This window comes from Mirounga angustirostris, unplaced genomic scaffold, assembly GCF_029215605.1.
Source record: "Mirounga angustirostris isolate CCGP_5_RB_7025 unplaced genomic scaffold, mMirAng1.0.hap1 SCAF_4, whole genome shotgun sequence".
Taxonomy (NCBI): Eukaryota; Metazoa; Chordata; class Mammalia; order Carnivora; family Phocidae; genus Mirounga; species Mirounga angustirostris.
Genome location: NW_026991712.1, coordinates 50965059 through 51037147, shown reverse-complemented (window position 1 = coordinate 51037147; position 72089 = coordinate 50965059). Strand labels below are relative to the sequence as shown.

The 72089-nt window shown below is 34.6% G+C and overlaps 1 pseudogene; it reads right to left on the bottom strand.

Annotated features, from left to right (window-relative positions):
* Positions 1-38240: 38240 nt before the first annotated feature.
* Positions 38241-61993, bottom strand: LOC123858596 (cleavage and polyadenylation specificity factor subunit 5-like; annotated as a pseudogene).
* Between the last annotated feature and the right edge of the window lie 10096 nt (positions 61994-72089).

Sequence of the window (72089 nt, the reverse complement as noted above, 5' to 3'; positions counted from 1 at the left end):
TGGATGAAGTATGGTCTTTTCTACAAATGATGGTGGCTTAATTGGTAATTCATATGGGTAAAAAATGAACTGTATTTCATACCTTGTACCATATGCAAAAATTTATACAATAATGATAAATTTAAATTCATATAAATTAAAATTTAATGCTTTTTGCAAAGACCTACCATACATAGGAGAAAATATTTGCAAAATATTTATCTGATAGAGGGCCTTATCCAGAATATAAAAAGAACCCTCAAAACTCTATGATAAGAAAACAACACAAGAAAAAAATGGGAAAAATATTTGACCAGCTACTTCACCAAAGAATGTATGTATACATTTATGTAACATTATTGAAAATGCAGCCTATAAAAATAGAAAGCATATCTGTTGTTGCCAGGCATGAAGAATGTTGGAAGATTGGACTATAAAAGTATGTGAGGGGAATTGTGGGGGAGATGGAATTATTTTATGTATTAACTGTGGTGGTGGCTACATGACTGTAAGTTCATAGAACTGTATGCTAAAGTGAGTGAATTGTTACTTTCAAATTATACCTTAAAAATGGGGTAAAAGAACATTTAAATAAGTCCTTTTGCAAGGAAATAAGATACTAAAATTGCTTTTCCCTAAAAGCACAGAAGTGCCATTAACATAGTATCTAGTGTCAGCTCCAAGTACCCTGAAATAATACTCTACTTATAAATATTTAATACTGTGATACCAGCTAGATGTGAGAATGGGCAATAGATATTTGTTGTTAGTTGTTATAATATCTGCATTTAATTTTTTAAAGATTTTATTTATTTATTTAACAGAGAGAGTACAAGCTGGGGGAGTGGCAGGGAGAGGGAGAAGCAAGCTCCCACTGAGTAGAGTAGCCTGATGTGGGACTTGATCCCAGACCCTGGGATCATGACCTGAGCTGAAGGCAGAAGCTTAAGCAACTGAGCCACCCAGGCTCCCCTGCATTTAATTTTTTAAAAAGATTTACTTATTTATGAGAGAGTGAATGTGAGCAGGGGGAGGGGGAAAAGGGAGAGGGAGAGAGAGAATCTGAAGCACGCTCCATGCTGATGGGGGGCTCGATCTCACAACCCCGAGATCGTGACCTGAGCTGAAACCAAGAGTCAGACACTCAACTGACAGGTGCCCCTTTGCATTTAATTTTTAAAGTACTGTAGATAAAGAGCATTGTATTTATTAAACATATTTTGATGCATTAAAGAAAGTTGGATAAATTAGACTAAAAGTTGTCTTTTTTATAGCTAGGTACTAGATTATGTACTTAGTTTTGAAAAATGGTGAAGGCTGATTTCTTGCCTCCAAAGACCATATCCATTGGAGTCCAGAAATGTAATTGAATAGTAACAATATTTTATATGTGCCATAAACTGTAATATACAAGGAAATTGAGAATTTCTACTGCTTTCCCAGTAACAGGACTATATGAGAAGCAAAGGATTGTTAAATATCCATTTCATTTCTGTAAATGAAACAATTGATGGAATCAAAGTTCGAAGATAGTAATTCCCAGGGAAAAACAAAAATGTATTTACCCCATCTGATTTTCATCCTCACACCCATACAAGCCCATTATTTCCCATACACAACTACACTTGCTTTCCTCTACCTCCTTCTGCCTTTATTTCAATAGTTAGTGAAACATACACACACTAATTATTTTTTATTAGATTGAGCCATTCCTTTCTTCTAAATCTATTCATTTATAGAAATATATTTCTTCAATTAATATCCCCATTCACATTTTGTTCACACCTGTTTTTATGTAATTCTGAACAGTGGAGCTACGGATAAATACTTTTAATAAATGGGTCCTAGGTTTCTGAAAAGCTAGGTAGTCTAATATAAAGCCGAATGACATAAAAGACAGAAAGTCACTTTTGTCTTCATAGAAATGATTTCAAATTGACTCTTTGAAGGTTTTCCAAACACTGAATTACATTTTTTTGCCAATGTAGTTTCCCTGTCCTTCAACCAAGTGTTCCCAGCAGATATAAAACTGATTTTGAGTAACTCTTCACTTGCTGACATACAGTAGATAATTTTGACAGCTCTTTCTGATTTATTTGTAGTAGTCACTTAGGAAATCAGGTATTTTTTTTGAGTCTAACAATGTTTCATAGACGGTGTCACAGTCCTGGCTATGAAGTGCCCAATTTCTTAACAAAGGGGATAACTAACAGGAGACTTTATTTCCAACCATAGGAAAACAGGTTGTTTTATACAGGAGGATCTCTGCATTTTCTTTCATGGTATTTTGGAAACACATTTATGAACAATGAATTTAGCAGACCCAGGGTTGGGTGCACATCTTTATTATAATGTGCTGTGGTTTTAACCTACTTCACCTGTCACCAACATAATGAAATTTGACTTTGATGAACATGCTTAACAAGAAAACAAAAATCCACTGAACAGAATATAGCAAGCAACAATATGTTTAATCCTATAGCAACACAATTTATCCACTACCTTTTTGACATTTGATTGGAGCTATTCATGGGAAGCACACTTCATTCCCTTTATCAAGACCTCCAGGTTTGGATTTATTCTCTGAGAGGCTAATCCTGCTGGTATGCTCAGTAATTCTGCTGTTGAAGCATTTAGTCACTGATCTGTTGCAATAATATGATAGAAATAAAATGGGTACTCCTTGAAGGAATGGATTTTGCATCATAAATATGTAGTCATAGGACAAATACAGAAAGCAATGAGTAAAAGTTTCCACAACCTAGAATTATGTATGTATTTATATTGAAGATTCTGAATGTTATTTAACATTTCCTTTAGGCAAAATGTCTACAGAATAGAAAGATGCTAATATAATACATATTTCTGAGCAAACCCCGAAAAAGAATGAAACTTAAGAATGAAAATCTAGGCAATTGGATTTCTGTAATTATGGAGAAATGATTTCATAAAACTATAGCCTTATAAAATGCAGGTTTTCTATTTTGATATTTTGCTGTTGTCAATTGCTTCATATTACTTCTTTGCTCACTCAACATTTTAAAAAAGTTTTACAGTAATGTTGATAGTCTGAGCAAATATGAGGACATTCTTGATATATCTAAACAATATAATCTGAAGATGAATATAGTTTGTTTCATCCTTAATTATATTCAAATATTTAAATTAATGAAACAATTTTACTCTTAATTATCTAACATGAATATATTTACAATTGTTCTAAAATTCCTATCAGTAGTCTTTTTAATGCTTCTTAAACATGTAATATTCACATATCTCAATAATTCAATTTTTGTGTTTACTTTGTCCCTTATTTGTATATTACTAATTCTTCTAATTAAAAAAGATTCTACCTTTCTTTATTGAAAATTCCTTCCTTCTGATTCACTCAAGTCATTCACAGAGCTGTGTAATTCATTCATTTTAAACTGCTCTAATTGCAACGTAAGCAATTTCTTTTTTTTTTTTTTTAAAGATTTTAGTTATTTATTTGACAGAAAGAGAAAGCACAAGCAGGGGGAGCTGTAGAGGGAGAGGGAGAAGCAGGCTCCCTGCTGAGCAGAGAGCCCCATGCAGGGCTCCTTCCCAGGACCCTGGGGTCATAACCTGTGTTGAAGTCAGCTGCTTAACTGACTGAGTCATCCAGGTGTCCCAGCAATTTCCTTTCTTATCCTTATCTCTCTGTGACATCTGACAGTCTCCAGGACCCTCTGTTTGAAACTGTTTCCTAACCCTTGACTTCTAAATTTCCATCTTTCCTAGATCTGCCCCCTTCACCTTTATGACTCTTTCTTCTCAGACTCTTTGCTGTGTGTGTGTGTGTCTGTGTGTATCTTGTGACATTTCTCCTCCCTGGTTAAAGTCTGGTAGTCTCTGAGTTTCACTATGTAACCTTCTCTTTTCACTTTTCTAGGTGGTCCTTTCCCGTTTGAGAGAGGAAAAAAAAAAAAATATATATATATATATGTGTGTGTGTGTGTGTGTGTGTGTGTGTGTGTGTTTATCTCCACACTGTTGTCATCAGTCCTCTTTTTTAGCACAGCCTCACATCTGTGAGACTCCCTAGTATGTTTTCCCCATTATCAAAATTCCCACATCCTGATCTGAATGGTGCTATGGACATTGTGTCCCCCCAAAATTCATGTGTTGAATCTTTAACCCCCAATGTAATTATATGTGGAGACAGGGCCTTTAAAGAGATAATTAAGGTGAAATGAACCCTTAATCCTGGACTTCCAGCCTCCAGAACTGTGAGAAAATTAACTTAAGTCACTCTATTGGTATTTTGTGAGCTCTAGCAAACTAACACAGATCACATCTACTATTTTGTGTGTCTGAGATATGCTGTGGGGTTTACTACATTAATTCTTCAATGACAGCTTTAATGTCTTTGCACTTTGCACTTTTATTGTAAGGTTATGCTATGGTATGAACGTTTTTGTTCCCCTAAATTCATATATTTAATCCTTAAGCCCCAAATGATGGTTTTAGGGGGTGGTCTAGAGGTGAGGATGGTGAGGATGGTGAGTATGGTGAGGATGGTGTTTTCTGTTTTGATCATCTGGAACTCCATATCATTGCCATCATCTGATGGCAACTAGCTGTGTGATTTTAGTCAGATTTCTTTATTCTCTGAATTGCATTGCCTCACTCCAAATGAGCATAATTATAGGATTGTTTCATAGGGTTGTTGTTTATGTGAATCACTTCATGCAGTGTCTGAAATATGTTGCTTTGTGGACTGTTACTCCTCAAATAAAACATTTCTTTGTCAGCCTAAATCCTCTTTCAAACAACTTAAGGTTCCAATTTTTAAAGTCTATATGTTTGTTTTTAACAGTGTTTAAACATTTTCCTCAATTCATATGTATCTATCTTGTTTCTTTATTACATAGTAATGCATGTAGATTTTTTATGAACTAATTTACCCAATTTTCCAACTATTCTAACTCATCAATTTTTAATTTTATTTTAACTTATTATGTGTCTACTCTGTTGCGTGAGAGTAGAAAAATTTGTAGAGTATATTCTGTATCCATGCTTTTCCTTTTTATATTAAAGAGCACTGCTATATAGGCTTCATAAATGAATGAAAACATTTCTTAAAATTATTTAATCACAGGAAGTCTTTTAATTTTATTTTTACCATGTCCCTTTTACTCCAAGTTATCTTTTAAAAAATTTCTTACAAGAGATTCTAAGCCTTTCTCTTCTTTGCTTGAATCTTCTTGATCCACTTGAAAGAAATAATACATACATGATTTTTAGCAACTCTTTTGGGAAGTTTGCCAGATTTTGTTTTTAATCTATTCAAATCTTTATTAACTGATTTGTCTTATGGCCCTTTGCTCATGCAAGTATATTATTAACAGTGCAACCATTCTTGCTTTTCATTTCACTTTTTTGCATTATATCCTACTTTTCTCTCAGCAAACAATAGACTCTGCCTTTTTTTTTTTTTTTAAAGATTTTGTTTATTTATTAGAGACATAGCTAGAGAGGGAACACAAGCAGGGGAAGAGGGAGAGGGAGAAGCAGGCTCTCCAGGGAACAGGAAGCCAGATGCGGGGCTCGATCCCAGGACCCCAGGACCATGACCTGAGCTGAAGGCAGACGCCCAACGAGTGAGCCACCGAGGCACCCTAGACTCTGCTTTTTATAGGCTGTATTTTCCCTCATTTCTGTTTATCTTATACTTATTCATAAAATCCACGTATAGCCTTATATTCAAGTGATTTTTTAAAATACTTGGCATTCACATCTTAACATCTCACATATATGTTACAGTATCTGTTGCTTGCCTACCTTTGCAGCCTAAATAAATAACAAATTTTGGCCTACTTGACAACTTGCTATTCCTTTCTACCCCACACAATAGATGCTTACTTAATCTCCAGATCTTTAGGTAAGTCTTCTCTTTTGAATATAGTAAGTCTGCTAAGAATTCAAAAATCAAATATAAACATTGTATGTATCTACTTAATAACACTTTCCCTGACTATAAAGGCTGATGCATAATTGCAAATGCCATCTGTTATCTGTGTCAAATTTTTAGAGTTTTTTGTTTAATGTGAACTCATTGAATAAAAGAACATTTAAAAATGTGTATGCTACAATCATCTGTCTCAGTAATTATTTATTGAGTTAACTTTGTTATTAACATACATAACAATGGCAGTTATATGAATAATGATTTTGAGGGAAATATGGTTGAAGTATCTGTTATTGAATATCTGAGCTCATTTGGTTAGTCTGAATTATCTTGGAAGACTTCATCTTCCTCTGTCATTCAATAAAAATCATTGGAGAAGTTTCATGGTTTGTAAAAGTGAATGATTTTTCTAGAGATAAGAGGAATATTCTTAAGATTTATGAGACCTACTTCTTAGAACTCCAAGACATTATTTAGTTTCTTAATTGGTCTCCCTACTGTAAGAGTAAATAGAAATTATTTTCTCAGTTAAATAACCTAGAAAAGAGACCTTATACCATTTCCTGGGAGACAGCACATCTGAGTCTTTAGTCTAACTTTTTAGAATAGAGGTAAATGATTAAGTTCACTTTCCAGTTTATACAATGTAGAGATATATACATGGTCACTGGCTGCATAACCTCTAAATACGTAAAACACTTCTCCAAAATTAGAGGAATAAATACAAAGATCTCTTAAGAGATGTCTGGAGACCATCATGAGGTATAGCCTTTTCTCTCTTGAAATAGGTTATTCTTCCTTCTGCTTTGCTGTATAAAATGTGTAAGATTTTGTCCTAACTTTGTAGTCACTTTGGTGGTAATTTACATTCATGTAAATCTGTTAATGCTTACTCAGTAATAAATTGTGTTCTCTGTCTATTCTGAATGTTAGAGTAAGGTCTTTTATTGACAGAGTTGGTTTATTTCCTCACACTACCTCCCTCTATGACACCTTGTACACTGTTACCAACTTACGATTTTAAATATAATCAAATTACTTAAATATAATCAAATTGTATCATTTGAAAACAATGGAAAGCTATAGTGCATTTTTTTTTAAAGATTTTATTTATTTATTTGAGAGAGGGAATGAGATAGAGAGAGCATGAGAGGGGGGAGGGTCCGAGGGAGAAGCAGACTCCCTGCTGAGCAGTGAGCCCGATGCGGGACTCAATCCCGGGACTCCAGGATCATGACCTGAGCCGAAGGCAGTCGCTTAACCAACTGAGCCACCCAGGCGCCCTATAGTGCATTTTTAATAGAATTTAACATCATAAAAGTAACAGTTCTATGTTAATTCGTATACTTGATGAGTTCTGTATGTCTAGCATCTTCCATTATTTTGTTTTGGTTTAGTTTTTCAAATTACAGAAGTTAAATTTTATGTGCAAAAATAAACAGTTATGATGTAAAGATAATTTGTGGGCATAAAAAGGGTTATTTAAGTGAGTCACTATATTGTAATATGTAATATGAATATATTATAATTCCTTAATAAGTACTGTAGTGTGTGGCTGGCTCATGAATGGATGGATAGATCAACAGAACAGGCTATAAAATCTAGAAATGATACAGATACATTGGGTAATTTAACATAATAATGCAGTAGGACAGAGGTACATTATTCATTAGTTCGGACAGGTGAGTGTTCAAAACACAAAGTTATCCACACTTCACAACTTTTACCAAGATAAATTAAACATGAGAAATTTAAATAGAAAATAGAAATAACTAAAACATGTAATTAGGAGACATCTACAAGAACTTCTTTAAATTTCTTGAATTATAATTAACTTTATATTTATATTTAACTAGTTCAAAAGCCTTAAAAATTATAAATGTGATTTCACAAAATTATGAATGGAAAAATTATCATAAGCAAATTCTAGAGATAACATACATAATATTGAAAAATTTTGTAATTCATATTGTAAACAGGCCTATTTTTTCACATAGTGAAATAAAACACTTCTTAACATTCTTACAGCTTGTCTGATGGGAATTCGAAAATTAAATTTTCAGCTAACGAAAACTATTTACTCAAATGGATTTGTTGATTACTAGAAAGGAATTCTATGCAGCCATTATATTTTTGCAGGTATGAAGAATTTTTTTGTACTGTAAACACTAATATGGAATGATCTCTAAGCTACAATATTATTAAAAACAAGATGAAGAATAGTAGATGTTATATTGTATAAAAAGGGAGGTATATATATGACTTAGGTACATAAAATTTTTCTGAAAAGATAATATTTTTTGCCTTTATGTGATAAAATGGTTTGCATGATGTCATGCAATTATCTTTTTTTGTGGCTCTAGTCATAAAGTGAGTGGAAGTTGAAAGTCTTGGATTCAAAAGTTGTTAACTATATGAAATGTATGCAAATCAGCTGGCAAAGCAAATTTATGTTCTACTTACATGACAGATTATATTGGAAGAACTAGCCCTATTCTTCAGGTAGACATGGTCTTTCTGAGCTTGCTTTTTTGCTTATGTCAAATAGGTTAGACATGTGCTTTTATTTATTTTCTACAGAGTGGTTTCTTTTGCCCACTACCAGTACAACTTTTGCCTTGTAATGTTGCATAAATAAGAACTATCAGCTAAGGTTCTGAAAATAACTATAGAATTAAACCTGCTTTTGTAATTTATAGGTATTTCAAGGTGTTCACCTTCTGGAGTCATCTAGTCCTTAAAGAAAATGACAGTATACACTTATTTTAGTATACCCTAGATTTTCAGAAAAAAAAGAAGGGATATCTAAGGGACCCTACTGGCACAGTTACCCCTTACCAAAATGTCCTGAATTTACTGAATTATTTTTGCCTGTTTTTCTTCTTGCAACCAGTGTATTGGGGATCCTCTCTCTGCCACTTCTTTCATTAGTTAGCGTTCTCCCATAACAATATCCCTTTGCCAGTGGTTCCAATTCCAAAGCTCTTGGATACCCAGAGAAACTTTAATTTAGCCATTTCTTTTCATAACTTATCCACAAAAACATGGCTTAGCTTTCTTAAACAAAATGCCATTTAACATGCTAAATAATACAACCATCTGTTTCTGAGGTGAAGCCGCCCCTTAGTCCATCTCCAATGTGGAACCCCAGAAATAATTTCTTTTAATGGTATTTTTCTCCCGGGATACAAGTGATTCTTAAAATAAGAATACCTTTTTTCACTATTTATGAAGTTAATTACCTTTAGAAATGTGCATATTTGTTATTAGATTTTACATTACAAAGCAAAGCAGAACATATCCTGAAGCTTAGGATAAATTTTGAATTACTTCATATATATTACATAGGCCTAATTATAGTAAACAACAGGACTTGATATATTGGTTTAAAGTTGAAGTGTTGTTTGTGTCTTTTCTACTACACTGTAATAAACAAACTTTCAAAAGTGGCCCTAAAAAACTCCTGAAGGGGAAAAAGAGCTTTTTAAATGAACTCTCAGTTTTCTAGAAACAAATCATTGACTAGAAGAAATTGCTCATTAATTACTACAACAACTGGAATTAGGGAATGGAGTAATATAGTCACTTCTTGAATGTAAGCAGAAATTCAATATCTGATTAAACATTTGCCAGTATTAACTATGAATAGCTATTAAACTTTAGGTCCTGGATATTGTTTGATTCCCTGAAAAAGTTCTTAGCTAACTGTCAATTAAAATGCTCATCATAGCACTAAAAGGACATATGATTTTCAATATCATAGACTTATTGAATGGAGCACTGGGTGTTATATGCAAACAATGAATCATGGAACACTACATCAAAAACTAATGATGTGGGGTGGCTGGGTGGCTCAGTCGTTAAGCGACTGCCTTCGGCTCAGGTCATGATCCCAGGGTCCTGGGATCGAGTCCCACATCGGGCTCCCTGCTTGGCGGGAAGCCTGCTTCTCCCTCTGCCACTCCCCCTGCTTCTGTTCCCTCTCTCGCTGTGTCTCTCTCTTCAAATAAATAAATAAAATCTTAAAAAAAAAACCCTAATGATGTAATGTATGGTGATTAACATAACATAATAAAAAATGATAAAAAAATATCATAGACTTAAACTCAATTGAAGTGTCACTGGGAAGCATGGAATACTTTTAAAGGTCTTATATCCAAATGACAACAGAGTACAGAGCTCCCTAAACCTGTGTGCCTCTGAAAATAAAATAAAACTCAACGGCATTTTACTTTGTAGGATGTTTGAGTTTGTTCATCGATTGGAAACTGAGATATAAAGCTATACCTGATTGAAAGCCAACCCAGCATAAAAATATTAGGTAAAATATTTTTCTTCAGAGAATTTCTGCAGAAAACAGAAGAGAATTCAAGGCAGAAGATGAACTTTATGTGAAGTGTGAAAAATTTAGGTGAATTTTAGATGGATAAATTTAATCTCCTTTGAAGAGGATTCCTGCTAAGGTATATGATTCAGACTATGCTTGGATGAACTTTGATCAAATAGCTTGAACTCATAGTTTTTCAAGTTTGGAAACTGATAATTTAAAATTGAAACCAAACTTAATAGGACTTTCTGTTCTGTGGCAAGTGAAAATTCTGTTTCCCATTTGGATCATCCACCTACTGGTAGTTCATGCTCTTTCCATTCATCTACTAGTTATTCATACTATTAAATTTAGGTAAATTATTTTGACTTTTCAACACAGGTCTTGGAGGAAAAATTTTATGTAGGGAAATTTCTACTGTCCCCAAATCTCTCCATGTTTCAGATCATCAAGGATAGGAAGATTTAAATTTTATTTAAGTACCAGGATACTGATCAGCTCAGATTCCATACAGTATCACTGTCTTTTTCTCTGCTTCCTTTCATTGTAGGGTGAAACCTGCATTTGTAAAATGTACAGTTGCAATTTAAGAACAATAGTTAACATTCGTATGTCAGCCATTACTCTAGATTCTTTAGGTGATCTAACCCATTTACATCTCACAATAAATTTATAATGTAGCTGCTAATTTTTTCCCCAGTTTTCAGGTAAAGAAAACAAGACACACAAAGTTTATATAAATATCTCGAGATCATAATGCTATCAATGGAGAGATGTGAGTGAAGTGGACAGGCTAGATTCTGAGAATATGCTCTTATCCAAATACACTGTTTCTTTGGGGATAGATACAGCTAAAGATAGACATAGATATAGATGTAAACCAATATGGTCAACTAGTATATTTATATAGAGAGATATAGACATATGATTAGATGTAGCTAATAGAAATAGATACATTGCTGTCACAAAATATTATAGAGAAAAAAGCAGGGTACAAAGGAAAAGGGAGCATTTTAAGGAACTATTTTCTACAACTCATAGTAGCAGAGTGTTACACTGAAGAATTTCACTGTACCATCTCTGGTGGCCACATGACCTTGACAAGACCAGCTTGAAATGGGACATTTTGATATATTGAGAAAATTTTGAATTCTTTGGTTTGTAATTGCTGAGTTATAAACACAAATATACTTTCTCACCACATTCCAAATCTCACTCTTTTCTCCTTCTTTTCCTATATAATAAATAGTCTTTTCTCACCAAGAGGTGAAAGCAGTAGGCATCTTTGAGCCTAAGCCTTTCCCTGAAGTTCACACTACCCCTGACTTCTCATAGTCTCCCACCACAACAGAGCCTAGCATTTTTTTTTAAAGATTTTATTTATTTATTTGAGAGAGAGAGAGAAAGAAAGCATGAGAGAGGGGAGCGTCAGAGTGAGAAGTAGACTCCCTGCTCAGCAGGGAGCCTGATGTGGGATTTGATCCTGAGACTCCGGGATCATGACCTGAGCTGAAGGCCGATGCTTAACTGACTGAGCCACCCAGGTGCCCCAGAGCCCAGCAATGTTATTAAACATGAACATATTCACTACTAAATTAGCAGATATTGCATGTGAAAGACTTAAACCATTTGAATGTTAAAGAATAGCAAGAAGGGGCGCCTGGGTGGCTCAGTTGGTTAAGCATCTGCCTTTGGATCAAGTCGTAATTCCAGGGTCCTGGGATCTGGCTGTGTGGGGCTCCCTGCTCAGCAGAGAGTCTGCTTCTCCCTCTGCCCCTCTCCCCACGTGTGTCCCCCCCCAAAATAAAGAAGCAAAATCTTAAAAAAAAAAAAAAAAAGGAATAGCAAGATGATTATTTCTACTTCAGGTTTGATTAGTTCCTAAAAGATATACCGATGATAGTTATGAACAGCTGTCATTAGAACTTTAGGTCGAATATCTGGTATTTTGAAAACGTATGTTCAGAATCTACTAAGTTTGATTCAAAGACAAAGAGGAGACTCCTAGTAGATTCTATGCTAAAATAGTATAATTTTTAGAAGGGAAATTTCTTATACAATGCTGTTTCAGAATGAAAGTTAGGCATGGTTAACATTAATTCACTTCCTGAGAAAGCAAAGTAGGGGAGTTCCTAGAATTAGTGTGGACCTAGCTGAACTAAATAAAGCTTTCATCATGTTAAATTTTCCAACACAGATTTTCTGAGTACACAGCCAGTATTTGAGTGTGAATATTGGTCATCACTATACACTAGTACCTGTGTTTGAGGCCATATGCTGCAATAAACTAGAGATATTTCATATTTCAGTGCCATGCTAAAGAAGAAAAGATTCTGAATTGTTAGAACACATTTATGTGATCCAGGGATGGTAAGACTCAGAGACAGAAATATGATGATGATTAATAGAAAGCGTCCTTGGATTCTTACAACATTAAACCATTTTGGAGTCATTAATGTTTGTTTTGTTTTGTTTTGCCCCAAGCCATGAAATCACATATTCTCAAAAGAAATTTGTTCCTTTTATGGGAGAAGAATAATATTGGAATCTAAAGCCCTACTAGCAGGAGCACACATTGTATTTTTCTCCTTGACTAGGAGCCGGGGTTGTTCAGGCTCCATAAGCAAGAAAGCAAGAGATTCCTTTTTCTTTGCATCCAAAGTAGGAGTTTATTAATTTATTTCTCCACATTAATAACTGCCAGCTTTTATCTTCTGCCACTACGTTTAATATATCATGCTATATATATTTCTTGATCTTAAATGTGTTAAAAACATTACAAAGAAGAAAACTGTATATTAAATATGTATAGTAATGTGAAAAGATTAATACAGTTATGCAAATACAAAATCAAGCAATATCAAACAAATTTAAGATTAACAATCCAGGTATCATTAATATAAATAGAATTCTCAATTATAAATTAATATAAATGGTTTAAAATGGAATTTATATTAATGAGATCTGAATTGTTAATCTTAAAGTTAATCATTAATGGATCATAACAATTAAGCTTTTAGGAATCTTAAAAAAATCAGTATTTGTTAAAAATAAAACCAAATGTTGGTTTAAAAACTAAAGATAGCAGTAGAAAATTTTAAAATATTTCATGTAAAATTTTTATTCAAGCGTAATTCAATCCAGAAAAAAAGACCCACATGGTCTTAAGTATATGTCTCAGTGTACTCTCACATAATGATCACACCCATTTTTCCAGCTTTTGGATCAAAAAACTTCACCAGCAATAGCTGTATCCCCTTCCAGTCACCGTGCACCTCCTAAAGAGTGACAACTCACTTGTCTTTGATAGCATAGATTAAAGATTGAGCTTTTTGTAAATTGAGTCATATAGATGTACTCATTTGGTGTCTGGCTTTTTTTCTGACCATTATTTTTAAGAGACCCATTTATATTACTGCCTAGAGTTTTACACTGTGTTTATTCTCATTACATATAGTATTGTATGAATACATGACATTGTTTTGTTTTTGGAGGAGGAGGTTAATTGTATGGTAAGCATTTGGGCTTTTCAGTCTGGGGTTTAAATTGGTAGTGCTACTGTGAAAATACTTGTTTATTTTGTAGGATACATACCTAGGAGTGAAAATGGTAAATCCATTGTTCCATACCCCAGCCAAAACACAGTATTATAACTCCATTTATGCATATCCCTTCAGGTAGCCATGAAGTAATATTGCTTTGTGGTATTAACTGGCATTTTCCTGAGATCTGATGTTCATATGTGTTAATGGGCTGAATTATGCCCCTCACTAATTCATATGTTGAAGTCCTAACCTACAGCATCTCAGAAAGTGACTATATTTGGAGATAGGATCATCAAAGAGGTAAGATGAGCTCATTAAGATGGGCTCTAACCCAGTATGACTGATGTCCTTCTAAGAAGAGGAGATTAGGGCACAAACAGAGGAGAAAATGGCAGTGAACATGGAAGTGCAGCTATCTCTTCATAATCTTAATTTAACTACTTTTGTACATACAACCAGAAGTAGAATTTGGATTGCTGGAAATATGGAAGTTCTATTTTTAATTTTTTGAGGAAACTTCAAACTGTTTTCATAATGGTATACTTTTTAGTGATCAGTAGAATGTCTGTTTAATTCCTTTCTATATGGTTAGCAAATATAATTCGACATTTTTAAATGTTAATTTTTGATTTTTCAAATCCTGGCCTTGATATAATCTATCTTTAAATAATTGTTCTTTAATTTCTCCTGATAATACTTTATAACTTCCAGTATATGGCTTTGCCAGATTTTCATCTGATTTCAGGAGACCTGCATACCCATAAATTGGAGTTATTGCACACATTATCATCATTATTATCATCATCACCATTTGGTAAAGAAAGCAGAGGCTCGGGATTTATTCGATTTATTCACTGTCTGCTGGCAAATCCTGGACTAGAAGTGTATTTCCTTGATATCTAGGTATCCTTAGAAACAGTCAAAAGAGGGGTGGAGTTCTCAGAGTAAATGTTCTTCCAATGAAACCATGGATTTTGCTTCTATTTGGTCTCCTTATAACTTCAAAAAAATAATTACAGAAAAGTTTTATAATTTTTTTAGATGTAAAATAAAACAATAGTAGAGATATTAAATAACAGCATTGAGATTGCTCAATTTTCTAAACTTATTACTTATTTAAAAGAGGGAAATACAAGCTAGAAGTTTGAGAACAGTCTGTCTTTAAATTCACTCTGTCTCAGGAAAATGTACTTTGCCTCTCAGAGTCAAGCATTCTGTCTCTCTCCATTTTTTCTCCCTAGTAACTTCTCACTTATCTTTAACAATGTGTCCTGGTTTGAAAGGTAACATAATAATCTATTTTCACTATGTGTAAAAAAAAAAAAAAAAAAACCACAGTACTTTATGATTTTCCAGCTAAGGAAGCAGAAATGAAATAGAAAATCATGCTTTAAGGCATATTTTGTCAAATCTGTTGTGAAGAATTGAACGTTTTGGATGTTAATCCGTAATGTAGATTGGCACCTTTGAGTACAGATAAACAAACCTGTAGTTTGATCTAAAAGGAACTTATATCACTGTAGCTTAAGATGACTGTGTTAGAGAGTGAGATAAAACAGTTTTCTGCCTTTTCCTCAGTATGTCATAACTGCTTTATTGTGGGAGGGATTGATGCATTGCAGAGTGGACTCAAGCCATATTACTTCCTTGGTCAAGGAAATGGAACACAATTTTGAAAGTGTTTTCTGTGTCTACATTATAAGGCATCATCATCCATTTCTAACAGAAGTGGAGAATAAGAAAAATTAATTCAAAAAATATTTAATGATCACTTACTGTAGTCCAGGTAGTATATCTAATGCTAAATTAGATTCTGTTTAAGCTGTTCTAGAGGCATTATTTTTGAGAGGATGAAGATGATGGTCGTTCCTCAGAGAACTCTGAAAATAAAACAAAACTCCAAGCCTTGAATATCACTCATTAAATTTTCATTATGTTACTAAACTCTCAAAATACACTGCTGCCCAAATAAAATTTTCTATTTTATTGTTTTTAATATCCTAGTAATTTAAAATTGAAATATGAATAAAGTCTGCAAAATTGAATTGATGTTTCTTATTTTTGGCAAATATATCAAATGTATCATGAATGTGTAAGATGATAACTTTAGGGAAAGTTGGGTGAAGGGTAGATGAACCTACGGTATTATCTTCATGACACTTTTGTAAATCTAAAATTACTTCAAAATAAAAAAGTTTTAACAACGAAATTCTCTCACAGTGGCTTTAATATCAGAGCATGTGGTGCAACAGTCAGGTATTCCTGGCTAAGTGTATAGCTTCAGACTCGCTGAAGACATGACCTAGGAACTGGAAAGACTATAGGAATCAAATACATATCTAAGCTGTCTCTTTATCTGGACCTATTACTCCTCCCTTATGTTTGTTCTGTTTTCACTTCTCTCTTCTCAGCAGATTCACTGTCTTTGTTTCATCTGAACATGGCTGACTTATCATCTGAACATGGTTGATTTATGGCTGCTGCATTTATATGACTGTACACGTGAACATGCACTTCTCTCCAATAACTGACCTACTTTATACAAACCTTAAATTTCTGGATGGAATGATCGTACTTTTTTGTTGAGCCCATAGATTGACTTACACTAATGGTCTTTATGCATAGTACAATTATTTATAGCCAGAGATAAGTGAGGTCAGAGTACAACCAAGGTTCCAAAGGCTTACTCCTTGGATTTCTGAAGAAGTCTCAGAGCGCAGGATCCTTTACAGGGGCATCTCATAATTTGGATAAACTATATTGGCACTTCAGTGGGGCTCTACCAAAGAGAGTGAAGGATTCATTAACTTAGGGTTCGCTTATGTCTTATGACAGAACTTTGACAATATGGAAGTATAGAATAATTGTTGCTTATATTTATTATCATTTATTATCATTCCCTGAGGTGTTGGACTTTACACTGGTATCATCCGAATCATCCTTCGCTAGGAAGACAGGCTAGGAAAAATTGTTAGAAAAAAATCGCTCTGTAGTCGCTATTATAAAATAGTCAATAAAGTTTTACATCAGTGTTAATTAACAGAAGTCCTATTTGTGGTATCATTTTCCTTGGGTAGAGCATGATATTAGAGACGGTATACCAGAGAGGAAGGTAAAACAATTATAAAAAATATATATAAAAATAAAAAATAAAATCAAAGTATAAAAATAATCAAAGTTTTTATTTTTGTTATATCATTGCCAAAAGAAGTAAGTCTTACAAAGTAGGTATTAACGTCTGGCAGGACTATCAGTTTTCTGAGTAATGCCTAATTAATATTTCAAATATTAACCTAATTTTTTGTGTGTTTTGGGAAAACCAGAAATTAAGATAAAATTTTGGCAATTTAGTCAGATGTTTTTATGAGGTTCTGCATTTCATGCTGTTTTGACTAGATGAAATCCACTTGTTACTTCATTTTATGGTGAATCCAGCACCTTTGGCTATTGAAAATTGTTCTTTTTCTCCACATTAAAATCCTAGGTCAATTAACAGAAGGCATTAACTGCCTGACAAGGGAAAACATCTTAAAAGATGATTTCCTTTGTCAATTAAACGAGTTTCAAATAATTTGTTTTCTGAAAACAAAAATCAAAAAACCTCTCTGTAAGTGTCTTTTCTAGTTTGTTGTCAATTGTTGCTTTGCTTTTAATGTCAGGTGCAGAGAGTCGGAGTAAATTACTCTGTCCAGTACATGGCGCACTAATATTCTCTGTTTATATGTAACATGATTTTTAATATTTAATGTTTATTTTAGATTTTTTCCCCTTTATGTCCCTTCTCCACACCCATTTATTCACTGAACACTCAAACAACTAAAATGTACTTTCTAGTGTATTTAGTATATAAAGTATCACTGAACACTTAAAAATCTAAATCAGGTGATTTTGTGTATATAAGTTTAAACTATATAAAATTTATCATTCTTTACTTTTTTTTCCTAAATCCTCTGTTTTAAACATCTAGTCAGGATGTCATGTGCACATTGTAACTTACTACTTTTTACTGCCGCATCAAGCCCAATAGTGTGAAGACAGTACATTAAAAGATCGGAACACTGACTAATTCATTGCTTGAAGCTAATGAAACAATCCAAAAAACATTTAAAAATGCATGAAAATAATAAATTATAAGCCTAATTCAGTTATTAATTGAAATGTGAAAATTTGCTATAAAATATTGGTTTACTGCTTTCAGGGGTGTCTCCCCAAATAATAATACATAATGATCAAATTTATCTCAATAATGCAAGAAGGCTTAATATCAAATCTGAACACGTAAATCATAACATTAATAATCTTAAAGAAAAACATTATCTTTTAAACTCACTAGACAAAAAAAGCATTGTGTAAAGTTCAATAGTTCATTATCACTGAAATAAAATCTGACAAAGCTAGAAGTATGAAAAATTGGTAAGGATTATCTACTGAATTAGTTTGATACATTTTTAATTTTATGATGAAAATATAGATTCATAGAATATGAATTCATAGAATGCTCACTGTATTTCTTGGCCAATAACAAAAAGACGTTTTATTTTTTTTTAAAGATTTTATTTATTTGAGAGAGAGAGAGAGAATGAGGGAGCATGAGAGGGGAGAGGGTCAGAGGGAGAAGCAGACTCCCCACTGAGCGGGGAGCCCGGTGTGGGACTAGATCCTGGGACTCCAGGATCATGACCTGAGCTGAAGGCAGTCGCTTAACCAACTGAGCCACCCAGGCGCCCACAAAAAGACGTTTTAAAAAAGTGATATATGAGGGTGCCTGGGTGGTATAGTCGGTTAAGTGTTCGACTCTTGATTTCAGCTCCGGTCATGATCTCAGGCTTGTGAGATGGAGCCCCTGTCAGGCTCTGCACTCAGCGGGGAGTCTGCTTGAGATTCTCTCCCTATCCCTTACCCTCTGCCCTTCCCCCTGCCCTCTCTTGCTCTCTCTCTAAAATAAATACATCTTTTAAATAAATAAATAAATAAAATATGAAGTGAACATTTTAAAAGGTAAAATGGTTGTATTTGCAAATAAAACAGTTCCTTAAACGGAAAACCTAACACCATTCCCAAGCAGACATCAGACTTGACAATAGACTTCGGAAAAAGTGTCAGGTATAAGATTATTTTAGAAAAATTGATTGTATTTGTTTACTCTGGCATTAAACAATTAGAGAAGTGAATAGCTTTTAGTCTGGGAAACATACTTGGAGAATCCTGGCACTGATTAGGCTATTCACAATTATGGTAAAAACAGTATGTATCAAAGGAGTAACCTACTAAAAGTGTACAAGAAATCTATGGAAACGTTTTTAATGACTTAAAACATAAATAAATGGTGAAACATACCATTTTTATGAGTGTGACAACAGGACACTGTAAGGATGATGGGATGATGGTTTTACTCAAATTATTTGAAAAAATGCTATGCAGTTTCCTGTGAGATTTCTCCAGAATTTTCAAGGAAACTTAGACAATTAATTTGAAGACATATTTGAGGGAAAATCTAGTGGTAGGTGAAGAGACCTCAAAAAAACTAAAGAATGTAAATGGAACAAGCTCCTTGAATTACTAAGATATATAACAGGTGTCATAGTAATAAAAAAGAAATTTTGGATATAGGACATAGATTACATCACAAATCAATGTAAATAGCATGGATTATTTTGTGGATAGAGCTTAAAATTGAAGACTACATTGCAAATATTTCGGTTCGGGGCACGTGGTGGCTCGGTTGGTTAAGCGTCTGCCTTCGGCTCAGGTCGTGGCCCTGGGGTCCTGGGATCGAGCCCTGCATCGGGCTCCCTGCTCAGCAGGGAGCCTGCTTCTCCCTCTGCCTCTGCCTTTCTCTCTCTCTGTTTCTCACGAATTAAAAAAAAAAAAAATCAGCTTGGACCTCTACAACAAAAACAAATAAACTCTAAATGGTTTAACTGCTCAAATTAGAAAGGTAAAAATATAAAACTGATAGAACAATAACGGGAGATTATTATGAATTTGGATTACAGAACTAAAACAAGAGGCAAAGAGAAGCAATCATAGCAGGGTGTTTTTCCAACTCAGGAAACAAAATCCAGGAAACCCATGCTTCTGAATGAAAAGCTGGTGATACATGACACATGAATAAACATATCATAGAAGTATAAATTGAATGGAAAACCACATGAAGGTTTTTACAGTTTATTTTTAATTGCCATTGCTCTGTTATTTTCATTTCATGGAAGAGTTTGGCTTACTCATAAAACAAGCATGATGAAATTAATAATTGTAAGTGATTTCGAGCATCTATACAAAAATATTAGGTGTAGATATGGTTTGTAGTGAGGAGATGAACATAAGTTTAGTACAAAGCACATAGGGAACTAAGAAAACACAAACAATGAAATTTAGCTCAAAATATCTAAGGGCTCAGGGATGATTTTCTAGAGTAGGAAGCACCTGAACTATGGCTTAAAGACAAATGTAGTATGGTAAATAAAGGAGCAAGAGCTCTCCTGGTAGTGAAAATCATGTGAGCAGAAGGAAAGAATGAAGCTGCATTCTAGAGATACGGCCCTCAAATTCTTGTGCTGAGATCCCTGCATTACTCTAATCCCATCCTTCATGAGGCACGGGCCATTCACCATTTCTCTTCTGTGAACTACTGAGGAGGCTGCTAGCACATTAATTTTCTGGTTCAGGTTAGAAAGTGTAAATATCTGTTCTCACTCACATAATTGTAAAGTGGAAATTGATACTAAAGTGTTGATTGTGACTAATTCCTTAGGAAAGTAAGAATTGCTTATTGGGCTGAGATAGAAGGCAGTGAGTTTTCTATTAATATTCAGGAAAAGGCAAGTAGAATGCTATGATAATCACTAGAGCAATAGCTAAGCAGGTGTTGCCTGCTATGTTCTGAGATCATGTGTCTATAGAGGAAACCTCTGAGAAACTAAGTATCTGCTCCTATAGATCAATTTGAAGGGGTAAGAGGTTTTTGGTTTTTGTTTGCTTTTAAGAAAAAAATTGGAAAGGTGGGGTGTCTGTCTGGCTCAGTTGGAAGAGCATGCGACTCGTGATCTCAGGGTCGTGAGTTTGAGCCCCATGTTGGGTGCAGAGATTAACATTTTTTTTTTTAAAATAAAGAATTTGGAAAATTAAAAAGAAAACCTGGTTTAGGGGCACCTGGGTGGCTCAGTCGTTAGACGTCTGCCTTCAGCTCGCGCGTCATGATCCCGGGGTCCTGGGTTCGAGCCCCGAATCAGGCTCCCTGCTCAGCGGGAAGCCTGCTTCTTCCTCTCCCACTCCCCCTGCTTGTGTTCCTGCTCTCGCCATCTCTCTCTGTCAAATAAATAAAATCTTTAAAAAAAAACAAACAAACCAAAAAAAACCTGGTTTAAATCTCTAAATTTTCTCTTCTAGGAATGCAATTCTGATGACTCATTTCTAACAATTTACTTAACTATCCACTTTAACGTCTCTGCAATTAGAAGTCCAAACATACAACCTTGAATTATTTCTCTCCAAACATCTGTGACCCTCTCCACCTAATACTTGCCATTTATTATATTGGAGTGAATGAAGTCAGACAATTTTGCAAGCTAGAATTCTGGGCAATTTTTTTTTTTTAAGATTTTATTTAGTTATTTGACAGAGAGAGACACAGCGAGAGAAGGAACACAGGGAAGTGAGAGAGGGAGAAGCAGGCTTCCTGCAGAGCAGGGAGCCCGATGTGGGGCTTGATCCCAGTGTCCTGGGATCATGACCTAAGCCGAAGGATGCCTAATGACTAAGCCACCCAGGCACCTCAAATTCTAAGCAAATTCTTTAACTTCTTATTCTCCCTTCATCAATCATAACTTCTAATCAATCACTGTTAAATAAGCAGCCATAAATATTTGTTCAATCTGCTTTCTTTACCCATCTTAACCACGATTTTCCAAGTTCATGCAAACATTTATGTTTTATTGTATTTCCTTCATGATGAAAACCTTTCAATGATTTTCCATTGTTCTTAGGATAGATTTCAAAGTCCTTGTTATAGTTTACATCACCCTTCATTCATTTGTCCATACAGAGGCAGTCATACTGAAAGTTCGTGGAAAAACTACTACATCTTGCTTCTGACCTTTAGATTTCTGTTTCTCCATCTGAAAAATGTCCCTACCCTTTTTCTTATGCATGCTTCAAGTCTCAACTTCTAGAAGAAACAGCATAGGGTGCATTGTCCAGTCTCTTGACTGGGTATAGTTACTACTTAAAAAGTATTTCTGAGTCTTAGTTTTCCATCTAAAAATGGAGATGATAATACAACCTATATCATAGGGTTATTGTGAGTATCAGATTATTTAATATAGGCAAAATATTTTGAAAAGTGAGTACTAAATAAATGTTAGCTATAAGAAATATTTCCTGACTCTCAAATCCCAATAAGATACCATTCAAAAATTTTTATACTTGCCCTATTGTGATTATATACTATATTATATCATGTTAAATTGTACATGTATCAAATTGTATCAAAATTTATAAACTTTTTGATAGAAAAGCATATGCCACTCTTCTTCATGACTTTATAGCCAGACACTTCTTAAATATCTGCCACACGGTAGTAGATAGAAAATAAATATCTTAGATATATGTAAACATGTATGTGTGGATGGATGGATGGGTGTGTTTAGCTTATTGAGACTTTTGTTTCTTCAGTATATGTGTTTCTTCAGTATGTATTTATTTTAAGCTCTTCAAGGGATGAAATCTTGCTTATTTCTTTTGAAATGGTCTTTAATCACAGAATAATATGTGATGTGCCAGATACACTTGATAAATATAGTACCTTCTTGGTTCATAATTCTTTGTTTCATACTTCAGAATATTATTACATTCCTCAAGGAAAATAGCCAGAGGGGAAAAAATGTTATAAAATTAAAACTCATAGTAATAAAAAATTATTCATATTGTAGAAAAGTTTTTGTGTTATTAGTGCATTTATTGAGATAAGAATACAGAAAAGAAGACCTTTTAGTTCATATAGGTTGCTTTAAATGATTTAATTTGTTCTGTATTATAAAATAATAAAATTATTACAGTGATACAATAAACATCAAAAGTACGAAAGCACTTCTGCTTCTGAAATGATGGAGTAAATGTATAAATGTATTTTCCCTATTCCTTCCACCAAGTACAACTTAAAACCCTGGGCATAATATATGAAACAAATGTAATAAGACTATGTAAGGTGGGAAGAAGACAACACACAAGCTAGGTATTGTGGAGTTTGAAATATGACAAGGGGTGAGTTTCATGTTATCATTGACTGAAAGTTTGTCTCACTCAAAATTCATATATTGAAGCCCTAACACCTAAGGTGATGGTATTTGGAAGTAGGGCCTTTGGGAAGTAATTAGATTTAGATGAAGTTATTAAGTTAGGGCACTCATGATGGAATTATTGTCCTTATAAGAAGAGACACCAGAGAGCTGCCTCCCTCTTAACCTTTCATGTGAGGACACAGCAATAAAGTGACCAGCTGCAAGCCAGGAAGAGAGTCTTCATAAGAACCTGACCATGGTGACACCCTGAACTCTGGGATTTCCAGTCTCCAGAACTGTGATAAAATAAATTTCTTTTGTTTAAGCTACTCAGTCAATAGGGTTATGGGAGCCTGAGCTAACTAATACATTGCCAACGCTACTGAAATTGAAATTGATATGTAACTTTAACCCAATGCCTAAGGAGGATTTTGTAGATAGAGAAAACGTTGTTTAAATTGTATTTAAAAGATGAAGAAGTAGATAAGCAAAGCAATTATAAAAAAGAAAAATAAGGATTTCAAGAACTATTATGTAGCTATAATAATTAAGACTATGTGGTATTGGCAAAATTATAAGACATAGAAATCAATGAAATAAAATAACTCGGAAATAATACCACACAAGTGTGATCAACTGATTTTTGACAGAGGTGAAAAGGCAATTCACTGGAGGAATGGGAGTGCCTTTTTAACAAGTGGTGCTGTGCCCATTAGGTAATCTCTAACAGAAATAAATAAATAAGTAACCTCAACCTGTACTCACATTGTATGCAAAAATTAACTCAAAATGTATCATAGATTTCAATTCAAGATGGAGAAGTACAAAATTTTGGGAAATAAACATGGGAAATCAGTGACTTGACACTCAACCCACAGTCTATAAAAGTGAAGAATGCACTGATAAACTGGATTTCATCAAAATTATAAATGTTGTTCTGCAAAAGACCCTGTTAAGATGAAAAGGCAAGATACAGACTGGGAGAAAATATTTGAAAGCCACATATCTGAGAAACAACTTATATCCTATCCTCCCTGTATAAAGAACTATAAAATTTAATAATAAAATGCAATTGTAAAAATGGGCAAAAAGACATGAAGGGGATATACAGACAGCAAATAAACACATGAAAAGATGATAAGCAATCAGTACCCGTCAGGGAAATACACACTTATATCACCATGAGATATCATTATAAATCTATCAGAATGCTGAAGTAAAAAATTATATTACCAAATGCTAACAAAAATGCAGCAAAATTGGATCTTTGGAAGGCTGCTAGTAGCAATGTAAAATGGTATAGTCACTCTGGAAAATAGTTTGGCAGTTTCTTTAAAGAAAAAAAAAAGTGAATAAATACCATAAGACCTAGCTATGACATTCCCAGACTTTTATCTAAGAGAAATGAAAACATGTCCATACAAAAACTTTTACATAATTGTTCTTAATTTTATTTGTAATAGCCCAAACTGGAAATAATCAAAATGTACTATAATGTGTAAATAGTTTAATACACATTGGTATATACATACCATGCAATATGCACTATTTTCAGCAAAAAAGCAAAAGCAAAAACAAACAAAAAAATAATTACAACTTGGGTGAGTCTCAAAGCATTATGCTGAATGAAAATGACAATCTCAGGAGTTCACGTACCTAATGAGTCTGTTTATATAACATTCTTGAGATGACAAAATTATAGAGATTGGGAACACATTAGTGGTTGCAGGAGTTGTAATGGTGTGAGTCAAGGGATGGATGTGACTGAAGAAGTGTAGAATGAGGGAGATCATTGTTGGAATGGAAGAGTTCGTTATCTCAGTTGTGGTAGGGATTACAAAAGCTACACATGAGATAAATTCATATAGAACTCTATATAGACACACACATTAAACCAATATCCATTTCTTTCTTAAAATTGTTTGACTATAGTTGACACATAATGTTATATTAGCTTCAGGTGTACAACGTAGCGATTGAACATCTCCATACATTATACTAAGCTCACCACAAGTATATAGCTACCATCTGTATGTACATACAATACTATTTCAATACCATTGACTATATTTCCTATGCTATACCTTTTATTCCCATGACTTATTCATTCTATAACTTCGAAGCCTGTATCTCCCACTCCCCTTCACCCATTTTTCTCATCCCCCATCCCCCTCCCCTCTAGCAACCATCAGTTTGTTCTCTGTATTTATAGGTCTGATTCTGCTTTTTGTTTGTTTATTCATTTGTTTTTTAGATGCATATATAAGTGAAATCATATGGTATTTGTCTTTCTCTGATTTATTTCACTTAGCATAATACCCTCTATGCCCATCCGTGTTGTCACAAATGGCAAGATCTCATCCTTCTTTATGGCTGCATAATATTCGTGTGTGTGTGTGTGTGTGTGTGTGTGTGTGTGTGTGTGTGTGTGACATCTTTACTTTAGGTAGCTTCCATATCTTGGCTAATGTAAGTAATGCAATAAAGTTGGAGTACAAGTATTTTTTTCAAATTACTATTTTCATTTTTCTCTTACATTTAGGTCTTTAATCCATTTTGAGCTTATATTTGTGTATCATGTTAGAAAGTGATCCAGTTTCATTCTTTTGATGTAGTTGTCCAATTTTCCCAGCCCCATTTATTGAAGATACTTTTTTCCCATTGCATATTATTGCCTTCTTTGTTTTTTATTTTATTTTATTTTATTTTATTTTATTTTATTTTATTTTATTTTATTTTATTTTATTTAAAGATTTTATTTATTTGTTTGAGAGAGCGAGAATGAGAGACAGAGAGCATGAGAGGGAGGAGGGTCAGAGGGAGAAGCAGACTCCCTGCTGAGCAGGGAGCCCGATGCGGGACTCGATCCCGGGACTCCAGGATCATGACCTGAGCCGAAGGCAGTCGCTTAACCAACTGAGCCACCCAGGCGCCCCTTACTGCCTTCTTTGTAATAAATTAATTGGGTTTATTTCTGGGCTCTCTATTCTGATCCATTGATTTGTATGTCTACTTTGGTGCCAGTACCATACTGTTTTGATTACTACAGGTTTGTGGTGTATTTTAAAATCTGGAATTGTGATACCTCCAGTTTTGATCTTTTTTCACAAGATTGCTTTGGCTATTTGCAAGGTCTTTTGTGGTTCCATACAAATTTTAGGATTATTTGTTCTAGCTTTGTGAAAAATGCTGTTGGTATTTTGATAGGGATTGCATTGAATCTGTAGATTGCTTTGGGTAGTATGGACATTTTAACACTATTAACTCTTCCAATCCATGAGCATGGGTATCTTTCATTTGTTTGTGTCATCTTCAATTTCTTTCATCAGTGTTTTATACTTTTCAGAGTACTTTTACAGTACGTTAAAAATCCACGTATAAGTTGACCTGCACGGTTCAAACATGTGTTGTTCAAAGATCAACTATATGTTCAAAGCATGCTTGCAATTTTATGTAGTACTTTACATGGTAATAATAACTTTGAAAAAATAATAACTTTGAAAAATTGCCTTTTGTTAGCAATGTTCATTAGAATTCTGTATTTTTTGTTTTTGTTTTTTCTCGTGGTATGAAAATCAAATGGAATTCTTACAATAGCCACTGTTTATTAGAATTAAAATGGTATATAGCAAGTGAAATGAATTTCAGAAGAAAGGTATTTTGAAGTTCTCCCAGGAGAAAAGAAATCCTTCTAAACTTTGACTTGGATAATACTCTTTAATGGATTCTCACATAAAATTGAATATTTGGAACATTTCCATTTATAATCTCTAATTCACTTAATGGAGCATAAAATGTTTTATACTTATTTTAGAGGTATGATAGGGACAGTGACTACTTCCTTGTTATACATGCATCATCTTCTCTCCACACCTCCTATTTTAAAGTGTTAGGCATTGTTATACCATGCGTCAGTCCAATATGCAGAAATTTTTTGAATCTGTTATTTTACTGCATCAATATCTTTAGAAATGATACACATAAGAATTTTTTATATGTGTCATATCTATGTTTATATGAATACATGGTTATGGAATATTTTTATGTAATGTATAAGAAATAATGAGAAATATGAAAAGTTTTAGGACAGTTCACTCTCCATCTAATATTTATTTTTGCCTCTGAAATACTTATTTCCTTGAGAGCTTTAACTGTTGCCTCACTTACTATTTAAGAATATAATATGCATGGAATTTCATTGAGAATGTTATGGGACTTTTCCATGCTATCGGTTTCTGCCTCAGTTACTATTAAGAGGACGCTAAATTTATTCTTTAAAAACTATTATATAGGGGCACCTGGGTGGCTCAGTCGTTAAGCGTCTGCCTTCGACTGAGGTCATGATCCCAGGGCCTGGGATTGAGCCCCGAATCGGGCTCCCTGCTCAGCGGGAAGCCTGCTTCTTCCTCTCCCACTCCTACTTGTGTTCCCTCTCTCACTGTCTCTTTCTGTCAAACAAATAAAATCTTAAAAAAAAAAAAAACTATTATATAATCATCTATTATCATTAATGTCATCAGTGATAAAGCAAAGATAAAATCCATTTTGAAACAGAAATCTGATCATAGTACTTTCTTGCTTAAAATATCTTGTTATCTTTATCTTTTCATTATTTTAATATAATAATCTAAATTCCAGGCCTTTCATGATCTAGCTTCTACTGACCCTTGGACACACTGGAATGCAGAAATGAAAAATTAGAAACTGGGGTGCCTGGGTGGCTCAGTCGTTAAGCGTCTGCCTTCGGCTCAGCTCATGATCCCAGGGTCCTGTTATCGAGCCCCACATCAGGCTCGCTGCTCAGTGGGAAGCCTGCTTCTCCCTCTCCTACTCCCCCTGCTTGTGTTCCCTCTCTCGCTCTCTCTCTCTCTGTCAAAAAATAAATAAAATCTTTAAAAAAAATTAGAAACCTCTGATTCAACCATTTTTATCGAATTGTGATGGGAGTTACAGTTGAAGAGAATTAGAAAGCAAAACAAAGTATATCAGACAGGAGATTAAAAAATATTATAAATATTTGTAAAACTTTCCCTTTCTGAGTTAGCTCAAAGTAAAATACATCTTTGTTTCCCCAGATATCCCTAACTATAGAAATATCCTAAGGCTTTTCAACCAACATATTTTTTCTTTATCTTTGGACCCAAAGAAGCTAGAATAACTTAGGTAAGGCTTTGGCTGCCATCATTTAGCTATGAAGGATATTTTGTTTTCCTAACAATATGTCTATTTAATTACTAACACAAATGCTAACAAGGGTAGACCCCTTGAAATCATGTTTTTATATATTAAAATGGAAATACTAAAAACTGTATGTGTATATTGTTTTAGGGAATGCTTTACAAAACAAGATACATACAATCTATGATTTACTTATATTAAAATATGCCAGAGTTTAAAGCGTATTTAAAATAATCGAGGTTGCAAGTGTGAAATGGTTAAATCAGGATGAACTTTTACTAAAATTGAGAAAAATGGGGAGATGAGTGAAGAAAGCAAAAGGATGAGGAGGAAGTAGACGAGAGGTAAAGTACATTGATCTGCAAGCGGTGCTCCATATACTTGTGATATTTTAGGTCCTAGAGAAACTTTCTAAAACCTGTCTCTGAGCTCTCTTGTGTCTTTCTAATATAGTAGTTCCTTATTTTTCTCAAGTTAGTTTTAAGTAAAATGTGGTGTAACCAAATTTTTTTAACATAACAAATTGGTAAAACCAGAGGTCAACTTTGTTAGAATAATTCAAAGTAATCCAACTTTTAACATTAACTCAGGATCTGATTGTTTCTTCAACTCCTGCAGAGATACTCTCTTAAATCATCTCATTAATATAAGTGTTATTATGCTATTTGAGCAAAACTATGGAGACAAGAAAAAGTAAGAAGTAACTATGCAATGATGTGGATAACTTGAATACATGATTCATAGATTCAAATTCATTGCCTTGAAGTCACATCTGTATGTGTTTATATATATACATATGTATGTATGTATATATATATATATATATATATATACCATTTGTGTCAACAAAGCAGAAACTTATATTGACTCATAAATAGTGATAAATGAAATTGGTATTATACTGCTGGGCAGTTAACTCTTAATATGTAAGCAGCTCATCGAAATGACAGCAGTTAGTAATGTCATATAGTCAAATATAATTTCAGTTCCTCTGGCTTTAATTTGTTAGCTCCCTGTATCTGTAATCAACACAAAGGCTAAGTTTTTTCTCACTAAAGGAATATTCTGAGAAAAATATCAGAACAGAAATTTAGATTCCTAATAACTATGGTTACCTAGCTCTAGTTGTTCTTGCCTTATACCTTAAGGGTTCTTGCACATTACCTAATAGCTCATGGCCTATGTAATTCTTTTTTAAACCTACTGTTCCTGACCCTCCCTCATTCCCTATCGCTTTCTGTTTGATGATGTATAAATATAAAAATTTTTATTTTATTTTACTTTTTTAAAAGATTTTATTTATTTGACACAGAGAGAGCACAAGCAGGGGGAGTGGCAGACAGAGGGAGAGCAGACTCCCCACTGAGCAGGGAGCCTGATACGGGATTCGATCCCAGGACTCTGGGATCAGGAGCTGAACTGAAGGCAGATGCTTAACTGACTGAGCCACCTAGGCACCCCTAAATATAAAAATTTTTAAAGAGAGTTTCTGTTTACTCTTCAGTTTCCCATGTTTCCATTGTGTCTTCTGAAGTAGGATAAATATTCTGGCCATAGAGTTATGGATAATCTGCCTGTGTGTTTTGGCAATACTGAGGATTGGAGGTGGGATGGAGACCTGGTCACTGTAAGAAGCACAATATGTCTGCATGGTAAAAATGAATGAGAGAGAGAAGACCCAGATCATTAATGGCTGATCAAATGAGGAAAAAGCAGGTGAATATATGATTCTAGATATCATGCATCTGAATTTTGTTTAAAAGTGGTTGGACGTGTGCACATTATATTCAAAAGTGAAGAGAAGGACAGAGTTTGGGCATAACAAGAAAGGAAACTGCACTAAGTTTCTATTTGTTCTGAATTCCATCATTCTGAAATAAGATATGCTATAGTGTAATTAGTGGCTTTAAGGGAATCAGAATCTACCTGCTATAACCAGAATGCACATAAGTATCAGTTAAAATGTAAAGTATAACAAACCATCCAAACCATGTATTTAGTCTACAATTTGCAGACTAGTAATTTGGGGTGACATGTGCTGTTCTTCTAGCCTAGGCCAGTTGACTCATGAATCTGCAATCAATTGATGCTGGTTTATGAAGGATTTGGCTTGGGTAGTTTTAGAATAAGGCCTCTCTCCGTGTTGTTCCTCAACCTCCAGAAGGGTAACCCAGGCTTGTGCGTATATATTGTATGTATATATGTGTGTATGTATATACATATGTATGTGTACATATATATGTATACCTATATACATTCTTGGTGGTAACAGTTCAAACGCAGCAAGGGAAGACAAGCCTGGATATACAACCACTTTTCAAGGTTCTGCTTTTGTCATGTTTGCTACGACACCATTGGCCAAAGCAAATGAAGCCAGCCTAAAAAAGGATGGGGAAAGATTCTACCTTTTTGATGAGAAGAAAATCAATTGCTAGTATGTATACATAGAGGCAGTTTTGTGGCCAGTCTTGCAATCTATGGCAACATAATAGAGACCTCTGGTTAAACTTGGGTGAACAATTAAATTTGACCTGTTCTCTTCCTCTAATGCTATGCATAAAACCAAAACTTCGTTGTCATAAAGGTAAGCCTTACATGAATATTACTTCAGGAGTACTGAGAAATCAGATTAGCCATAGAAAATTTCCTCCACTTGCTTCTTTGTCAAAAGTTAAATCATTTCGAACTATAATTAGGTATAATAATGAACATAAAATAAAATAGGAGTAAATGGAGGAGGGAGAGTCAATATCTTTAATATATCATTCAAAATTAATTAACAGTTTTAGTGCAGTTACAAGCAAAATTGGAATAGCTTGGCAAACTCCTTAGAATCATCAGGAAAAGAACTTGCAAGAACGTTATAGGCAATTTCCCAGACATATTTCCCATTCAGTGGAGGGACATAAAAGGGGGGAAAAAAGACACTTACTTAGATAAGACAGAAAAAATTCCTTTGAACTTATGCACTTATTTTATTAGAAATGTTAAGCTAACTGTGCATCTGAGCAAATAAACTGCCTGCTTTTCCTTTTGTATTCAGGGTCCCAAGACACTGGGGTGAAGTTGGTTTGTTTTTGTTTTTGTTTTTGTTTAAACCAAGTTCAAAATAATGTCCCTGTTCTAGTCCAGTTCTGCAAATCAAAAATCTTATATACAAAGCAGAAATAGATAAGAGGTGGTTCCAAAGCTGGAATATCCCCAATACATTATAAGTATGTTGTATTTTTTAACTCCAAAATAATCTTCAAACTAGTAAGAATAAAAGAAAGTGAAAAAATTTAATTTGACTGTTGGCAATAGATTTAAACAGGTTTGTTGATTGAAAAGACTGCATTACTCATTCCAGGAAATGTTTGCTTATTTTTTTTAATTCTGTTAACTACAGATGGCCTGTATGAACTAAACTTCGACAAACTCAACTGAGACAGTGACTCATAAATATTCACTTCTATAACTGTGTTCTCTAGATATCATCCTTTATTTCACTGGATTTTATGAAAATTCATTTAGACATTTCTAGACTATTTTCCTTTAGACAGAATTTTGGGAGAAAGATCTGACTATTTTGCTACACAAGGGGAAATTTTTTTTCTGGGAAAAAATTACTCTTAAAGGTTACATAAAAGACCCTAGAAGTCATTTACATTTTATTGATAGTGACTTTAAGTTGCTTTGATTTATTTCTTGAGCGTATGTCTCTGGAGGCAGGCTGGATTAAGTACATCCCTCCTCGTGTGAAATAACCACATCATTAAAATAAAATGTCTGTCTAATCTCAGAACCAAATGATAAGCAAACTGCACAATGTACATGGCATGACTGACACCATTTTGATTTAGGATTTTTTGACTTTACAATGGTGCAAAAACAATACTCACTCAGTAGAAACTGTACTTTGAATTTTGAATTTTGAATTTTTTCCCAGGCTAGGCATATGCGGTATGATTCTGGGCAACGTCAGCAAGCCACACTTCCCAGTCAGCCACAAGATCATGAGATTAAACAACCAATATGCTTACAACCATTCTGTTACCCCTACAACCATTCTATTTTTTCACTTTCAGTACAGTATTCAATAAATTACATGAGCTATTCAACACTTTATTATAAAATAGGCTTTGTGTTAGAATTTTGCCCAACTGAAGGTAATGTGAGTTTGTTGCATACTTAAGGCAGGCCAGGCTAAGCTATAATGTATTTAGTGCATTTTGAACTTAGGATGGGTTTATTGGGATGTAACTCCGTGGTAAGTGAAAGATCTACATTGTGATTGAGGAGCTAATTTTTAAATTTTATTATTTTAAATCAATTTAAATATAAGTAGTCACATGAGGCGAGTAGCTACCTATGTGGCTAGGGGCTACTTGGTCAAAATATTTTAATTTGAACAACGATTTTTACTCTGTTGAAGATACTAAGCATATAACTATGAAGGAAAACATTCTTAAAATTTATGCTGGCATTAAATTCATAGAATCAACAGACTGCAAGCATCAGTATGAAACCATTTCTATTCAGACTCTTACTTTTAAATATCACTATATAGTTTTTTAGAAAAAATACATTTGACTTAAAATTCCCAGTAATCGCTTGAAAAATCTCAGGAATCACCATTCCCAGTATTTTCCTAGCACATTGTAGGTATTCAATCAATATACAGGTTTCCCCCCTGATCTTTGAAAGTAGAGAGTTCTTATGAAAACTTTTGTAAGCCAAAAGGGCATAAAGCAAAGAAACAACTACTGTTAATTTACATTGAAAAATTTTCAAGTACTTGATGTGCTCAGGAACTTCTGCTTTTAGTGAAGTATGACTTGGAAAAATTTGTATAAAGCATTCAACAAAAGCTTTCAGATGCTCTGATTCTTTGAATGCACAATTCAACCTTAGACCAATTTACTTGGTGGGGGGGATCCACCACTATTGCTCTTATCAAGCCTTGAAATATAAGCCTCCAGCTAAATCATTTCCTGCTCATTCACAGGAAGGCCTGGGAGAATTTCCGGCCTTCTGTTTCCTCTGTGAGGGTTTTTTTTTTTTCTTTCTTTCTTTCTTTCTCCCCCCGGGGGTCTATCTGCTTTGTTTAATAACTAGGGTATAACCATGGGAGGGAAGGAAACCTCTTGGCAGCCAATCAAGTTCTCTTAGTGGGGTTGTGAATGGCCAAGTAAACATTTCAAAATAGATAGCTATATTAACCAGTTTTATTTACTCATCTCCCTGTTGGTCTTCAAGCCATTCTAATTACATTTCCCCTTCCAATTCTCTACTTAATCATTGCTGATAACAAAAAGTCTTCTATGAGAGTTAACGTGACAGTTTTTATTCTCAAATTTACTTGGTCTCTGAGAACTGTTCCACACTGTCACTCACTTACTATGTTTACCACTCTTCTGCCTGAGCCCATGGCATGGCCGTCCTGTTTTCAGCCTAATCCTTTGTTCATTCTCAATCTCCTTTCAGCATCCTTTAATTTTTGTATAAATTGTTGCCTAAGTCTTAGGGTTTTTTTCTTTTTTCTTTTCACTCTATATTTTCTCCTTAAGTACTTTTCCCAATGCACATGATGTCATGTATTGCCTTATGAAGATAATTTTCATGTTTATATTTTCAGCCTGATTTCTTCCCTGATATACAGACCTTTAAACTAGCTTCTCAGGTAATATTTTGAACAGATGACTGAAAAACACCTTGTAATCAGTAAGTTCCCAGAAAAAATCATATTTCTTTCCAAACACAAATTTTTACTTCTGTGTTCCAATCCTGTGAATGCCATCACCATCCCTCCCAGTCATTCAAGGCAAAGAGTAAAAAGTCACCCTTCATACCTTCTGTACTCCCCACTCTCCATTTTCAATCTCTGACAGTTTTACCTCTAATTCATTCACTTCACATTTTCTCTGACAGAACCTTCTCTTAAAATGGCGTCACCATTTTTCCATATAGATCCGATAGCCTCTTACCCATCTTTCTACACTAAAGCATGCTTCCCTTCAGTCTTTTTGTCATGTAACATGCAATGAAATTGCAAATCTGATCATGTTACCTGTTTTAAGCATTCAGTGGTTTCCAGTAGCCATAAGGTGATCCAAATATTTAAAATTATCTACAAGTTCTGCAGAATCTGGTCATTACTTTCATTTTTTTTTTTTTTTTTTGTCATTACTTTCTTACCTAGGGTTATTTTGTATTGTCAGACTTTTAAACACACTGTATAACCCATTCTGAATCATGCTCTGGAGGAACTGTTCACATTGTATTTGTCTTTCTTTCTTTCTTTCTTTCTTTCTTTCTTTCTTTCTTTCTTTCTTTCTTTCTTTTTTAAGATTTATTTATTTATTTGAGAGAGAGAATGTGTGGGCACATGAGGTGGGGGAGGGGCAGAGGGAGAGCATTTTCAGGCAGATTCACGGCTGAGGGCAGAGTCCAACTTGGGGCTCTATCTCATGACCCATGAGATCATGCCCTGAGCCAAAAACAAGAGTTGGAGGCTTAACCAGCTGAGCCACCCAGGTGCCCACACTTCCTTCTTTCTTAGCAAAACTCAGTTGGCCTTTTTCTGTTTGTTAGTTTAGGAAGTTTGAAGTTGAATGCCAAGTTTGACAATGCAGATGAGCTAGAGGGGTATTGGGAGTCAGTGAGACAATCTCCAAAATAATTGCAGGGAAACTTGATTTTAACTATATGTATTTATATGAATATAATATATTATGCATGTATATCATATCAGTATTTTTTTTCTGGGAGGTAAACATCATTATTCTAAATGATTTTTTAATAAGTGAAATCACAGGACATGGAACACTATGAACTTACACCTAAAGATAATATTTCCTACTGATATACCATATAATAAATTCACTAACTTTAGGTAGTAAAGTACTAAGTATACTAGCAGGAATTTCTAATGATAAGTTTAAGAAAATTGATGCTATAAATATTACCTATTTAACACTGAGATTATTGTTGTGCTGAAGTGAAATCATAAGCTATATATGTATAAGAGAAATTATTGTGTTGAATGTGATATAATAAACCCTTTTTTAAAAAACTTAAATATACATCTTAGGCTATGCTGAAATCTGAGAAATGACTGGAAAATGTAGTTTTAACAGAAGGCAGGTTCTGATTTCCAAGAGTCATTGGAAACTACATCCTGCATGATCTAGATCTGATCCTTAGGTTTGTCAGCTTTGGCCCCAATTTTTTTTTTTTTTTTTTGGCACTAATTTTTTGCTACAACACAACCCAGTTTAATTCCAGCTACAAACCTATTGTGTGTTGCAGGTGCATAGCTCAGTGTGGCTGGAGAAGAATGATTAACTACATGATTTTTAAATTCATGCCCACTAAGGTTAAATGAGAGTGAACTTCGAATGCTGCCCAGAAACCATGTAATATGTATCTGGTACAACCTTTCTGCCATTTTCCCTTATCTTCTCACCACTTCTCAAATTCCTCACACCTCCTTCCTATCTTCAGTCATACCTGTTGTCTATGTTTTCGATTTTTCTGGCAAAAGAAGAAGCAATAGGGAGTTATTCCATAGACCAGCAGGACCAAGCAGCATTTGTGACACATATCCCACTTTAGCTATATAAATGGCCTTATAAATGGCTTCGGCTCCTGTCTGAGCCAAGTCTTTTGTGTATTAGATTCTGTCTACTCTCATCTTCTCAAGACCATGGCTCCAACAGTTCTCTCTCTCTCTCCCTGCATCCTTCTTGGTTTATTTCTTTTTCTCAGCAACACATTTATTTGCAAATCCTATGAAAAAAGTGCATTCAAATTAATCCAGAATTCAGCCACTGCTCAGCACCACCGTGGCCACCACCCTGATGTAAGCCATCATTATCATCTCTCATCTGGATGATAAAAAACACACTCCTGGGCGCCTGGGTGGCTCAGTTGGTTGGGCGACTGCCTTCGGCTCAGGTCATGATCCTGGAGTCCCAGGATCGAGTCCCGCATCGGGCTCCCTGCTCGGCGGGGAGTCTGCTTCTCCCTCTGACCCTCCTCCCTCTCATGCTCTCTGTCTCTCATTCTCTCTCTCCCAAATAAATAAATCTTTAAAAAAAAAAAAACACACTCCTTACTTGCATCCCTGCTTCAGCCCTCATCAGTTTAATCTCAAACCAGAGCCAGATTCTTTTAAAATGTAAGTCAAATCATGTTAAACATGTTGGCAAAATCCTCTAGTGGTTTTCTAACTCACTGAAAGAATCAGCTCAGTGGCTGATAATGCCCAGCATTGTTTCCTTGTTAACTCTCCAAATTCATATCCTGTTACTCATATTGTCTTCATATTTTTTTCATAATCATTAGCCTCTCTGCTGTTTCTGAAGCATGCCAAGAATTCTTTCACCCCAAGGTCATTTAATTTGCTATTCCCTCTTTCTATAAATCCCTTAACTCACTTTCTTACTCCCTTCAGGTCTTTACGTATATTCTACTTTCTCAATGAGACCTTCTGTGCATTCCTCTTTAAAATTGCAGCCTCTACTCCTTAATACTCAGTATCCCTCTACCTGCTTAATTTTTCCCCGAGCAGTCATGGCCATCTACTGTAGTTTATATTTTACTTGTTTTTATGCTGTCCATTTTCTTTGCAATGCAAACTCTAGGAAAGCAGAGATTTGCTTTTTCTTTTGTTTACTACCAAGGCCCTAGTACTTAGAATAATGGTTGGTAAATAGAAAGTGCTAATAAAAGTATGTAAATTGAAAACGTACTTTTAGGAATCCATGCATTTAAAACATGTCTGGTGAAGAAGATACAAAATTCAGCCAAAAGTCACTTAGTCTTTAGTAGATCCCACCTTTTACATTCTCCTGAGATAGGATAGGAACCTTTAATCTCTACATTCTAAGTCAAATACAGACTAAAATAAGAGCTACCCTGAGAACTATAATTCTTGGCCATGGATGTGACATTGGAACCTCAACCTTTCACTCTAAGCTAACTAGGAATAACTTTCTCATGCCCTTCTCACAATAAACTTTCTTATTTGCAGTCTCAGATGACAAACTAGACATGGAAATATTATACTTGGCTTTTGTCTCTGGGTATGCGCCTCCAGGCCAGACTAAGAAATACTGGTTGTTAAGGTAGTACTACTTTAGCTACAGCTGTATTTGTTTTAGAGATAATTAGTTTTCCATCTGGCATTTGAGAGAGTGTTACATTTGCTTTAGGGAGAAAACAAAGAAACTATCACAATTGTGTAACCAAGCAAATTCTTCCAATGTGCACAGTGTAGCAATGACATATAGCACTTACTGTATAGTGTCTTAGCAGTTAAAGTGATAAATGGGTAAACTAACTCTGTGTATATGTGCAGAGATCTGTGCAGAAAGATCTCAGCAAACAGCTATTCCTGTAGTTGGCAGCCTGCTTCATTGTGCATTAATTTACTGTGCTTATCAATTGGGTGAATCCTGAATTCAATTTGAAAACTAATTTAACACGTATGAATTTATAATGAACAACTTAAAGTGATAAGATGCTTACCTATTTAGGTGGAAGTAAGAGCTGTAGAAAATGAAAGGCATAAATTCTAATCACATCTTTCAAGAATAAAATGCAGTATGGCTTGCAGAGTTATTAAGCCACACATATGTAAATGCACCAACAAATGTGTGCAAGAAGGCTGTGATACTCATGGTACTCTTGTTAAAAATAAAGCTGTTAATAATTGCTTATGAAAAATGTATCTATGATAGAATAGCAATAATGTTATCCAAATTATTGAGAAACCCTTGTAGGAGGAAAAGGCCAGATAACAAAGGCTGTCAGTGTTGGCAGATGGAACATTATTATATGCTGCAATAGGTTTATCTTTCCTGCCTGTTTCATCATGTGGCATTTCAATAACTCACTACCAAAAGGAAGCTTTACTATGTATCTTCAGTCAGACATTCTCATAATAACTAGAGCAGTAAGTATGCACCCTAATGTTGAATCTAGTTTGTTCCAGCTGATACTTCAAAACAAGGTTCTTAGATATTCCCAAATGGAGGCAAACAAGAAAAGGTAATAAATTCATAACCATCACTTCTGTTTGAATAATCATGATACATTTCAGAGCCATTAGAAAGACCGACAAGAAAGCTTTCTTCTGATGTTTCAGTTTCAGGTTTCAGTTCCGAATTGCATCGCCAATAATGCTTGGAAGGGTTGTCACACAAATCCTAAAGTAAAACAAAGAGTAGGCAAACAGGAGTAGAAAATAATGGTAAACTAACATAACAAAGAAGATCATTGTATATATTTTCCATTGCTCATTCATTTAGAGGTTATAGTTCTAATACTCTGTACTAGGATAAATCTGAACTCTTCACCTGAAGTAAAATTTCAAGGACTTTTTCTGTTAAATTAGTTTTCAATACTTAGGGAGTAATCTAAAGAGAAGATTTGAAAATTTTTAATAATAAAATAAAGGTTCAAATAAAAATATTACAACCAAAACTAATGTGAGATGTAGTGCTTTCATATAAGTATATTAATGCAGTATTGCCAAAACTGCTCTTATCGCATTTGAAACAATGAATAACTACATGATTCTCAATTTAATAAATATACTCAAAACATTAGGTCAGTGAGGAAGTGCCCTGTGTGCTGGGACAAATCTGTCTAAGTCTTCCATATATTTTTCGAACACAATTAAAAAAAACTAACATTCATTCCACTACATGGTTGGCAGTTTTGATGTTTTCTTTTCCAAAACTTCCGAACTTAAAAATATGGCCATGCTAAATGAAAAACTCAATAGCATGTGTTTCCATTTGGTCCAATTATTAAGTGCAAAGTAGGATAAGATCAGGATCCTGCATAATGTTAGATTAATTAGAGAGTAAGTGGAAAATTAGACTTTAAAATTTTAATAAAAATTATCACATTGATTTTAATGAGGAAGGCATTCCAAAATCTTAACAAATGTTCTTAATTATTTGAATTTCATTAAAAAAATATTCTTACTCATTCAGTAGCATAATTCAATTATTCCAAAATAATATAATCTTTTTTTTTTTTTTAAAGATTTTATTTATTTATTTGAGACAGAGAGAATGAGAGACAGAGAGCATGAGAGGGAGGAGGGTCAGAGGGAGAAGCAGACTCCCCGCCGAGCAGGGAGCCCGATGCGGGACTCAATCCTGGGACTCCAGGATCATGACCTGAGCCGAAGGCAGTCGCTTAACCAACTGAGCCACCCTGGCGCCCCCAAAATAATATAATCTTTGTTTTTAGTGAAATGAAAGTACTAAAGGCTAGTTTCTGAAAACTTTGTCTATTTAGCTAACACTTTACTGAAGACAGACTGTTTTGTTATAACTGGTAACAGCACACTGTGGAGAGACAGGAAGTCTTTGTTGTAATTTCAGAAGTCTAATCATGAGTTATTGCAGGTTGCATTAAGACTAAGAGCTGTAGTTGCATCATGATGTTATTTCACAGGAGGAAGGGCACTCTACACAGCTAAGAAGTGGTCAGATTTTCCACAATTGGATAGATCTTTTGAAACTCAATATATCAAAACAAAACAAAACAAAACAAAACGCCTTTGCTATTATCCTTTTCCCATTGCAATTAAATATTTCTACCTTGTCTGACTACTGTTTGTTTCAGAAATCATTCACTTGCCCAAGTGAGAAAAACCTACTACTTCTACCTGCCACATACATGGTCCTCCCATTCAAATCACCTCATTTTTCTTCTCATTTGTATTGCCCACTTCTTTATAGCCACTATATCTACTTTAGTTCAGACCAGTGGCTGTCTCATCATTTCTCCTTTAGTTGGCTGTAATAGCCACCTAAATGTTTTTATTTCCTTTTAATCTCTAACCAAAGTCACCTTGATAAAGCACAAATATGAGTCTGTTCCTATACTAATTAAAAATCTTCAATGGCTCTGCATTCAAACATAGGGTAAAATCAGAAGTCCCTAGGGTAACATATAAGCAAACATTCACCTGTTCCCTCCTAGATCTCTACCCTCATCAGTTGGCAGAATTGCTGACCCCCAGAATTATACCTCCCAGACATGCTGAATTATTTACAGTTGTCCAAAACAACTTTCTTTTCTCTGGGTCTTTATATCTGTTCTCTTTTTCTGGAAGATTCAGTTTTTCATTTTATTAGTACTTAACCTTTGTACATCAATAACTTTTCCAGGTAGCAGTTTTGTTATCCCTCCAAAAATGAATCAGAATCCTTGGAAAGTTTAAATATATGGAAATAAATAAATAAATAGGAAGTTTAAATATACTCTATATGAATTATATTGTAGTTGTGTTTTGACCTGTTTTTTTTTTTTTTCTTAAATTGTTAACTCTTTCAAAGAATAAATGTTGTGTTGTTCCATTACCTAGCATATCACAGTTTCCTAATACTTGTTTACTGAACAGTTTAGGGTAGCTTCATCCACTAATACTGGCTACCATTTATTTATGCCTATTATGTATGTTGCATCTAGCATTTTAAAGCTATCAGTCCATACATTAAAGTTTACATATGATTTGGCATCATTTATTTTTTGTCTATTACAACTCTTTAATGTTAAAATCATTTATTTTGCTATTTTTATAGATTAGTACAGGTTGAGAGAGTGTGCATAATATGCTGAAATTAGGGAGTCACTAAGTAACAAAATCAGAAGGTCCTTTAGGTTATATTATTTTAAATACTAAGCAATTTCTATTCTAACTCTAGTCTTCTTTATAGTCCCCCACTAAGTTTGCAATGCAGAAAAGTTTAGATACTTAAACAATTTTGAATATTTGGACTATGATAAATACATAGTTGGATGAATGAATGAGAAAATTCATAGCATTTAAATTAAATTCTGCTCATATATCCTATCATTATATCAGCTTTAAAGGAGATAATTCTAGGGGCACCTGGCTGGCTCAGTTGGTAGAGTGTGTGACTCTTGATCTCAGGGTCATGAGTTTGAGCCCCACGTTGGGTATAGAGATTATTCAAAAAATAAAATCTTAAAAAAAAAAGGAGATAATTCTAAACAGCATTTCAGAATTGCATCTCCTTACTATCTAAAGTAGTAGCTACTGTTAGAATAAAAATTATTTCCAATGTGAGCCAGCTACTTCCATGTCAAAATTTTATAAGGTTGCAAATTTATTTTCATAGGAAGCCAATTTATTTTGTTATAATTAATTGGGAATTATACACAGGAGTTGTTAAAAATTACAGTGTCATCTTGTCAAAACAAATGGGGAAACATTATATGTAAATATGTGTATTTTCCTATATTTCCACTTGAGTATAAATATGCATTCATATTTATATTTATGTGATCACATCTGCTTAAATACAGTTTTGAATTTCATTTTTAATTTTTTGTATGTAAATGTTAATTTTAAACTGTTTCAAGTGTGCATGTGCATAAAGTAATTAAACCCATGATAGGTAGAAAAGAAAAATAAAACAGGTTAAATGAACGGAACAGGAAATCTCTGCTGAATAGAATCACTACCTGACATTCAAGAAACATATTAAAGACTAGGTTACCTGGTTAAGGCATCTGGATGTTATACTTCTTCCCAATTCTACTTAATCTATGCTCAGTAAAATTTAAGGATGCTATCTAGCTGACAGAAATCACACAGCTTGGCATTTAACTTACAAACACACATGGTAGATGATAAAATATAGCATGGAGATAGCATGTTAAATAGAAATTAAATGCAAATGGAAAAACAAAACTATACCAAAGTTATGAATTTCCTCTGTTGACCCCTAAGAAATTATATTCCTCACTGCATATGTTTCAGGAAGCACAGATGAAAATAATAAAATAATCTGTTATTTGAATAAACACGGCAAATGTAAGAGATGCTATGGCATCTGAATACTTTAAGCAACTGTAGATCTGCTAATTTGTAATGCAAAGTTCTCAATCAGATTTTTAAAGAATGAGTGAGAATTCAGTAAAACCTCAAAATGTCTAGGTCTGAGAAAATTTCAGTAGAAGACTTCATCCTCTTCACAAACACCCACACACCCACACCCACACCCACACCCACACCCACACCCACACACACAAAACCATCACCACAGCAAAGGACACAAGGAAACTCTGAAATGTGTTGGATAAGTCTACTCCCTTGATTGTGCTGGTATTTTCACAGGTGTTTGCACACTTGCAGGTCTTTGTATATTGATTATACCTCAATAAAACTATTTTTTTTAAAGATTTTATTTATTTATTTGAGAGAGAGAGAATGAGAGAGAGCACATGAGAGGGGGGAGGGTCAGAGGGGGAAGCAGACTCCCCGCCGAGCAGGGAGCCCGATGCGGGACTCGATCCCGGGACTCCAGGACCATGACCTGAGCTGAAGGCAGTCGCTTAACCAACTGAGCCACCCAGGCGCCCTCAATAAAACTATTTAATTTTAGCAGAAAACAAAGTCCTTTAGAGATACAGATGTTCTTATGTTTGCTCAGTAAAATTTAATTGATTCTCTGCTTTGGGAAAGGCACTGTGCTGATTTTTACAGGTATGTGCTAGGGCTCATGGATCTGCTTTATGATTAGCATTTCAATACATATTTTAAAGATACATTTGAATATGCACCTTGCTTTTTCTTATGTTTATTCTTTCAGAAAATCATAATATTAGTCATAATATTAGTAGGCCAGAGCCTACATTAAATTTAGGGCAAAATGGCTTGATGTGAATATGAAAGGATATGTAGACACCATAAAATGAAGTCAACAAAGTCAGGAAAAGAGAGTTCATGTAGGGTGGTTGATAGTTATGAATGCATGGAGGTGAAGCAAACGGAGGGGAGAGAAGAGATTCCTTGGTTTGCATAATTATTCAGTCCCAGATAATTTTGGAGGTCATGTTTCAGTACATAAATTGAAGACAAAGGGACAGTTATTTTCTGTAAGGAAGTAGAACTGACAGGAAAATATTTAGCTTTCAGTTTCTTGTTGATAGGACTGGTGCAAACAATAAACTGACAGAGTGTGAATCTCCCAGTATTCCTTGGTTATGTCTTCACATTGGTAGTTTGATATCACCATTGTGGGAGTATTTACATCACAGAAATTTACAGATGAGATAAATCAGGACTTCCTGTGCTTTCTCTGGAGAGGCATTATTAAATTTTGCCCACACACCACTGCTCATTCCTTTAATGATTTTTTTTTTAAGATTTTATTTATTTATTTGAGAGAGAGAGAATGAGAGACAGATAGCAAGAGAGGGAAGAGGGTCAGAGGGAGAAGCAGACTCCCTGCCGAGCAGGGAGCCCGATGCGGGACTTGATCCTGGGACTCCAGGATCATGACCTGAGCCGAAGGCAGTCGCTTAACCAACTGAGCCACCCAGGCGCCCTCCTTTAATGATTTGATCGCAACATAGGCATATGTGTGTGTGTGTGTGTGCAGAGTGTGCTAGTACAATCATTTCTGCCTATTTTTGAAATATATAGAAATGACAATCTTCTGAGAATTGCTGAAATCACTTGAAGGTTGGTATTTAAATGCAACTATGTTATTTTATATAACTGTAGTTGTCACTGTTCTCTAATGTCCTATTATATGGATGTACCACAATCAGTATCTTAATTATCAAGTCCATGATATTTGGATTGTTTCCCATTTCTCATTACTGTTAACAATGCTAGACACATTTTTGTATCGATTTCTTGCTTTGAATATATGACATTTTCTCTTGCATGTATAACTGGAAGTAGAATGACTCCTATTAGAGTTTTTTAAATAATGCCAATTTTTGTCCAAAGCAGTTCTAACAATTTACATGCCCGCCAGAAAAGAAATGACTCCTATTCTTTCTATATTTTTATTATTATCATAGATCTTAATTCTTTCCACGTGAAGCAAGCTGGCTGGATCTGAGCACCCAGAGGGGGTCCTTCAGGACCAGCCAAGTGGGTCCTTGGCTTTGCACAGGACAGAAATCAAACATGAGCCAAGAGGAAGTGAGGGCAGAGTTTATTGAATAGTCTAAGTGTTAGAGTATAGCAGGCGGAGTGTCTTGGAGACTCAGAAAGGAAAGGAGAGATTGAGGTCTGTAGTTTTTATGGAGCACAGTGTTCAGGTATTTGTGTCCTCTCAGACATCCAGGAACTGGTCAAAATAAGGATGAGTGCTCAAGTGTCTTCCATGTCACTTTTGCCCTGGAACCAGGGGTCTTGGCGTCAAGGGGTCTGGAGTCAGTCATCTTAGAAAACATACATGACGACCTCTCCTGGTCACTCCTTAGATGTTACTTGTTGTGCTAGAAGACTCCAAAAGAAACCATTAACTCCTTGACCTTTACAAGGAGGAAATACATTAAGGGATGTGGTGTAGGCCCTAGCAAGAATAGAGGCAGCAGAAAAACAGTCTTTTAATGAGGCTTGTGATCCTCTTTGGGTGGAGATAATGAGGTAAAGGTAATTGTCGGTCATTCTAGAGGTCCATCTGCACAGAAGAAAGCAGGGAGAGTTATGTTCACACTGGTTGGGTGGTCTGGGTCAGCAGGAGGTCCTGTCAGGGCAGTTGCTATCACTTGAGGGGTGGGCTAGAAAGAAGAGCTTAGGGAAAAACGTGGGACAAAGGTCTCTGAGTACAAGCAGGTAGGCAGTAAAGGTCAGGGCTGGGGGTCTAGTTGGTGACAGTTTTATTTAAACTTTATTATTTTTCTGTTTCTTGATTAAATATATATAAATAGCATATGTATACTGATCTTTTTACAACACTTTGCTAAACTTTCAAATTAATTTTATTTGTCAATAAATTCATTTGGATTTTCTGTGGAGACAATCATATTATCTACTAATAATTACAATTTCCTTTTCTGCTTCTCACTTCTGTAACCTATTATTAATGTTTGTTAAGTAGTTCTGTGCAGCTTTAAAACCTTGCCTGGAAGGAGTCATTTTAGAATCACTTAAAAAGTACAGGTTTTAGGGGTGACCAGGTGGCTCAGTTGGTTGAGCGTCTGGCTCGTGATTTCCACTCAGGTCGCAATCTCATGGGTCCTGGGATGGAGCCCAGCATCAGGCTCTGCACTCAGCAGGGAGTCTGCTTGAGATTCTCTCTCCCTTTGCCCTTCCCCCAGGCGCGCGTGTGTGTGTGTGGGGGGGGGGGGCGTGCTCTCTTTCTCTCACATAAATGGATGAATATTTAAGAAAAAATAGTACAGGTTTTATAGTCTGAAACAGTTCTAAAATTTTAGTGTGCATCAGCCCCACCTGAAAGTTTGTTAAAATGCAGATTGCAGGACTCTACCCCCAATGTGTTTGATTCTAATATGTTAGTTTTAAAATGATGCTTGAGAATTTGCACATCTAGTTTTCAGATGTGCAGGATTCTGGCAAGTTTCCAGATAATGCAGATGATCCTGGTCTAGGGATCACGGTTGGAGAAACACTTGTCTAGAGACAGAATGGAAACTCAAATGTATCACTTAGAAATTCTGTGACTTTGGGGCGCCTGGGTGGCTCAGTCGGTTAAATGTCCAACTCTTGATCTCCACTCAGGTCTCAATTTCAGGGTCGTGAGTTCAAGCCTTGCATTGGGCTCCATGCTGGCCATGGAGCCTACTTAATAAAAAAAGAAAGAGAGAGAGAGAGGAATGAAGGGAGGGACAGAAGGAAGGAGGGAGAAATGCTGTGACTTTATTGAAGTAACTTCACATACCAGATACTCAGTTGCCTATGCTTTAAAATAGAGATAATATTTTATATTTGTGATTTCTATAAATTTCTATTAATTAATGGAGCATTATTAAATACTTATCCTAGTATTTGTACAAAATACACTGCGCCCATAAGAATTACCAAATGGGCTAAATGAATTGCATAGATGGTTCTACAGGGATTTTATAAGAATTCTAAATCGAGTCAAGGATTACGATCTCTGATATGAAAATGCATTCTATCCTGACCTTAGCTAAAACAGATTTCTTTGATAAAGTTTTGGGGATAGATGAAAGTAAGAGTTAACCCAATATCCACAATAATCAAAGGATAATGTATAATTTTTGTGTGATTATTTATATTGAAGATAATAAAAGAGGACTTCAGCTGTCTCCATTTTGACCTCAGACTTTCTAGTTGGGTTCTTCTTTCCAGTTTATCTCTTGGCTTAGGCAGAAGACCCTGAGGGCAAAGCATCTCCTGATGGGAACTAGAACTACCCCCTCAAACAGTAAGGACTGCCCTGAGCCAACAAGATCCTGCCCATAATTGACTCCAAGACAATGATCCATTTCACCTTCATTGTCTGCCTCCACCTACCCACCCATCTTTGCCCCACATTTTCCTTATGTAAACCTGGAAGTATTTTTGGCACTTTGGAGATAGTCTTTGAGACTCTTCTTCCTGATGTCGGCCTCACTGAAATAAATTCCTTTTTTCACCACCACTTGTTTCACTGACAAATCTGTCAGTGGCGAGTGGCCTTGCCAGGTCCTCTTGCACCCCTGTACCTCGGCTACACTAAGTCACAGTTACCTGGACCTTAAAATGATGAATTTAAGCACATAGCTTACAAGTGCTCTTGCAACAACTGAGTTTATCATTTCTCATCAACCCTCAAATCCATTAAAAACACATTGAAAATAGCCTGTAGGTTGCATGCCGGCTATTGCATCTTTTCTGCTAGAAATCACCAGATTTAAAATCATATGAAACATAGATTTTGCCTAATTTCCCTCTTGAGATTGGAAAGTATAATTGTCCAATTTATCACAAACATCAAGAGAACTGATTGACTAAAACAAAACAAAACAAAACCTAGATCTATATATCTTTCTAAAAGAGATGGAGAGGGTTTCATTTTTGTATCATCCAAGTATGTGTATGGATAGACAGGCTAGAATCACCCTATTACTTTATGAAACTTGTCTAATTAAATTTTAGCCCTCTCACTTCAGGATAGAAGTTCATTTTTTGTTTGATCATTCTGCTTACATAGGTGGTAAATCATCAAGCTAGCAGAATAACAAACCATTGGAAAATAGCTGTTCTATTTACTGGATTAGAGCAAAATGCTGTAAACGTAATTAAATTGCTGTATATTTCAGGAGCTATTAATTATAAAGATAATAAAAATAATGCCACTATCATGGTACTCCATGGATGTATACTGATTTATTTCTTGAGGAAACATATGCTTTTATTGAACAAGATCACCCATGATCCTGATCTGAGAATATTCTTTGATTCAATAAAAAGTAAGAATTGTCATCTGTACTAGCCCCATTATGAGTTTCTTGCATCTGATAAATAATTAATTCACTATCTTCAAAATGTATCCTACTCCTCAAGAATTCTTGCAAAAGTATACTAACACACATTTCATTTGTAAGATGTAGTAGCATTTAATAAATTAATCAAGTTGTCTTAACAACAAAACAACAAAAGTTATGCTAAGAAGGCAGCAAACCTTTCCAGCAAATCTTCCTTTCCTCAATGTATGTATAATTATATTTTAAAGGAAAGAAGTTAAGAACTATGTACTCTTTTATTTCTACCTCTTGTCTTTCCTTTATTTAAAACATTAAAATATAATCTAGATATATCTGAACCTGACCTCACATCACATTTTGAGGAAAAATTAAACGTTTGAAAAGAAAGATCACTTGCTGGATCTATTGGACTTTTTTTTTTTTCTTTCCTTCTCTTAATTTTTTTTTTTTTTTTTTTTTTTAGAGTGGGGCAAACTAGGGATTTTTATACTTGGCATGGATATTTGTTTGTTTTTACCCACTCACCACTTTGGCTAAGAACTTTCTTTTCTTCAGAGAACATTAGTTATTCTTTCCTTTTCTCATTTTATACACACCCAGAAATGTGGCATGATCATAAAATAATTATGAATTAGAAAGCTATCATTGGCCTTCAGTCACAGATTTATCTTAAAAAGATCCATATTATTTGGAAGCCTCTAATTAGGAGTAAGATGTTAGATGTTTTCCTTAGACTATGATTTATTTTTAACCTTGAGTCTTTGATCTGACTATAATTTTATGTTTAACTTCGAGTCTTTGATCTGAATATCAGAAAGAAGGTGAACACTGAAGTTTTATATAATATTTCATTTTCAAACGATCAATGAAATTATAAATGAAATCTGTCTTATCAGAGGTTAAAAATCAGGGTAGTGATTTTTCATTCTGCTTAGAAAATATATAAAATAAAACTTTAAATTCTAATGCTCTACATCATTAGTTCACATTAAAATTAAATGACATGGATAACAAACAATAAGTTAGTAAAAATCAACAAATACTTGCCTATTTTGGTATTATGTTCACATCAAAATAGAGATGATTTTTATTAAATGTGTTAGTATTTTATGGTTTTTAAAAAAATCAAGTGGCATCTTATAGTATCAGTCATACGGTAATTGATACACAACATCACTTTTTATAAAAACTGTATTATATTTACGTACTTTGAAAGACTGATTATTTACATAAATAATAAGGTGAATCTGTATTTAAAATAAGATGCTTGTCATACTTCAAGTTTTTTTGTACTCTAAAAATAGCTGTTAAATATTTCACTTTTTTCAGAAAGTCTCAACTGTAATATGCTAATAGCTTCCTGTGAGCATTACCCTCCAAAAGTTGACGTATAGAGAAAAAATCCCTAATTCCTGTTTCCTTTTAGGCATTAGTTAGCTCTGTGCCTAACTTTATGGCAACAAGAAGGTGCTGGTACCTAGAGAACTAGAACATTAGAAGTATCAACTTAATCCTTTAAGGGATACATCCCTGTTCTAAGCAGCCTATATTAAGTAAACCTTGTGGAAGAACAAGATCTTTCTGAGATTCAAAGGAATTCTAAAATAGACATGTCAGCATGAATTTTTCTTCTCTGACAGAAGTACCAAGATGACAGTTGAAGTAACAACTGCCTGAGCTAATACGAAGCCTAAATTTGATAATGTCTGCATTTTTGACATCCTGGGTTAGAGTCTTGGATGAAGGCGTGAGAGAGGGGCTTTGATCACTCGCGTCTAGCATAGAGCCATCCAAAGGATGGGCACTTCACGTTGGCAGTTGTGATTAAGGGAACTGAAGGCCTCGATGAAGAGAGAAAACTGTTTTAATTTCTGCTCCTACCTTTATTTCTAGCTCTGTCTTCTCACCTTTACCTGTTCCTTTTAGTTAACCCCTCTTATTTATTCTTTTCCTCTTTCTTCTTCTTCCCTTTTCTTCTTTTCCTCTATTCTTTTACATGCATTCACTAACCTGTGCATTCTTTTATGCACTTGGTCTCTGTCAGAGAACAAAGCAAACAAAATGTAAATCCCTATTATTTTGGAGTTTCCATGACAGTGGAGGAAAACAAACAAGAAAAAAACTTAAGTGTATTATATTGTACATTAAACATGGCAAGTGATTTTTTCTTTTTTTTTAGTTTCAGAAGTAGAGTTTAGTGATTCATCAGTTGCATATAACACCCAGTGCTCATTACATCCTGTGCCCTCCTTAATGTCCATTACCCAGTTACTTCGTCCCCCCACTCATCTCCCCTCCAGCAACCCTCAGTTTGTTTCCTGTAGTTAAGAGTCCCTTGTGGTTCATCTCCCTCTCTGATTTTGTCTTATTTTACTTTTCCCTCCCTTCCCCTATGTTCATCTGTTTTGTTTCTTAAATTCCACATGTGAGTGAAATCATATAGTAATTGTCTTTCTCTAATTGACTTATTTCATTTAGCGTATAACCCTCTAGTTCCATCCATGTCATTGCAAATGGTAAGACTTCATTTTTTTTGATGGCTGAGTAATATTCCAATATATGTATGTGTGTGTGTGTGTGTGTGTACATCTTCTTTATCCATTCATCCATTTCCATCCATATTCATTCATCTGTTGATGGATCCGTAGTTTGGCTATTGTGGACATTGCTGCTATAAATGTTGGGGTGCTTGTGCCCCTTCAAATCAGTATTTTTGTAGATAAGTGACTTTTTTTTAAAAAAGGAGCAGAGTAAGAGGATAGGTTGGCATGTGGAAGTGGTTTGAAGTTTTAGAAAGAGGGAGCAAGGTAGGCATCATTGTGAAGATGACATTTGACCAGATACATGAAGCAGACATATTGTATCTGCAGAATGGCCTCAGCAGAAGAAATGGCTGATCCAAAGGCCCTAATGAGGAAGACTGCCCAGCATCTTAAGAATGGCAGATATACAAGAATGCCAGAATAGCTAGAACTGACTAAAAGCTCTAGGAAGAAGAGAAGTAAGAAAGAAAGTTAGTGAAGAATGAAAATAAAGTTAGAAGTGAAGGAGGGGCAGATTACCTAGAAACTTACAGACCATTGTGAAAAGTTCAGTTTTTACTCTGAGAGAGCTCAGAGTCTCTGGAGTTGTGTGTATGCGAGTGTGTATGTGTGGGTTTGTGTATTCAAAAATGTGTATGCAGTGTGTGTGTGTGTGTGTGTGTGTGTGTGTATGCCTCAGCCTGTATGATGGAACTTTTGAAAGAATATTTGCTAAAGCATAGCCTCATCACTTCCTCCAAAACTTAGAGCCTACAATACCTATCTTGCCTGCAGAGAATTACTGGGGGCCTATGAACTGGAGACTGTAAGCACCTTGGATATAGCTCTCTGGAAATCTCTAGAGTACGTGCACATTTCCCCAGAAAACTTGTTTCTCTTTTGCTGTCCTGTCACCATGTAAGTCACAAGACTATTGCTAAGGCAATGAGCCTGAAATAAGTGGAGGAAACATGAAAGAATACAGTTTTCAGGAAACATTATGTAGATTCATTTTAAATGGGATGAAATTAGAAATCATAGGTTGTCATTTTGTCTGATGTGCCCCCTCTATTGTATCCCCACATCTCTTTTCCATATAAGACTCCTAATTTTATATAGGTTTTGCAGGGATCAGAAAAAGCTACACCTACAAATGATGAGGAGAAGAATTGATGTGTTAACAAATTTTTATTTGATTGTCAGTGTCCTCTTTCCTGGTAATTTTGCCACAGATTTATTCCCACCTCTAGGGAGTGTGATGCAGATAGAAAAATACAGCAGGGAACCCTTTAATTGCTTGTTCACTTTTAATTTTCTTATGTAGGCTTTTGCAGTCTTTATTTTATCCATAGTATATTAAATATACATTGCAACTGCTAAATTAATTTGATATAGAAAAGACAAGCTGCATCAATAAAACTCAAAAGAAAACTGGGTAATCATGCTGGCTAATGTGGCAATGTCTAAATTAAGCTCAGCTCTCTCCCTTGAGAATAAGGAATTCATGCATTCTTTTGGGGTCTTGGGCTCTGTCGGATGCTATGTGAATGGAGAAAGTCTTGACTAGAAGAAAAAAGTGACCCTTTCAATTGGTACTTTATGTATTTACTTTTAATGATTTTATCTATTTGAGAGAGAGAGAGCATGCAAGTGCACGTGCATGAGTGGGGGGAAGGGCGGAGGGACAAGGAGAGAGAGAATCTCAAGCAGACTCCTATGCTCAGCCCCACGGGGACCTCGATCTCACTACTCTGAGATCATGTCCTGAGCTGAAATCAAGAGCCAGTCGCTCAACCACCTGAGCCACTCAGGCACCCCTCAATTGATACTTTAAAAGATCTTTACCTTAATTGAAATGTCATTAATAAAAAAGATATTTTTTAATGTTCTACAAATTTTTGGAGTACATTGGCTACTGGGTGATTAAATTAAAAGCTATTTCTACAAAAGAACCATCTATAAATTAACACAGTTCTTATCCTTGCTAAGCCTCAATATCTTCATTTGTGAATTTTAAATATACTATGCATAGTTGGGAAATGTGACATTTTGTTTGATGAGTTTAGATCACTTCCCTTTTAAATGCTATTTTCTCTCTTAAAGCTACCCAAGAAGTACCTTTTTAAGAAAATAGAATAGGAAAAAAATCAGAACACAAGTCTTAGTCATTATAGGAAAGTATTTTAATATTCAGATGTGTACTGACCTATTTTTTTTCTGAAATGTTCATAAGAATCTAGGTTGCGTATGTATTTTAAATGCTATATTCTTTAATTTTACTCATTAGGATATACTTTTATCTATATTGCCAAGAACGGCAAATAATCCAGTGATTTTTTTTACATTTATTATCAGTTTCATTAAATGTCTAAACACAATGAGCACATTTGATGGGCATTTGCTGTTTGGAGACAACAAAATTTACATGCTAAATAATTATTTTTCTTTATTTAAGAACATTTAAAAATCTTATTTGGTCATATTTTTTGTCTCCATATCTTCTTATCTTTGAAGATATTACAAGTTCCCCTGAGAAGAATATAAAATATGAAAAGTTCTATACAGGCAGTCCACAAATTAAAAATATGTTATCTCCTAACAGTTTATTGAAATTTAATGTAATTCAGAGGAGTGTTTATTGAGCATCAAGTATTTTCGGGTCCTAAGTAATTTGTAACCTATTAGCAAGTACTTCAACTGCCTTCATTAAAATTTGTCCAATTTAACCTCCCCTCCCTCATACAAACAATTGCCTCCATCTGTTTCCCTCTCTTTATTTGGACATTTTCTTTTTAAATGTATTAAAGGAATTTTTAAAAATTAATCATTCAGTTCCTTAATTCTTTATGGTCTAATTTTCATTCCCAGTGCTCCATTTAATTTGCTCTTTCTAGGCTCATCAGTGTCTTGATATTTTCAAAATCCAACAGTAATTAAACCAGCTAACATCTGCCCCTTTGAGACTGTGGATTCTTTTATTGGAAAATCTCTTCTGTTTTGTTTTCTGTGATAATATTCTTCCCATCTACTTATTACTTGTTCCAGTCTCTTTTGCTAGAATGACTCTATTTCTGGCATTTGTCTTCTACCTACTTATTTATGTCTTTTTTACTTTATTCATTTATTTTTTTAAAAAATTTTATTTATTTATTTGAGAGAGAGAATGAGATAGAGAGAGCATGAGAGGGGGGAGGGTCAGAGGGAGAAGCAGACTCCCCGCTGAGCAGGGATCCCGATGCGGGACTCGATCCCAGGACTCCAGGATCATGACCTGAGCCGAAGGCAGTTGCTTAACCAACTGAACCACCCAGGCGCCCAATGTCTTTTTTACTTTATATGCTTACTGGCTTCAGGCCAGATTTATGATTATAAATCTCTACTTCTAGCCATCTCTCCAAGGTGTACCATTGGCATTTCAATCTTAATATTTTTCAAGATCAAAATCTGTGCCATTGAATAACTCTCTGATGTCCACTTTATAGTAATCACTTTTATCAAAGCTTACCTACCACCTTTCTTCCCCTTTTTTCTTCCTTCTAATGAGAATTATTTGTCCTTTCCTTCTTTTCTCTAGTTACACAAAGTTGCCTCATTATTACTTCCATCATGATTTAACTATATTAATATATTACTATACCATTTATAAATTTCATGTATATCTAAGAAATACTTAAGAATTATATATGTGCATATATATGTAAGAATAAGATATATATATGTATGTGTGTGTATATATATGTGTGTGTGTGTATATATATATATATATATATATATGTAAAATCCAAGAATAGATACTTTAAGATATAAGAATATCCCAGTGTCTAGGGGCACCTGGGTGGCTCAGATGGTTAAGTGTCTGCTTTCGGCTCAGGTCATGATTTTAGGGTCCTGGGATTGAACCCCACATCAGGCTCCCAGCTCAGTAGGAAGTCTGCTTCTCCCTCTCCCTCTGCTTCTCCCCCAGCTTGTGCTCTCTCTTTGTCTTAAATGAATAAATAAAATCTAAAAAAAAAAGAATATCCAAGTATTCAAGAATACTTTAAGAATAAGATATATATTTGGTATAGATAGATATATATCTTATATATCTTATATCTTTATATCTTAGATATATATACACACACAGATATATGCATATATGTATATATCTTATTTTTATTAAAAAATTTTTTTTAAAGATTTTATTTATTTGACAAAGAGAGAGCAAGAGAGAGAGAGAGACAGAGAGCAAGCACAAGCAGGAGGAACTGCAGGCAGGGGAGAAGCAGGCTCCCTGCTGAGCAAGGAGCCTGATGTGGGACTCGATCCCAGGACCCTGGGATCACGACCTGAGCCAAAGGCAGCCGCTTAATCAACTGAGCCACCCAGGTGCCCCACACCTTATTTTTAAATGATTTCTTGAATGAAGCCTGGTATTTTTGTAACATGTTTATAAAGGAAGAATTGAGTTGGATAGAAAACTCTTGCTTCTTAGATTTGCTGATGATATTGAGTAATTTTAAATAACAATATAAATTTTGAAATTTTGCTTTCAATTAGGTGACAGGAAGTATCATTGCAAGTCTCATAGCTTCTATTTTTTTTTTTTTTTTCTGTGCAGTAGAAGTTAATATCACCTGCTCAGTATCTAAGGAACTATAGGGGAAGCAGTCTTGAGAAGAATCGGGTGTTCTCTCTCTGTGTGCGTGTGCGTGTGTGTGTGTGTACCCAGGAGATGGGGTTTATGGGGGGATATATATGCAGGGCTCAGTGAGATGGATTGAGATGGGAATAAAGAATATGTTTGGAAAGATAGCTTGCCATTCTTCTGAGGAGTAAGAGGATGGCAGCAAAAATACCTCATAAGGGTTGAGGGTGCAGGGAAACATTTGGTGACTTGGGACTATGATTTGAATAGGCTTGGTGTTCTCAAGCATACCACTTTCTTTTTTGTTTGTTTTCAGAAATCATTACAGTGTCAGAAGTGTTTGAGAGTGAGGCATCTTGTTTGGCCCATGATGGGTGCTGCTGAGGCATTTTGTGGATGGCGCTGGCACACATGCAAATTATTTTTCTCTCAGTAAGCTTCTTGTTTGTTTGTTTTTACTTAGAAAAGATTAGTAAAATCTGTTTCTTAAAAACAAAAACACTTTGAGATCCTACAAAACTGTGTTGTCTATTTTACAGCACTTAGCATTGATTTCTTAGGTAAAAGAATGATTATGTTTATTATTATTATTATTATTTTTTTTTTTTTTAAAGATTTTATTTATTTATTTGACAGAGAGAGACACAGCGAGAGAGGAGATACAAGCAGGGGGAGTGGGAGAGGGAGAAGCAGTCTTCCCGCCGAGCAGGGAGCCCGATGCGGGGCTCGATCCCAGGACCCTGGGACCATGACCTGAGCCGAAGGCAGACGCTTAACAACTGAGCCACCCAGGCGCCCCTATTATTATTATTTCTAAAACCAAAGGTATTTCTAGGATTTCATTCACTGATCTGTGCTGGTTTGATAAAAGAAATCATATTAAAATACTCTGGACACTTATTGTGGCACAAATAAATGTGCCATATCTTTTCTAATTATTTTGTTTACTGTGATAATGGCTCATTTCCATGTTATATCTTTTACTGATATTTTAGAGTTAATATCCCTGAAAACATTAGTGATGAAACAATGTAACAAAATATCTCACTAAGAGTATAGGCACCCTCTTTCATAAATGTGGATAATACTTCATTGCAAGACTAGTTTTTAAAGATTGTGAGTCCTCAAGAGACATGACAAATTTTGATGTCATTGAATTTAACCTATATGCTTATTGTTTAATTTGACTTTATAGATCACAAGTGATGAGCTATGTTGAATGCCCTACATTTTCCAATAATATCTATTTTTTAATCTTTAATATTGTTTACTTATTAGGCTTTGCCTCAAGTGCTCTGTTATTATATTTTATAGCATCTCATTTTTAGAAATCAAACATGTGTGTCTAATCCGACAGGGCACCTTAAAATACAATGTTTAGAACCTAATAAGTAGAAGTAATTGATTTCTGAGTTGAAAATGAGTCAGGTCTAACTAAGCCCATCTTTATTAAGCTACTTCAAAGGACGCCCATAGTAATGAGAGAGAATCGCCAATTATAGTACATCATTTAATATCACACCTATCACTTTTTCTGATCCAAGTAATATTTATTTGCACTGAGTGATTTTAGTTACATGACACAGTTAGAGTTGAATTCTTTTGCTAGTCTAACTTAGCAATGCATGTTCCAGAAAGATATATGGTGTAGTGAAAGAAGACGATTTAGTAAGACAAGACATTTTTCCTCTCTGGACTTTTTGCTACATAAAAGCCTTGTCAGTTTGACATTTGCTACTTTTGCTTATGATTTTGTTCTATTTTCTCTTCCTCCCATGCCATCTTTATCAAACTACTAAAACACATTTTGCTAAATACTCCAGATGGGACAGTGGTATACTTGGCTCCTGGATAGAAACTAGGAAAATTGCCAAGCCTCTATTCTTTTTATAGCCCCATATTTTGAATGTATTGTATAATTCTACTTTTGCCCATAACTGTATTATTATTACTAATTATTTATATTATTTTTTCTGAAATTCCCAATCCCACAATTGAGTTATATCCAGTGCATGGTAGAACAGTAGGTACTAAAAATGTATCTGCTGAATGATGAATACTTATTTATACTTTCAGTGTATCAGAAGAGGATACTTTTATTTTAGCACAGAAAATATATACACTACCTACACTATCTGTATATGGGATGTACATAGAGGGAAAATAAACTCAAACTTAGTCTTTTGCTTTTAGCATGCTATGAATTAATCATACAGTGTAGATAGAATCTCAATAGATAGAGAATGAGAGAGTGCACATATGTTGTTTAATAGTCCTAACTGCTTGAAAGATGAAAGGGATGCTGACTGTAGAGTAACTCCAACAACTCAGTTTTGATTACTTATAAAACGGTTAGAGACTTCAACTTTGATTAATGGCAGGCACGATGCTTTGCAGAAACTCTCCCATTCAGAACACCTAGAACACATGAAAGAAGTATCAGTGTTGTAAAATATCACCCAGCCAAGGTCCAAAAGATGGACATAAAAGGTGAGCTAAGACAGAAAGCTTAACAGACAAGAGGATGAATACTTTTGACACCTTTGCAGGCACTGGAGTATAAAAGTCAGAGTGTAGGGCTTGAGGGGGTGGGAAAGGAGATGGATTTTAGTTTGGGACCATGAAATATTGCAACTAGAAATAAAAATGAACCAAAAGTAGACTGTTGTTTGTCTACTTAGAAGGAAAATAAAGAGTTATAACAAATACTTGCACTGTAGTGTCATGGATTAGGTCCTGAAACTGAAAAGGCATTAGTGGAAAAGCTGGAGAAGTTGAAAAAAAATCTGTGACTTAGTTAACAGTATTATGCCAATGTTAAATTCTTAATTTTAAAATCGTATCATGGTTATAAAAGATGCCATTATTTTGTTAACTTGGTCATATGGAATTCTCTGTACTAACATCACAATCACTAAACCAAATATAGTTTGTGTAACTATGTTAATATTAAGTACCGTAAATCTACAGCAAAAAAGAAATACTACAAAGAGGAATATTTCATAATAATAAATGATTCCATTCTCTGGAAAAATATAACATTTCTCAGTTTGAATGCACATACTAATGTCGTCTGATGATATATTACAAAGGAAAAAATTGAGAAATGTGCAAGGTAAACTAGAACAACAAATTATATCTACTAAATGTAGAAAGAAAGGCATAATTACAAGAAAAATATGGGGTGATAAAATGAAAATGTAAAACAGAATCAGCAAACAAGTTGTTTCTGTGAAAAGTATCATGCAATTTATAAAAATTCAAGCAGATATGGCAATAAAATAAAATAGTAAGCACAAATAACCAGTGCCAAAAATTAAAAAGTGGATATCAATACAGAATCTAGAGATATTGAAAAAATAGAGGATATTATTAACATCTCCATAGTAATATACATGAAAATGTAGAGAAAATGGAAAAATCCCTAAAGATAAAAATAACTTACCAAGAACTGACACAAAGTAAAAGAGAAAAATTGAAGAGTCTTATTGTTATTAAATGATTTCAAATACATAATAATATCTATCTACAATTATTAACTATCTGCAATTAACACCCATCATAAACTTGATCCCAAAGTATGAAAAGAACATTATAAAAAGGGAAATTATGGTCTCAGTCACAGATAATCAAAGATTATAAATAAAAATAAAATGAATACAGCATCTTAAAGGGACAAAACCTCCCCATTTCAGGGATAAAAATTTTAAAACAGAAAACTTACAAGAAAATTTCTCAATCTGCTGAATAACAACAAATATTCCTAGAGCAAAATATCATATTTAAAGTAAAATATTACAAACTTTTCTTTTGAAACAGATAGCAAGGAAAACGTGCCTACCTTTAACATTTCTAATTCATAGATCTTAGTCATTATAATACAAAAGGGCAGAATTAATTTTCTGAAACATTTGAAATGTATTTTGAAGCAAAATCTCCCATTTTACACAGTCTTGCAAAACCTTAAAACTCACCCATCATTGTGTGATGTATGTTCTCCTCTCCTTTGAACTGATAGGATTTTGCAGTAACCATAACCAATAGAATATGGTGAAAGTGCTATTTTAGGAATCCCAACACAACGTTGAAAAAAAGCCATTGCATTTTTTCCTTGTTTTTTTGTATGCTTACTCATGGAGAAGACTATGTGAAGAGGAAGTGGGTCTAGAAGACCCACTGGCTCCACCTGTTTGCAGCTGAGTACCAACACCAAGTTGCTAGGTATAGTGAAGCACTTTGAAAGTGGATCCTTCCGTTCCTCATATTAGGAACTTCCCCAGCTTGGTATGCACTGACAAAAGAAACACTACTGAGCCCTGATAAAATTTAAGGTATCGGGGCAAAAGCATAATATTGTTTTAATCTATTAATTTTTGTATAGCTTTTTATGAAACAGGGAATAACTGATATAACAGAGATTAAAATTCATAAATATTGGAGACATTCTAATATTGCCTATTTAAACTTTGTTTGAGATAATAGTAATTGACTTCAACACAAATTCTATCTGTAAAATACTCAAATTGTAATCAGGCAGTTTTAGATTACTTCTAACAGTTTTTTTTCTTTGTATTTACCACATTATAGTAAGTGTGCTTATCTATTTATTTAGCATATAAGCCACAGAAGACACAGACATTCACAGACACATTTGTGACCCTACTGAGGTCTAGATAAATTGAAGAATATAAAATAAAAGTAGGAGAAATAATGATATATTGCTGACCAGAAAGCCCCTAGATATGTGGAAACAGCTTTGTTATCACTGATAGCCTGGAGGAAATCAAATTGAAATCCCATAATAAATCTCTGCGAAGTATGTTTTCATTGCTAACCCTACAACCCAATAATTCCCAACATTCTGACTGTGATAGATCGCTCCTATGATTGCCAGCTTTGAATCCTAGCCTTTAGGGGATATTGAATTACTCTTCAATAATTTTGAAAAGACCCTTTCTCTCTCAATACAGTTATCATGATATTGTTTTTGAATTATGTTTGAATGAATTAAATGAGATTTATATGAGGGACAATATGGGGCAGCGAAATAAGCAGTTTTGATGTCAAATAAGCCTAAATTTAAATCCCTGATTTTTAGGGCACCTGGGTGGCTCAGTAGGTTGGGCATCTCCTTTGGCTCAGGTCATGATCCCAAGATCCTGGGATCGAGCCCCGGGTCAGGCTGCCTGCTCAGCAGGAGAGCCTGCTTCTCCCTCTCCCTCTGCCTCTCCTCCTGCTCATGCTCCCCTCAAATAAATAAAATCTTAAAAAAAAAAAAACCTAATTTTCAAGATATGTTACTTTAATACTATTATTATACTTGGAGCCAGGACAAAGTTTGAGTTAATTGTTTTTCTTATTTCATGGTGAAATATTATCAGTCTATGCAAAATCTCATTTTATTACCCTTACTGATACATTTTGTTTTCTTTTGTCCCCATTTTCCACTCTCACCCTACCACACTGCCTATAAGAAATAGTTCTAGGCTGCTGGATATGGACTCTTGCATTTGTATGTAGCTTTTAAAAACATATATTTTTGAAAATATATTTATTGTTAATTTGTACAAATTTTTACAGATTTACACAGATAGTACTCACCTGTAGATTTTGTTTCTAAATGTTTCCACTAACCACTATTTTTAGGTCCTGTATAGCCTAGTTTATTGTTTTTAACTCTTTTCCATGGTATACCTCTACCACATATTTTTCCATTCAAAATCTAGATTGTCTCCAATAATCTGATTCAATATAATTCAGTTATTGATATAATGAACATCTTCACATATGTTACATGGTCCTTAATGAGAATTCCCATATGAGGATTTCTCTGAAATACAAACTCAGGAGTTATTATTGGATCACCTAATGTATGCAAATTCATGAAATACTGTCAGACTGGCCTCAAGAATGGATTTTTAAAGTAACTTTCCCACTATGGTAATTGAGGAATCCTATTTCTCACATTTCCACTAGTATTTGCCATTACAGTACTGAAAGATAAGATATAATCCAAAAGCTGCATTTTTACTTCTAATCTCCTAAACTATATCCTTAAAAGGCAACTACTATGGGTTAATCATTACCACAGGAAAAAAATTTAACATAGTTTAGACATATTTCTAACCTCTCAACCTGAAAGAATACATCATTAGATTACCCAAGTCCACACATTAAGATTAATCACTTATTTTGTATTTGTTAGGAGTCTTTCATTTGCAAGTATAAGAATATAGGACTCACACTGGCTTTAAGAATATGCAAAAATTATTCCAGAGTTAGGATGAGGTACAAAAAGTTTGATCTGATGATTCATTCCTACTTGTCAAAGACTTATTTTCTTTGTGTCTTATTTGTCTTTTTTTCTTTTTTTAAAGAATTTTACAAGTTTAATGTGAAATTTAAAAAAAATACAAATAGAAAGAAGTCCATGTTCTTTAATGTTGCACAAAAAAGTATGAGTAGAACCAAAAGTAAATTAAACATTATTATCACATTTGTTTACACCACTATCTAGTTCTTCATATTCACCTCATTATTCAAATAACAGAAGAAAATAGGTTGCAGTTTAGGGATTGAGAAAGAGATAAAACAAACAAACAAACAAACAAACAAAAAACAAATCTTTCCTACCATGTTTATTCTACACCATATAGCTGTGCTCACAGAGATGACTTCTTTTACTTCTCCACTGCGCAGCAATTCAGTCATAAAATTGAACCTGCTCAGAAGCTGAGGAAGACTAGAAATGGATGGGCCCAAATCCTGGTGCATTTTCATACAATTTTAACAATGGTGCAGCTACCAGCTTGTAATTTTTAGGGCTGCGAACAAGGCTTTCTCTTGAAGTTGAACCAAAAACAACTTCTTAATGTTCCTTGGGTTTTGTAATATGTGCAGGAATATATGGATAATGAAGAGATTCAAATTTTGGGGTCTACCAGTTACCAAAGCAGTTATCAATGATCCAGTCCTACAGGGCTCCATCTTGACCGCTTTGTCATTAAGTGCTTTAGTCCTTCAACTTCATCTCCTCCTGGCTTAAGTTCACCACCAGATAATTCAAAGAAAGTTGTTCCTAACTTTAGCCATAACACATGGGGCAGCCAGTGCTCATGTACAATCAGAACCCCTTCTGTAGTTCTTCTCATTCCAATTTTATCAAATTCCTCCCTCATGCACTGAAATCTGGCTGCAACAGAGCTGTCCTTCTCATAGAAGGACTCTTTGTACCGAAAGTATAAGTGGTAAGAGCATACAGGTTGATGGTTTGCTCCAGGGTGTGGGGGTTGGTCTGCTGGATGTACTTGTTGCCAAACTGGTTGACCCCCTGGGGCCAGCTGGGTTGTGAGCGATTGGGTGGTGCCACGGCCATGCTGGCCATGCTGGCAAGCTCCAGTACTAGGGGCGAGAGGAAATGGGGCAGGCAGGGAGACTCTCCCTGTGCCAGCAATGGTTATTTGCGTCCCCCTTAGTGTATGCCACCTGCCATTAACATGAGAGCGCAAGAGGAGACTTATTTGTCTGTCTTAATGGAGTTTAATTTTTCTTGTTATTGATTTTTCTCAAACTCATAAAATGACTTCCAGAAATTTTCAGGATCTACAGGCTTTCAGCTTTTCATCACACAGAAAGAGAAAGTGTCTCCCAGAAACATTTGAAGAGTGGGAAATTATGTTTCAGTACGCCAAAATACATTTTATGTATTTCGTTCATTTGCTTGAATTAAGCTTCTTAAATCAATCACTCTAAACTAAGCCAACTAGGGACTAATCCTGAAGTTGGTACTGATGTCTACTTTTCTAAGGTATCTGAGCTGTGTAAGAGTGGTAAATACAGTTTGACAATCAGGGTAAAACAACAGAAAAGAAGGGTAAATGGATGTGGAGAACAGAAAGAGCGAACATGTTCATGAACTAGAAAAACTGTACCCCAACACAATTAAAGCAATTTAATCCCTTATAATAGAATTTTCATAAAATGTAGACTAATCTTTAAAAAATTTAGTTTTGCTAATATTTTCACTACAGTTATTATTTGTTAAAAATAAAATGTATGCTTTATCAAGTTAAATAATTTTGAGGTTCAGAGAGGTTATTGTTTTGCATCTTAATCATCTTACTCCCATATCTATGCTCGTGTAAACATATGTTTCATGATATTAACAGATTTTGTGAGAACAGTTTATTAAAACAGTTTCATAATTTCACAAAATAAACACTTATCATTCTGTAGTGTTCTTTTGTTTTCATGAAATGATATTTTGTGAACCTTTCTCCATGTCAGTGCATAGAGATTTAAGTCATTAATTTTATTTTTATTTTATTATTTTTTTATTATTATGTTATGTTAATCACCACACATTACATCATTAGTTTTTGATGTAGTGTTCCATGATTCATTGTTTACGTATAACACCCAGTGCTCCAGGCAGAACGTGCCCTCTTTAATACCCATCACCAGGCTAACCCATCCCCCCACTCCCTTCCCTTTAGAACCTCAGTTTGTTTTTCAGAGTCCATCATCTCTCCTGGTTCGTCTCCCCGTCCAATTCCCCCCCTTCATTTTTCCCTTCCTGCTGTCTCCTTTTTTTTTTTTTAACATATAATATATTATTTGTTTCAGAGGTACAGATCTGTGATTCAACAGTCTTGCACAATTCACAGCGCTCACCATAGCACATACCCTCCCCAATGTCCATCACCCAGCCACCCCATCCCTCCCACCCCCCACCACTCCAGCAACCCTCAGTTTGTTTCCTGAGATTAAGAATTCCTATCATATGACCTCACTGATAAGTCATTAATTTTAAAAGATGTATAATTGTATTTTTGCCTCAAGGGCTGAAATTATACATTTCAGCAGGAGCATGTGCTAAAAGAAAGTAAGTATTTTTTAAAAAGTTGGCCGTAGGACAGGGGACAAAGAAGAATGATCACCCTTTATAGCTTCCAAGAAATTAGTAAATCCCCAAATCCCAGGAAGTACCTATGAATTATCTCAGTTGCAGATTATTAACAAAAGCTCACATGGAACTTGCTTCATGCTTCACATCTGTTCAGCTCTTTATCTCCTCCAACAGTGAATTAATGACTTCCCTTTCTCTTTTTCTTTAAATATTACACAAGGGCTTTTCATTGTGGAATCTAAATGAGAACCCTGTTCATAAAGCTGTATGGGAAATACAATCCATTCCTGGAGATATAATTAAAAGTTGACAAGGTTAGAGATAAAGATGAGTATTACTAGAGAGTAAACAGTGCAATATGCTCCATGTAATAGTAGCATAATTTATCCACTCATTCCTGTCCTGATGGACATTCAGATTACCCGTTTTGTTTTTTTAACAGTGTAATTAAAATAAGCATTAATTTACATACCATTAATTTAATTGGGTCAAATGATTTTACTTTTCTGCTCCAATATGTATTTCACACAACACAGAGATTTAAAATAGGGATGTTATTAAGTAAACCTTACTGTAGAGTATAATTAGTTACTAATTTCCGAATCACCTTCTGTAGACTGAAATAAATTAGCACATATTAAAACTATGCACTAGAATGCCATGTTTATTTGACATGAAGTTGTATTTTTTCCAAAGGAAACACTTTAAAATTTTAATAATATGTATAGAAATATTAAAAAGAGTGCATATTCCTTTATTATGTGATACTGGAGTAATTTAATATCCTGTTATAATAAATTGATCTGGCTGATCACTTTGGTAGCCTTCATTTTTTGCAACAACTCGGGAGTCTCTATTCTTTTGATCAGTATAAATTGTCACGTTTCTTATTATCGCTGGGACTACCTCTAGGAGACTATCTTCTCTGCATACTCCCTTCAAATTTCCTACTTTAAATTTTCCAGAAAGCCTTACAAAAAATTTTATATTATACAAAGTATATGGCCTTCTGATTTGCAAAGAAGCACTTTAATCCCAAAATATAAAGACTTTTTTTCCCCTGGGGTTTAGAGGACTGATCACCATAGGGAGCATGCAGGTTGCTATTATTTACATAGAGGGGATTAGCACTAATATAATGCTGGTTTAGTAAATAAAAACATCGGGCTCCCTGCTCAGCGGGAAGCCTGCTTCTCCCTCTCCCTCTGCCTGCCTTTCTGCCTACTTGTTCTCTCTCTCTGTCAAATAAATGAATAAAATCTTTAAAAAAAAAAGACTAGGGTATCTGTTTCACCACTTCTCTCTGACATAGTTATATGATGTTCTTGCCAGAGCAATTAGGCAAGAATTATAAATAAAAGGCATCCAAACTGGAAGGAAGTAAAATTATTTCTGTTCATAGATGACATGATCTTGTATGTAGAAAACTCTAAAGAATCCACAAAATACTGTTACATCTAATTTTAAAATTCAGGAAATTTTATAAATGAAAATCTATTTGCAAAAATCATCTGTATTTCTATATACTAGCAACAAATAATCTGAAGAGGAAATTAAGAAAACAATTTCATTTTCAATAATATCAAAAAATAAAATACTTAGGAATAAATGTAACCAATGAGGTCTAAGACTTGTACATTGAAAACTACAAAACATTGCTGAAAGAAATGAATGAAGACTTAAATAAATGGAAAGACATTTTATTCATATATATAAGACTTAATATTGTTAAGATGACATTTCTATGAAAATACAGAATCAGTGCAATCCCTATCAAAATGTCAGTGGTGTTTGGGTAAAAATGGAAAAACCCATATAAATTTAATATTAAATTTTAAGAGACCTTGAGTAGTCAAAATAATCTTGAATAACAAAGCTAAGCTCATGTGTCACAATTTCAAACTTACAAAGCTGTAGTAAACAAAATAATGAAGTACTGACAAAAATATACAAATAAAATATAAATATAAATATAAATATAAATATACATATACACCATTGGAGTAAAATTGACACCCCAGAAATAAACCCATAGATAGATAGATAGATAGATAGATAGTCAATTGACATTAGGCAAAGATGCCACAATCTTTCAGAGGGTCTTAGAGTATAGTTTCTTCAACAACTGGTGCTGGAAAAACTGAATATGTACATGCAAATAATGAAGATCTTATACCATATATAAAAATAAATCAAAATGGATCAAAAGACCTAAATGTAAAGCTAAAACTATAAACTTCTAGAAGAAAACATAGGGGTAAATTTTCATTACTTTGGACTTGGCAATGACTCTTTAAATAATGGACCTAGGGGCTCCTGGGTGGCTCAGATGATTAAGCGTCTGCCTTCGGCTCAGGTCATGATCCCAGGGTCCTGGGATCGAGTCCCACGTCAGGCTCCCTGCTTGGCGGGGAGCCTGCTTCTCCCTCTCCCTCTCCTGTTCCCCCTGCTTGTGCTCTCTCACTCTCTCTGTCAAATAAATAAAGAAAATCTTATAAATAAATAAATAAATAAATAAATAAATAAATAAATAAATAAAGGACCTAAAAGCACAGGCCAAGGCAGTATCAATATGTAAAGAACTCATACAAGTCAACAACAGTAACAAAAACAAGCAACACTATTATAAAATGGGCAAAGAACCAAACATTATTCAAAGGAGTTATGAAAATGACCAATAAGCATATAAGATGTTTAGCATCATCAATCATGAGGGAAATGTAAATCAAAACCGCAATGAGATTTCACTCATACCTCCTAGGATGGATATCACACACACACACACACACACAAAAGTAAAATAATAAATATCAGTGAACATGTGGAGAAATTGGGACCTTTGTATATCCCTGGTAGGAAAGTGAAGTGGTGCAGCAATGGAAAACAGTTTGAGAGTTCCTGAAAGCATTAAACATAGAATTACTGTATGACCTGATAATTTCCCACTTAGGTATATAACCAAAAGAATTAAAATAGGGACTCAAACTGATACTTGTATGCAAACAATCATTGTAGCATAATTTGCAGTAGTCAAAAGGTCGAAACAACCCAAGTGTCTATCAACTGATGAATAAACAAAATGTGATGCATGCTACCACATGGATGAATCTTGAAAATATTATGCTAAATGCAATAAGCCAGGCATAAAAGAACAGATATTGTGTAATTCCGCAAATGAGTAAATTCAAAGAGACAGAAGGTAGATTAGACGTTACCGGGTAGGGTGGAGGGAAGGGGGAGTTATTGCTGAATGTGTACAGATTTTCATTTGGGGTGATGACAAAGTTTTGGAAGTAGATAGTGGTGATGGCTGTGCAACATTGTAAATGTAATTAATGCCACTATATATTACACTAAAAATAGTTAAAATGTCTAATTTAAATGTTATATATATTTACCACTATATGTAAAATATATAATTAGAGTTACTCTAAGTTTTAATATGTTAGTTTTCTCAAGTTATTTAAAAATGGAAATGGTAGGGGTTTTTTTTCTTTGCATTCTAGCAGTTTCAAAACCATTATTACACTTGATAAGCAGTTCATAAAACTACTTTAAAAGAGCACTATTGTTTTTTCATTATCTTCATTCCTAAGATCTCAATTCAGTTTTAATACACCAGTGTGTTGCTGAATGTGAAGACTGTCTTAGAAATACTTTTTACACGTAACTTTACTGCCCTTGAAATAGGAAATGTGTTGCCTTGAGTTCTGTAATAACAAGGTAACTTTTCAATTTCAAGAGCCATAGTATCTCAAGGGTCATTTTTTTCCATTTGGTTTCCTACCCTTATATTGTTGATTTGAACAGGGACTTTCCATTGATTTCAGAGGGCCATGTACAGAGACTATAAAAGGTCCAGAGCCCATATGGAAGCAGAATCAAGTTTTGAGATGATCTAAAATCTGCTTTTGTGGACTCACTCAATCAGAATATGGTTATAGTAATATGGAAAATAAAGTTTATTTTCCCATATGCAAACTTTGCAAAATAAAGTTTAAAAAGAAAAAAACGATTTTCTTAAGAGAAAATCAGGCTAAGCCTGACTTAGTAGGCTATTCTGCTGTTTCCATATAAGTTTCTGGATTAAAATTAAGATCAGTGAATATCCTTAATTTTTGCATCATGCCCTTATTTCATTCACTAACCTAATTAGTGCAGTCATTGAAATGCAGAAGTGAGTAAATTATATGGACATACATGGTATAGAACTTATGTTGAACTACTATAAATACAATCTATTATTGTATAATTTTACATTATTTTTATTTACCTTAAATTTTAAAAGTAGTTATTATGAATTCCACTGCATGTTGTTTCTCAACAATCTTGTGGATTGTTACTTTAGGGAATAAAATTTGAGTAAATAAATTGAGTTTACCAAAGCTTGCATGATTCAAGATCATGTCATTTGCAAATACAGTTTTACTTCTTCTCTTCTAATCCTGCTGCATTTTATTTTCCCTCACTACATAGGCTAGATTCTTCTATTACAGTAGTGTAGTAGAAGTGATGAGAGGGGACATCCTTGCATTGTTTCTGAACATAGAAGGAAACCATTCAGTCTTTACTATTAACGATGATGTTAACTGTCCTCTATCAAGATGAAGAAGTATCTTTCTATTACTAGTTTTCTTTTTTTAAGATTTTATTTATTTATTTGAGAGAGAGAACGCAGAGCAAGAGAGGGCACAAGCGGGAAGGGGAGGGGCAGAGAGAGAGGGAGGAGCAGACTCTCCACTGAGCCTGGAGCCTGAAGTGGGGCTCGATCCCAGGACTCTGGGATCACGACCTAAGCCGAAGGCAGATGCTTAACCTTAACCAACTGAACCATCCAGGCACCCCCTATTTCTAGTTTTCTAAAAGTCCTTATCAGGAATGTATATTAGACTTTACAAATGCTTTTTCTGTGTCTACTGAGATGAGTATATTGTTTTTGTTTTGTTTTGGTTTATTTTTGTCAATATGGTGAAATACAATGTAAATAGTCATAATATATAACATAATATATACTTTATGTAAAGTATATATATAAAATATATGTATTACTTCTTTATGTAAGAGGTATAGATTTAAGTCTTACTTGTATATGCAATATGATAATCTCTGCCTTTCAATTTGAGTGTTTTTACCTCTAAACTTAATATGATTATCAATATAAGGTTTAGGTTTAAGTGTATTATGTTGCTAATTGTTATCTCATGTGTTCTTTCTGCCCCATTTTCTTTTTTCCGACTTCTTTTGGATTGAGTATTTATATGGTTCCATTTTATATCATCTGTTGGATCTTATACAGAAAAATGTCTTGTGGTTTTTAAAAGATCACTCTGGCTATGGGGAGAAGATCAGTTGTGGACAGCAGGAGTGGAAAAAAGGAAATCAGTTAAGTCTTGTTCTGAGATGGTTTAGCTGGGGTGAGTGATTTGTGTTTACTTGATTTTTTTTTTAATAGTGAAAATGGGAGTTCTCTTTAGGTTACATGATATCTGAAGCAATGATGAGGTATCCAAATCAAATAAGTAATTCTCTATACAAATCTGGTAGTAGAACTTAATGAAAAAGTCACTACTAGAGATGTAAAATTGATGTCAACAACATACAGATAGCAATGAATTCATTTTTAACCCATGGGACTGATTATATAACCTTGGGACACAGTAAAGAGAAAAGATAAAGTCTCTGACCTTCTGGGCAACTATAAAATTTATATCTGAACAGACAAGGGGATTAAGGAGGAGGAACCGATGAGTAGAAGAAAGAACGGGTGAATATGGTGTCATCGATGACAAGGTAAAGCAACATTTTTAAAAAGAAAGACGTGTTCAATTGTGAAAAATTTTGCCTAGTGTCAATTAAAATGAAGACAGAGAAATAGCCATGGATAACATACATGAGACGTTTGGTGACCTGATAAGATTACTATCAGAAGAGTCATTTGGACAAAATCAATTTTGAGTAGGATGAGGAAATTGGGAGTTAAAGAAGTGAATTTCGTGACTAAAGATAATGTGTAAGTCTAACAAGAGTTTTTCTGTGAAGTTAAAAGGAAATAGAGTTGCATAGAGGGTAAGGTGTGGTGAATGGAAGTTGTGGCCCTGCTTTGTTTAGTTTTCTTTATTTGTAATGGGTGAACACAAAAGCATAGTTATTTTCAAGAAAGAGGAATATATTAATTATAAAAAGTGACTATTACAGCAGCAGGTACCTGGGAGGTACAAATGGATGGGATTCAAAGTACAGATGGAAGAGCTAGCCTTTAATGGGAGAGGAGCTACCTTGACGCTGTAACTGGAGGAAATGTGAAAGGTGGACCCAGGTTAGATAAGCATACAGATGTACTGGTAGGAAAAAAAAGGAGTTCATGATTGATTGCTTTGATATTCATGAGGAAGTTTGGGACAATGTTTTTAGTTATTGCAGGTGAGGAGTCACAGCGAGTACAGTTGGAAGTTTGAGGCATGAGGAGAAGGCATGAAGTAGTTGCTTTGGTAATGAAGAGAAAGAACATGCCAGCAAAGTGTGGGAGAGTTTTCAGGTACTATTGAGGGCCTATGTGAATTGAAAGACAAAGCATGGCTCTGTGATTTTTCTCTGACAATATTCAACATTTAACCTGATACAGGCACCATATATAGTTAACAATTCAATGAGAAACAGGTTTGGAATTTTGCTACTTTATATGCAGAGAAGGATAAGAAGGGACAAGGCTTTAAAGGAGCTTGTGTTGGGTTAATTATACTAATGGTAGAGCCAGTATATTCAAGGTCCCAATGAGGCACATAATCATTACACCAAGGGACAGATGTCCTTCTCGGTGAGTTATTTGATGATGGGTATGTATGTATATGTGATGATGAGAGAACTTTTACACTCATGGCTGAGATAGATACTGGTATGGTCATGGTATTAACAGAAGCAAATACAATAAAAATAATAGCTAATATTTATTTAACACTTCTATGTGCAAAGTATTACACTTAAGCCCTTTACCCACTAAATTTCTAAGCTTGTTTATCTTGTATCATTTTCACAAAATCTCATGATGTAATATTGTTACTCTTGTTTTTTGTTTTTGTTGCTGTTTTTGGTTTTCTTCCTTTTTTTTAATAGAAAAACTAAGTCTGAAAGAGATTAAATGACTTGCTGAGGGTCAAAAAGTCTGTAAAATATGGAGTTTAAATTAGAAAAGACTTTCTACCTGGGGCCCATGAATACTTTGCTATTCTGTTGCCGGAGAACTAGGTTCCAACTCAAGCTCTGTGATTGCCTGCTTTTGTGTCTCTGAGAAAGTCACATTACCCTGTTTCCATTTCTTCATTTGTATTGCAGTAAATGCTATAATACCACTTTGTCTCTAATTTGAGCTTTAATTTTCTAGAAAGTTGTCCTAAAGAATTTGCAACTAGGGGCATTAAAAAAAAATCCACCTAAGTACTTTGAAATATACAGGTAACACTTTAGTTAATGTTTTGTGATTATTCTTTAAAATCACTATTAGATTTGGGGCATCTGGGTGGCTCAGTCGTTAAGCGTCTGCCTTCGGCTCAGGTCATGATCCCAGGGTCCTGGGATCGAGCCCCGCATCGGGCCCCCTGCTCAACAGGAAGCCTGCTTCTCCCTCTCCCACTCCCCCTGCGTGTGTTCCCTCTCTCGCTGTGTCTCTCTCTGTCAAATAAATAAATAAAATCTTAAAAAAAAATCACTATTAGATTTCATATTTCACTTCAGTTATCGATAGTACAAATTGGCACCTGTGTAAAGTCAGGATTCTTTATGATCATAAGCATATTTTCCCTCATTTTAATAGGATCCTATACTTAGTGTTCTCACACAAGAATAATTTATATAATCATTACAAATAATGAAGAGCTATTTGAGTTACAGTGGCTAAGTTTACACTCAAAATATTTAGTGATTTTAACATGATTCTAAATAATACACAATGCATATAGTATTAAATCAGCATAATGTTTAAACAATATGGGGTTGGCTGGTGCCAAAAGTTCTTGAATTACATATACAGCATGTTATGTAATTTGTAGCATGACACACCAAAGCATTAGATTTTGAGTCAGATATTTAATTAGAAATGGTGGGGCGCCTGGGTGGCTCGGTCGTTAAGCATCTGCCTTCGGCTCAGGTCATGATCCTGGAGCCCCGGGATCGGTACGCATCGGGCTCCCTGCTCAGCGGGAAGCCTGCTTCTCCCTCTCCCACTCCCCCTGCTTGTGTTTCCTCTCTCGCTGTCTCTCTCTCTGTCAAATAAATAAAAAATAAAATAAAATCTTTAAAAAAAAAAGAAATGCTGAACAATTGTAGAAGCAAGGCAGGCACTAATTTGTTCTAGAGAAAGCTTCATATATAAAACCAATCACATGCATATCCCAGTCTTCTTATACAACTCTATTCTTGATTATTATATATTAAATAATATTATATAAATCAATATACCAATATTTTTATGTTAGCATTATATATACATTTCCCCCCTTCTGCTTTGATCATTACTAAACATGCCAGGAACTCAGTGCAGCTCACACTGCCTTTTAACTCTCCAGAATTG